The 72,089-nt window shown below is 40.6% G+C and overlaps 2 protein-coding genes across 3 annotated transcripts; one reads left to right on the top strand and one right to left on the bottom strand.

Annotated features, from left to right (window-relative positions):
* Window positions 1-28,627: 28,627 nt before the first annotated feature.
* Window positions 28,628-33,920, bottom strand: GVQW3 (GVQW motif containing 3). Its single transcript, XM_066369117.1, has 2 exons — window positions 32,253-33,920; window positions 28,628-29,531 (listed from the first exon to the last, which is right to left on the bottom strand). Exon 1 carries the CDS (start codon window positions 33,254-33,256, stop codon window positions 32,624-32,626), a length of 633 nt encoding a protein of 210 aa, XP_066225214.1. The 5' UTR covers window positions 33,257-33,920; the 3' UTR covers window positions 28,628-29,531; window positions 32,253-32,623.
* A 20-nt stretch (window positions 33,921-33,940) lies between these two features.
* THAP12 (THAP domain containing 12) lies at window positions 33,941-56,861 on the top strand. Of its 2 annotated transcripts, XM_066368920.1 has the most exons (5): window positions 33,942-34,343; window positions 42,883-43,003; window positions 48,192-48,299; window positions 53,079-53,115; window positions 54,570-56,861. In XM_066368920.1, exons 1-5 carry the CDS (start codon window positions 34,255-34,257, stop codon window positions 56,501-56,503), a joined length of 2,289 nt encoding a protein of 762 aa, XP_066225017.1. In that variant the 5' UTR covers window positions 33,942-34,254; the 3' UTR covers window positions 56,504-56,861. The 2 variants fall into 2 exon arrangements, with proteins under 2 accessions (XP_066225027.1, XP_066225017.1); XM_066368930.1 differs by lacking the exon at window positions 48,192-48,299 and having other exon boundaries at window positions 33,941-34,343.
* The last annotated feature ends 15,228 nt before the right edge of the window (window positions 56,862-72,089 follow it).

Raw genomic sequence — 72,089 nt, 5'->3', positions numbered from 1 at the left:
TGGTTTTTCAAGATAATTGTTCTGAAATTAAGTTGTAATCCAATTTGGTCCTGGGAGGTGGCAATTGGAATGTCCACCTTCTCTGTTGCTATCTTGGGATTTGTGTCAAGAGAATCTGGGTTCAAATCCAGCTCTGATTCTCATTACTGAGACACCTCGGAAGTCACTTTGATTCTCTAAGCTTTAACTACAGAATAGGATAACAACACTGCCACTGTGGTCAAGAGGTCTATAAGAGTTAGCAGAATTGAAAGTACCCCACACAACACCTGGCTCTGATTAATAAATGGTTGCTAATTCTGAATAAGTGTTACCGAATAAGTGATATGTGAGAGTTCATGTAGTCCATATAGTCAAGGTAAAAATGTTTACAATCACAGACTCCATGCCAGGCTCTGTGCTGGGCATTAGAGATTGAGTTAGGAAGCTCCGCCCTGAGGTCCACTAGGGAGTAACAATACTATGATAAAAATATCAAATTGTTACATGTGTATGTATCTATAGAAGCCTACTCAGAGTGAATGGTGAGAAAAAGGAGACAGTGGTCACTTCTACCTGGGGAAAGCAGGCAAGATTTGCCTGAAGAGGCAATGTTTAAGCCCAGTCCTAAAACATGAGATTTTCATTTGTAGATTAAGCAAGAAAGTGTATCCTGGACAAGATGCCAGTTTCCTTCCTTTTTGTTCCTAGCTCAAGCAAAGGTTACCCCCTAAAATCTTGGAATCAGTTGCTCTCCTTGTATGGAAAGTTCTTCCCTTAGATTTTCCTAAAGCTGACTCCTTGACATTTATAACCTGGTATTTTCTTGTTTGTTCCTTTGTTTATTGTATATCTTTCCCACTACAATGAATGGTCCATGAGAACCATGGATCAAATGACAGGTCTTTGAGGACATGAGACCTTGGCTGTCTTTTTCTATTACAACATCTAGAACATTGTAGGGCACAGTATAGATATTCAATATATGTTTGTTGCCTGAATAAATAAATAAACAACAGGAGGACATATTTGCTATTTTTTTCTCATAAAATTGAACAATGAGGAATGCCTGAAGCATAGGAATTGAGGTGGGAGGTGAACTCTGAGCTGCACTTTGAAGGTAGAGAAGGATGGCAACATGATAAGAATTTTGGGGGAGGGGAGGGGAGAGGTCAGCAGGATTAAATCAGATAACATTTAAATCCTTTCTAACCCGGAGCTCCTAATGATTTCTTGCAAACAAATCATCTCTTGCCACCCTTCCTAGTCTTCTCTCTCACACCACTCCTTTCCACTCCACCCTGTCTGGAGGCTGTAAGGACATCATACACACCATTTCCTGCCAAAGTAAATCATGGACTAATGCGTGATGCTCATTCTCAGTTTTTACCATCCCCCAAGTGGAGATGGCCCTATAAGTCAGGGTGGAGGCCCCAAGCAAAGCCAGCCTTTCTGCAGGGTGGCAAATAAGGGGGAACTGTTTACCCACCAGTACCTTCCTGGCCCTGCTCCCAGATAATTTTATGTCCTCTGGTCCTGGATCTGCTAGTTGGATGCACCTCAGTTCACCTGCTTGAGCACTGATGTGTGACTGTACAACCGCCGCTGCTTCCTGTCCCAGGACCCTGGGCCTTAGGAAGCATGGGAAAGAGACAAGAAAGAGAGCTTTATATGAGGTAAACTTTGACAGTAATAATAAAGCCCCCAAACTAACTTACACTTACATAATGCTTAGCAATTTATAAAGCCCTAGAGAACTCCTATTCATTCTTCAAGATCCTGCATAAATGTTACCTGTTTTCACCAACCCTCAACTCTCTCAGAAAGAGCCAATCTTTTCCTCCACACTTAGTAAAACCTCCATTAGAGCCCTTATTGCCTTTTAATAAACTTATTTGTGTACATGTCTCACTTCCTCCATTAACCTGTCAGCTTCTTGGGGGCAGATCTTTTCTCTCCCAGTAAAACATGTTTATTCCTTCTTAAAAAGTAATTTTCATTATACATATTTTTCAATTATAAAAATAATATTTATAATTATGATGATCAAAAGTTTATAAAGTTGAAGGAAAAAAATTTTAATCACCTAAAATTTCATCACCAAGATAAATCCACTGGTAACATTTTGAGCCTTTTTTAACATATAAAAAGTAAAAATGGGACTATATAAGACATGTAGTTTTATAGTCCTATTTTATCACCTGTTCTACTGTGAACATCTTCAAACATCATTGAAAATTCTTCAAAAACATCATTTTAAATGGATGCATTATTTTATTTAATGAATACACCAAAATTTACCTGAAAGTTTCACCATTGTGGGATTTGAGTTATTTACTTTTTAAAAAATATTTTGCAAATAAAATGAAGCATTGTGTACATAAATTTTTGCCTCTTTATTTCCCTAAGAATAATTCCTAGGAGTAGAATTTCTAGGTCAACTGATTTAAACTCTTTAAAAAAGTTCTTGCTGCTTATTGCCAAATTGCTCTGAGAAAGAGATACCAATTTATAATTCTGCCAATGCATGAGTGGGCCCCTCTCACAGCAGACCTGCATTATTTATTATCTCATTGGAATCTTTACTAAGTCCAGTGTTTTTTTTTCACAAGGCCCCTCAAGGTGAGTAATTTTTCTTAAACAGCAGAAATCATGCAACAAAATTGAGAGCTGTCTTCTTCCAAAATATCAACCTGGGATGGTATATTTATTTCAACAGTGCTTTTCTTACTTTAAACATTTCTATAATCTTGGTTTGAAAATTGCCTGCAGAGCATTCAACCCATTTTTTGCATCTAAATTACAATACAATTCTGTCTCTGGAGAATGATTTTTTATTTTTGGCAACAATCAAAAGCCATTTGGAACTCCTGGTAAATGAGATGAGGAGCTGCAGCTGGGTTTAGGATCAGAAATGAGGTGTAACTTTACAGGAATGGGATTGAGGTCTTTTCATGACTTGTAAGGGAAAAAAGTCCCCCAGGAGTTCTGGGCAGTAGTGGTATTATCAGAACAAGTGCCAAGCCTCCCAGTGTGACCATTCCAAAGTGACTACACTCACATGGAGGCACAAGTCTAGCACGTGTAATTATGGAATCTCTTTTCATGGCTTCATCGTTACTCCATGTGTAGCCCCAGGGACAGGCATCAACTTATTTCATAGCTGATTCCTTTCCACCTTTTCTTTTCATCAAGCCCATTTGGGCCTGATTTGATTCTAAGGCTAAGAGAGCCAGTTTAAAGAGAGGGTGAGGCATAGCATAGCAATGGAAAGAGCCCTTGGATTATAGTCAGAAGGAACTGGGTCTGAGGCCTGGTTCTACCTTTTACCAGCTGTGTATTAGGCCTCATTTGTAGAGCATCCTACTTCAAAGGATAGTTAGGAGAAATGGAGTACATTTATAACCATACACAAACACACACACACACACACATAGGCATGCAAAATAGCTAACATGTGTTGAACACTTACTCTGTGCCAAGTACTCTGCTTTATATGCACATGGCATACCCCATTGGTTGGCCACCCAGAAGCCATTTCTCCCTTGCTACCTCCCATCAAAGCTCCTTTGTAGTTAGGGTGACTGTGTAGCTCAGTACTGGCCAATGAGATTCAGGTAGAGCTCTGCTGGGAGTTACTGGAGAGCTTCTGATTTCCTGATAAACCAGAACTACTAAATCTGAACTGTGTTCCCATCCCCACCTCTTCTTCCCTTGAACTTGGAGGTAATGACTGGATATCACAACAATCTTTTTTTTTTTAATTTTTACTTATCCATTTTAGAGAGAGAAGAGAAGAAACATCAATTTGTTGTTCCATTTATGCATTCACTGGTTGCTTCTTGTATGTGCCCTTACTGGGGATCGAACATGCAATCTTGGCTTATGGGGATGATGCTCTAACCAACTGAGCTACCTGGCCAAGGTGTCACAGCTATCTTTTAATCAAGATGGAAAAGCCAAAGGAGCACCTCTGGAATTATTGGTATGTCAGAAAGTAGCTACCTATTTGCTTAAGTCATGTTTACTTGTCATTACTTTCAGCTGAAAATATTCCAATACACATGCACACAGTATCCGCACATAATAGATACTCAATAAAGGGTTTATATCTACACTCATATTCACATATGACTCCTCCCTCTAAAGCACTAATAACATTAATGATGGTTATTTCATATTTATGTGGCACTTGGCAGTTTTCAAAAGATTTTCACATCCGTTTTGAAATTTGATCCTCACAACTTTGCAAGGAAGGCAACTTTTTACCCTAAAACTCTTTTTAGTTGCAAAAGGACATATAAAAGTATTTTAGAATGCTTATATGTTCATATAGGCTTGTCTTCCATCCTCTGTTTTCTCCCTCTCTTCTTCCCTCCTTCTGTCCCTCCCTCTCTCTTTCCCTCCCTTCTTTTCTTCCTTCCTTCTTCCCTTCCTTCCTTCCTTCCACACCAGCCCTGAGCCTATTTTTCTCAGACTCATCCCCTAGCTCTCTTCTGCTCCCAGTAACACCGGGAAGTTTATCCACTCAGCCTTCAAATTCAGGCTCTAAGACATCTATCTGACTTCCAGCTGAGTTTGACCAAAGGGAGGTACTAGCAAGGGATTGTGGATAGGTGGATGGGGGGAAAAGAAGCAAGGGTGTTTCTTCTCCCCATCTGCCTTGGTGGCATCTCTGGTTACACATTCTCCATAGCTCCTGCTCCCCACTGACAGGCCTGATAGGGTTCAAGCTTCTGGTCACCTAGTTCCTGGGTCCTGGTGACATACCTTCCCCACCTCTACCTCTTTGCCTTATGGGTGGCAGTGGTTTCCTGCTCTTGCTAAGCTCTGGGATGCCTCTCTATCCCCTATACTATCGCTTGTGTAACCAGTCCACAGCATTAAGATCCCTCTAACGTTAATACTTGAAGTATTTTTATTTCTGTCATACCTGAACGGATCCCTATCAATCCACCACACCTTTGCAGAGTACCCACTCAGGACCAGGCTCCGTGCAAGATGCACTGGGCAAGGGGTATGTGGAAAAGCTGGTCTCCCCAGAATTAGTAAACAGCCTGCACAAGATAGAGTCAGTGTGGTTAGGCCGCTACATCAAATCTGGCCATGCATGACTAAGGGGGACAAGCAGGGACAGTATGCATGCATGCCCACCCTATGTAAACTTCACTTATGTAACCTCTCTGTAATCATAGCTTGGTGCCACTTTTGTGTGATTTACTATAAAATTCCTGAGCACTGCATCAAGCCAGTGCCACCATACTGCGTCTGGCTGCCACCACTGCCCAATAAAGCACGTATCATCTGCTTATGGCTCTGTGCGTCTTCCAGCTCCTGGCCCCTTGCACCCCTCGGTCCCTTGCCTCCGAACTTGGACCCAACAATTGGCATAGTGTCCCCACCACCCTGCCAGAAGGACATGTGGCCTCATACTGGGTTGTGGTACCCTGTGGCTGCAGTCCCAACATCTTGGACCCCTCCTAAAGAGTGGGGGGAGGTAAATGGGAACCCGAAAGCTTTGGAGAAGGCTCTTCAAGTCCTTGAAAACATGACTCCTGAGAATCAGCTGGTCAAGTTGGCTGGCTGTTACTCATGGCCTTGAAGCAGCAGCATGAAAGCACTCTGGCTTGTGAAGCCCAAATGTCAGACTTACAGCTTGAGGAGGAATGGCTGGAAGCTGTATACGAACCCTCAAGTGAGAAAGCTTGCTCATCTGGGGGAGAACCTGGACTCTGTAGACACTGGTGAGCTTGGGAACAGGGTATGGGGGAAGGTCCCATCCCCACTTCAGAAGAGCATGCACGCCCAGTGATGAAGCAGAGGCTGGACCATGACCAGCCTCTAGCCCAGGAGGGTGGTTTTCAGGGCCCCTGGTGATGACCGAATTTACTACATATACCACTTACACTCCCACTGAGCTGTGGGAGCTCGGAAAGCAGAGCCGGCAGAGTCTGGGGGAGCCTATCCCAGCTTGGCTCCTTCGCTTATGGGATGAAGGAGCAGACAGTCTGCAGTTATCACCGGATGAAATGGAGAAGTTGGCCTCCATCACCATACATCTGTCCTTAAGACAGCGACTGCAGGTCAGCTGGTGCTTGGGAGGTGCCCAGGATGATTACTCACTGAGGGACTGGCTGATGGCTGTGGCCCTTATAGTTTGGCATGACGCCAGAGGACTCCCCAAGGATGTGACTAAGAGGACCACCTATGTTGACCTGGCGCATTGATCCAGGAGATGGCTATGCACCAGGCAATGTTTAATTTGAATACTTGGGGGCTGAATGATGAGCCGTTTAACCACCTGCATGAAGGACTTAATCCTGGCTTCTTTGCCACGTGCGGCGTTTGGGTCTCTGGCGGCCATCCTCACTCCATACATGGATTGATACATGAGGTAACAATGGCCATGGTAGACTTTGATGATGTGGAAATCAAATGACAGGTCATAGTAAGGGATATCCCGTACAGCAGAAGGGGAAACAGAGGTAGCTCAAGTGAGTCTTAATGAAGAGGGCCCCCAGAAAGTCTCCCACCTGCAAATATGAATTTATTTATTAGTAGCCAGGGTAGGCAAAGACAAAATAGGTCAACAGCCTAATAATGTCCTGTTGGCCTTGTGGTGACAGTTGCCAAAGGAGCAGAGGTTCCGGAAGGCCACCAAGCATGGAGCCAGAAAGACTTCTGCATGCCCTGTATGGCTCCAAGACTTTCTGAGCACCCCTGGAGAGGATTGTGCCCTCCTTGACTAGTGGCCAGGGCATCTGGCTAGGAGGGACCCCGGAAGACTGGAGGCCACATGATGAATTAACTATTCATTGATCCCCCCAGAATATTCAGCACGCCTGGCTTTGGTAGACACCGGGGCAGACCATAGTCTGTTATACAGGAACCCAGAAAGGTTTTCAGGGCCCACGATGCACATTGATGGTTATGGTGGCCAGACAGTTCAAATATGACAAGCCAAGCTCATGTTGGGCATTGGGCATTTGCCACTGTGAGCATAAATGATGTATGTTTCCCCTATATTGGAGTGTATTTTGAGGATAGGCATTTTGAAGAGGCTTACTATTGCCACCATGCAAAGACAGTTTCGCTTGTGGGTGTAAGCCATGAAGCCAGCCCTAAGAAGCCACCAACATCACAAGCCTATGGTGCTCCTCACCCACAAGTGAATAGTGAAGGTGTGTCAATATCATTTCCTTGGGGGACATGTTGTCTTGCTTCATGTCTACACAGCCGAACCATTTGCCATGGTTTGGTGGCCAAAGATCTGGCCTCGTGGGCCAAGCCACCTGATGGGTTTGGGTAAGACCTATGGCAGAAGACCCTGCAATGGCGCACCCCAATAGGCTTCTGTTCCCAATTATGGAAAGGCTCTGAAAGTCACTATTCCTTGGTGAAGAAATAGCTATCATCTCCCTATGTGGCCTTGCAAGCCTGTGAATCCATTAACTTGCAGGGGCAGGTGCAAGTCCACACTGCCTACCCCATGACTGGATGGGTGCATTCATGGGTGTCCATGCCTAAGTTGGCTATAGCACAAACCCCTACTCTGGCTATATAGAGTGCCTATCTGGAACAAAGAGCTATATTAAGTACTAGCCCTCTGACTCAGGAGCTGCAACAAGTGTTGGGCCCCATTACCTTTGTAGAGTTGCCAGATGCTATGCAGAGGGTTGATGTTGCCACCAGTCTTTAGTGTAAAGGGATGCCTCCCTTACTGCCAGATGCGTGGTACACAGATAGGTCTAGCATGGGAATCCTAGTAGTTGGACCACAGTGTCTGTCCACTTGAACATGGATGGAATGTGGGTCAAATCAGGCACAGGGCAAAGCCAGTGGGCTGAGCTACAGGCTGCATGGATAGTTATCACTAGGGAAAGTGGGACCCTACATTTGGTATAGGCAGCTGGGCTAGGTACTGGGGTCTTAAATTGCGGCTCCCGCAGCGGGAGCAACAAAAGTGGCTTGTGAGGTACCACCCAGTCTGGGGACAGGCTATGTGGCAGGAGTTATGGGTTCTGGTCCCCACAAAACAGGTGTTTATTTACCACTTGAGAGGGCATTGTCCCCTCCTAATCCCAGGAAATGATGATGCCAACACCCTGGCACAGGTACGTAGTCTTCACTTCCCCACAACAGACACTGCCAGATGGTTGCATTGGTACTGGGGGCAGGCTAGTCCCAAAACCATGTTGCATGTAGCCAGCCACTGGGGACTTGACGTGGCCCCCATGGACACACTACAAGTGGCACAACAGTGCCCAGCCTGTGCACGGACGCACCCCAAGAAGTTTGGGTTGCAGCTCAAGAGTGGGCAGGTAGCCCGTGGGATAACTCCTTTGCAACATTGGCAGGTAAAGGACCCCTGCCCACAAATGAAGGCTGTATGTACGCCTTGATGGCCATGGACATGGCCACTGGCCTCCTGTTTGTGTACCTTGCCAAAGCCACACAGGAGACAACCATACGGGCTTTGGAACACTTATGTGCCCTGTATGGGCGTCCCTTGAGCATCACTAGTGACTGAGGAACCCACTTTGATGGATGCTTGATACAATCCTGGGCTGAGGCGATGGATGTGACCTGGCAGCTCCACGTCCCTTATAGGCCCCAAGCAGCAGGAATGATTGAATGGTATAATGGATTGTTGAAGAAAATGCTATGATTGGGGTGTAATATCCCCAGCTTGAAGGGGTGGGCACAGTGCTTAGATTCCTCTATGCACCTCCTCACAAGCAGCCCAGATAAATGGGATTGTCCCCATAGACAGAGTGCTACAGGGGTGACCCCAAGTTCTGCGTTTGAAAGTAAATACAGAGAGTGATTGTTAAAGCCAAGAAATGGCCCTGTGGGATCCTACCTGAGGGGCGCGACCTTCCTATAATGGGATCTGTTTCCTTATTCTCTTTCCGGCCAGGATGATTTCTGCCAACAGCATCATGTCTTGGGCGCACACCTATACTCAAGTGTACAATGTGTCTCATTTCTGAGTGTGCACTCAACTACCTACTGGTACTGCCAGTGAATTCCCGTGGCACATCCAACAGGCAACCAGGGACAACTGGTCCTGGCTAGCTACTCAAGACCCATCCAGCAGGTGGCCTGAGATGTAGCATGCCATTGAAACACTGCTACAGCGTGACTACCACAATCCGCGGTCATTTATAGGATATGCAATCTGGAATGGGTGGGTTGGCTTCTGGGAGAACAAGTAGAAAGAACTCTGGGAAAAAGCTCCCCATTGCATAGAGCAGTAATGGGAAGCAGGACACTGCACAGCGAGGTAAATCCCCAAAGAGCGATGTGCTAATATCAACCTTATATAGAAAAGCCTGGCCTCTGGAGGAATGGTCAAAAGCACACCAACACCAAAACAGTGGATGTGGTACCCCCCAGGTTACATGTGGATTTACACAGAGGCAGATGCCTCGGGAGCAGAAGTAAATATTGGGACCTTTAACTTGGGGTCATTAGAGAAAAGTGTAAAGTTGGGTTTTGTGGGATCCTTCAGAAATCAGGGCCCAGGGCGTGTGCCTGGTGCACCTGCCATTAAATCTGTCTCTGGGTTTATGGGGGATACAGGCAGTCATATCTCCTTGTCAGTTGGACTGGAAGGTATACTTGGGGAAGACCCTATATTGCAGGGCATGTCCTGAAGGCCCTGTAAGAAGTCCCACACAATTGGGACATGGTGTACCACCAGTGGCATAAAGAGAAACATACTGCTCAGTGGTTTTACCCTTTAGCTGACTTTTTTCTCCCATAGGGTTGGGTATTAAAGTAGAGTAAGAGGTGATGGCTTTAGCTGAGCACACAGCTTGGCCTTTGAATCAAACCCAGCAGGTCCTAACGAAACTACTCAAATGCACAAAATGGTGTTACAAAGCAGGATGGCCTTGAATCTATTGACAGCTACCTAAGGAGGTACATGTGCTGTCCTCCATGTAGTGTTGTGTGTATACCAGATAATCAAAGAAACATAACCCACGCTCTGTAAGAAATAGATATTGAGGTGTAAGCTATACAGGCCCTCTCCCATGACTCTTTTCAGAAGCGGAGAAACAACTAACATCCACCTGGAGGTGGACTATCTATAGTTTCTCTGGCTCTTGTGGCTAGCCTCCTAGTAGTAGACTGCTGCTCCCTATACTGTTGTTGTGGTCTATGGGCTCAAAGAGCAGCACTGTGGGCCCATATACCCTCCCAAGTGCAGACTGTTTAAAGGGTGGAATGTGGGGATGCTGGTCTCTCCAGATTTGGTAAACAGCTTGCACAAGATAGAGTCAGTGTGGACAGGTCCACTATGCCAGATCTGGCCATGCATGACTAAGGGAAACAGGGACCATACACATGCGTGCCCACCTTATATAACCTTAACTTATGTAACCTCTCCATAATCATAGTTTGGTGCCACTTTTGTGTGATTCACTATAAAACTCTTGAGCACTGCATCAAGCCGGTGCCACCATACTGCGTCTGGCTGCCATCACTGCCCAATAAAGCATGTATCATCTGCCTATGGCTCTATGCGTATTCTTCCAGCTCCCAGCCCCTCACACCCCTCTGTCCCTTGCTTCCGAACTTGGACCCAAAAAGGTGCCCCAAGGCTAAGGAGTGAAGTGGAAAGCCTCAGAACATGCCAGTCTCTACTGAGGCTTTTCTAAACGCCACAGAATTTATAGGTAAATCTTGCTATAGCCCTGGGCTTACTCCTCCTTCTAGAGGCAAGCCAAAAACAATGCATAGGACCCTTGGTATATCCCCTTTTTTGCCCACTACACAAGTGGGGAATGCTTCTGGATGGTGCCAGAAATGCCTATTGGCTTTCACATCCTCCCAGCCTCCCAGCCAAATGCTCTTACCGGCAGCTCTCAGGTTCAGGCTTCCATGGCTTACTTTCTGTTCCCTCTCCTTATCTCCCAAACAGCCTTACCTAGTATTAGGAGGAGTCTTTTCCAGAGTATTTACTTTAGCAAAATTCCAGGGGTGAATTGTCCTTAAAGGCTAACAATGGAGAGAAGTCAGAGGTACAGAGCTACCTTTAAGGTAACTATGTATCTTGCATGGAATTTTGTAGACCAACAGACTGAACAGAAAATCCATTTCCCCATTAAAGTTTATGGTTTTGGCAATTTAGACAACCATTCTTAGCTTCAGTTTCCTTCTCAATAAAATGCAGACAATAAATATCTTTCTCACAGAATTAGTGTTTCTAGTCTGGCAACTTCCAGAAACAGGACTAATTATTCTTGTGTAGATGGGTCTCCCATCCTTTCCATTGCTACGGACACAAAGAGATGATGGATGAGCTATGCTATAAATGTTTATTTTTATTGCCAAATTTGAAAACTATAAAGAGAAGTCCCCAGATGTCAGAATTAAAAAGAGAAATGGAAAACATGCCACAGGTGATGTGCCTTAGTAGCACACAGGGAATTCACACTTAGCTATATAGATCCTGAGAGCTTTAGGCCAGTTCCATTGTACACTAAGGAGTAGGACATGGGGCTTAGGTCCCAGCCAGGTGAGGAAGTGTGAGCTGAGCCCCCTGCATGAAGCCCTGACACTGGAAGCTCTACCCTCTTCATGAAAAGGAGACTGGAAAAACTACTCCAGGTCAAGAAAACTTGCAAGGCAGCTTGATGTTCAGAGGCCTTTGGTGGGGGAAAAATGACACTCATGAGAAATAGAAACCCTGATCTCTGCCAAATGCATATGGGGGGTTAAATGTTCTCTACCTATATATGTGGGCACCTACTGAGATGACTTAACATAAAAATTGGTCCAGACCATTAAAATTCTTAGGTTAAGGCTAAAGTTAGACCTATTAAAATTCTTAGTTTAGAGCTGAAACAAATTCGAAATAGCTCTGTAGGGATACCTAACAATCCAGGGCTTGTGGAATCCACTAGAAAAAGCAATCCTTGAGAAAGGTGCTCACAAAAAGTAACAAATTATATGATGAAAGAAGTGAACAAGATGGAGAGTCAACAAACACATCCAACTAGAGAGAAGGAGAGTAAAAAGAGAACTGTTAGAAGAGACTGGGAATTAGGATGATTAAAATATAAATATATGTAAGTAATAGAAGTCATAATAAAAGAACAGAATAGTATGAGCGGAAAGAGTTGGGAGATTTTAAAAAGACTCATATAGACCATCCAGAATGGAAAAACATTGTCACTAAAATTAAAATCATTGAAGAATGGCCTGACCAGGTGGTGGCTCAGTGAATAGAGCATCAGACTGGGATGCGGAAGATCCAGGTTCAAAACCCCAAAGTCGCTGGTTTGAGCTTGGGCTCACAAGGTTGAGCATGGGGTCGCTAGCTTGTGCGTGGAATCATAGACATGACCCGTGATCATTGGCTTGAGGCCAAAGGTTGCCGGCTTGAAGCCCAAGGTCACTGGCTTGACCAAGGTGCTCTGCTGTAGCACCCCCCCCCCATCAAGGCACGTATGAGAAAGCAATCAATGAACAACTAAGGAGCCACAATGAAGAACTGATGCTTCTCATCTCTCTCCCTTCCTGTCTGTTTGTCCTTATCTGTCCCTTTCTCTGACTCACTCTCTGTGTCAAAACAAACAAACAAACAAACAAACAAAACAACCCTTGAAGAATAAGTTAAACTATATATTAGATCTAGCTAAAGAGAGATTTAGAAGGAATATTGGAAGAAATCAATCAAATGGAGTAAAGAAACACAAATAAATAGAAAAACTAAGGAGTTCAAGAAATATAAATTATAAAATGAGAAAGTCAAGTATATGTTTAATAGAAATTGATTTAATAGGTGGAATGGTAAAAAATTATTTTTTAAAATAGTATAGTTGTATTAGTCAGTGTTCTCCAGAAAAAAAGAACTAACACATGCATATGAAAAAAAAAATCTATCTTATATATATACCATATATGTATGTGTATATATTTATTTATTATAAGAAGTTGGCTCACACAATTACAGAGGCTGACAAGTCCTAAGATTTACAGTTGGCAAGCTAAAGACCCAAGATCCCCAGTGGTCTTCCAGTCTGAGTCTAGAGACCTGGGAACCAGGAGAGCCAATGGTATAAGACTGTAGTCTGAAAGCCAGCAGACTCAAGATGCAAGAGAAGCTGACTCAGTTTGAGTCTGAAGGCAGGAAAAGACTGATGTCCCAGCTCTAACATCCAGGGAGCATGAGTTCCTTCTTACTCCTGGGAGGGTCAACCTTTTTGTTCTTCTCAGGCCTGATTAGATTAAGGCCACCCACATTATGGAGGGCAACCTGCTAAACTCTCTCTACTGATTCAAATGTTAATCTCACCCAAAAACATCCTCACAGACACATACAGGTTAATGTTTGACCAAATATCTGGAATAATCATGGCCCTAATGAAGTTGACACCTAAAATCAACCATCACAACGGTTGGTAATTTTCTGGAATTGAAGAAACATATCAAAACAGTCAATAAACAATTTCATAACTAGTCATGCCCCAGTAAAACTGCAAAACCACAAACAAAGACAAAAACACAAAATCCTTTACTGAAAAGGGACAGATTACCTAAAGGGTTGTTACCAATGATATCAGCCTTCTCATCAGCAACAATGGAAGCCAAAAGACAAGGGGATAACATCTTCACAGTGTGGATAGAAAAAAGGGTACATATATCTCAAACCAGAATTCTATACACAGTTAAATTTATAAGCGAGAGGTAAATTTTTAGACAAGCAAAGACAATGAATTTACTTCACCTAAACCCTTGCTGAAAGAACGCTGATAAATAGCCTGGCCTGTATGGCACAGTGGATGGAGAATTGACCTGGAACATTGAGGTTGCCGGTTCAAAACCCCGGGCTTGCCCAGTCAAGGCACACATAAACATACAATCAATGAACAGCTAGACTGAAGCAACTATATACTTCTCATTCCCTGCAAACTCCTCCTCTCTCTCTTTAAAAACAACAACAACAACAACAAATCAATATACTTCAGTAAGAAGAAAATTCAACCCAGAAAGAATTGAAATGCAAGGAGTGCAATGCAGGTGAAGTACTAGAGCCAGCTCACATCAGTCCAGAGTGCTGTTAAAATTTCAGGAATTTGGCCATGGCCTGTTGGCTCAGGAGTAGAAGGTTGGCCCAGCGTGTGGAAGTCCCAGGTTCGATTTCTGGTAAGGGCACACAGGAAATATGACCATCTGCTTCTTCCCTTTCTGCCCCCGTCGCTCCCTCTCTTCTCCTCCCGCAGCCATGGCTTGATTGGTTCAAGCACATTAGCCCCAAACACTGAGGATGGCTCCATGGCCTCACCTCAGGTACTAAAATATCTCGGTTGCTGAGCAACGGGGTAGCAGCCCAGACAGGCAGAACATCGCCTGGTAGGGGGCTTGCCTGGTAGATCCCATTAGGGGTACATGTGGGAGTCTGTCTCCGCCTCCCTACCTCTCGCTTAATAAAAAATTTTTTTTCCCAGGAATTTTATGAACTAGTTGTTAAACATGGCCATTAGAAGAAATTATATAAACTTACAATTAAATGAATTATTTTAAAAATAAAGGTAAAAACCCTCACTATGCATTACTTCTTAATTATTTTACTATAAACTTGCTGTTTTCCTATGCTCTTGAGGCTATTCATATCTTCTGTATCTATATGGTACAACTACTGTACAATGGTGTGGTACTGTGCATCTCCTCCCATCTCTGCATTTGGTGATGTCACATTGGTAACTTGAGTATTTATACCCCAGAGACCAAAGAATGTTACGATCAGGTCTCCACCACCACCTACCACATGAGAGCTGGTTGTTAAATAGTTATCAACACACCACTGAATACAAGAAATTGGTTTCTACTCCTAGGTATATATGCAAGAAAACTGAAAACATATGTTCCCCCCCCCCCCAAAAAAAAAAGCTTGTTATGATAGTTCATAGCAGTAGTATGCATAATAGTTAAAAGGTGGACACAACCCAAATGTCCATCAACTAATGAGCAGATAAATAAATAAATAAATAAATAGCTATAGCCATAGAATGGAATAGTATTCAGGCATAAAAAGGAATGAGGTGCTGAGATCTGCTCCAACATGGATGAAACTTATAAACATTATGCTAATTGAGAGAAGCCAGACAGACACAAAAGACCATATATTGTAAGATTCCATTTAAATGAAATATCCAAAATGGGCAAATCCACAGAAACTGAAAATAGACTAGTAGTTTCCGGTGCTTGGGGTAGGGAGAAATAGAGGGGTAATGGGCATGGGATTTCTTTTGTGATGATAAAAAGTGTTCTAAGATTAGTAGTGATGGTTGTATAATTTTGTGAATCTACCCAAAATGATTGAATCGTACACTCTAAAAGGGTGAATTTAATTGCATGTAAAATATATTTTAATAAAAGGAAAAGTAAGCAAATATATTGGTATACAGGTTTGTAAATCTAAATAAATACTAGCTGTTTAAACATCTAATGGAGAGGTTAGTGGTTAAAATAGCTTGGAACTAAAATACTAAAAACCAAATTATTTTTAAGTAAGAAGAAGTAGAGATCAGAATTAAAGAATTCTAAGGCTCCTGAAATCTTCACAATGGGCTAGAGATGTTTATTAACAATGGTAAGATATGCATATTGATAATGTAAGAACACCCATTAAAAGAACAGAATTAGAACATATAACTTTCAAAGCACTAATGAGTAAAAAAAGGGAGTAAAAAAAAGAAAGAAAGAAACAGGTCAAAAGATAGCAGGATAAGAGAATAAAGAAAAGAAAATATGGCCAATAGACAACAAAACAATGGGGAAAATAGTCCCAGTATATCATAATAATAAGAAATATAAACATGGCTAGGAAAAGACAAGATTCTCAGGTTAGATTTTTTTAAAAAATACAGCTGTATATCAATTACAAGAATAAATTTAGCATGGCCTATGGTGGCACAGTGGATAAATTATTGACCTGGAATGCTGAGATCACTGACTCTAAACCCTGGGCTTGCCCGGTCAAGGCACATATGAGAAGCAGCCAATGAACAACTAAAGTGAAGCAACTATGAGTTGATACTTCTTTCTTCCCATCCCCCTCTCTCTGTAAAATCAATAAATAAAACATATTTTTTAAAAAGAATAAATTTATAAGGTAAAGACACAGAAATGTTAAAAAGAGAAGAAAAAAGTGCTGGGCAAATTCTAAGCAAAATGATGCAATAATAATAGATTGTAAAGCAAAAAATATATTAGGGAGAGGATCATATAATTTAATGATAAAAGGGACAGTTCACCAAGAAGATATAATGATCCAAAACATCTTTCTACCAATTGGAAACATTGCCTCCAAATATATAAGGCAAAAATGATAAGGAGAAATTGATAAATTTACACAGGGGGAGGTTTTTTAAAAGCAGGAATAACGGCCTGGCGTGCAGTAATCCCGGGTTCGATTCCCGGCCAGGGCACACAGGAGAAGCACCCATCTGCTTCTCCACCCCTCTCCCTCTCCTTCCTCTCTGTCTCTCTCTTCCTCTCCCGTAGCCAAAGCTCCATTGGAGCAAAGTTGGCCCGGGCGCTAAGGATGGCTCTGTGGCCTCTGCCTCAGGCGCTAGAATGGCTCTGGTTGCAACAGAGCAAAGCCCCAGATGGGCAGAGCATCGCCCCCTGGTGGGCATGCCGGGTGGATCCCGGTTGGGCGCATGCGGGAGTCTGTCTGACTGCCTCTGTTTCCAACTTCAAAAAAATACAAAAAAAAAAGTAGGAATAAACAAAATTTAATATTCTTTTTTTGGTTAATACTTAAATATTAAGAAAGCTTAATTTTAAAATATTCTTGACTAGGATTCTATACCATATACTTACATAGTGATTCTGGTTTTACCTTCTTAAGAGCAGTTGCCCAGAGGAAGGAAAGGCAGTGCAGAGAGTGTCTGGGGCTCACATTGCCTCCTTAGCTAGGGGTTCCTTGGCAGAGCAAAGAATTGGAATGCAGAAGCAAGTGTCCTTTCCCCGCCCCTCTCCCCTGCTCCCTTTTGTTGTTATTTGAAGCATTTCTGAATAACAAATGCGAAATTAGGTTTCACTATTAAAAAACTAGGTGACAGCTTGTCCTGTGATGGTGCAGTGGGTAAATCTTCGACCTGGAATGCTGAGGTTGCCAGTTCAAAATCCTGGGCTTGCCCAGTCAAGGCACTTATGGGAGTTGATACATCCTGCTTCTTCCCTGCCCTTCTCTCTCTCTCTCTCTCTCCTCTCTAAAATGAATAAATAAAAAACCAAAAATAAATAGTAAAAATAAAAATAAAAAACTAGGTGACCATCCCAATTCAGGATTGTGTTTCATTAGAGGAAACCTGGCACATAAAGGATGTGAATTACCCCTCATCACAAGGACATGGTGACAGATGGCAAAGGTTACACAAAGTCATTTGTGATACCTGACCAAAGGCATGTGAGTATAAACTCATCCATAAAATGAGGGGACGTGACCAGTCATAACTGGAGATTATATAGCTGATAGACTGACAAATACTTGTAAGGCTATAGAAGATTCAAACAACACAAACACAACAGTCAAGCTTTTTTCTTTCCACTTTTCCTACTTAAATTCTTAGGCCTCGAAAGTTTTACCTCCTCGTGGTTGTACACTGAGTCAGCTGCAAAGCCTTATGGATACTCACAGTACAGTGGGTTGGTTCTGTGCCAATACTCTTTCATCCAATAGCTAATTCTTTGAGTCAGGTTTTAGTTGCCTCTTGCCTGAACCATTGTAATTATCTCCTAATTGACCCTCCTATGTTATAGAGAATTACTCAAATGGTATGTTCAGTAATTGAATTTTGATGTTGTAAATTTTATCTTTGGATTAAGCCAGACCAAGGTAGTGCAATATTTCAGTCACAGTGGGATCACTTTTACTGAATTGAGCTCTGGTGTGAAGCTATTGGCTATCTGCAGAGATGGAAAATACAAAATCCTGGGAAATTCCCTCTGGTTGGAATATTATTCCAGATACAAACAGTATCTTCTTTATGAGGAATGTTGTGGAGAAGGGGGCAATACAGAAATCTGAACTTCTCCTGAACAAGCAGTTTATGTCTGTTTTATGGACAATAAATCATGTAACTGATATTTCCACTTTGCTGGGGTCACCAGAAAACTCACAGACAAATCAACTGGACTCTATATCAGTATGTAGAATAATAAGTTAATATTTATTGAATACTTGCTCTGAATCAAGCACTATTCCAAATGCTTTTTATGTATTAATCTATTTAACCCCCATTCACTCCAATGAGTTAGGACCATTATGATCTTCATTTTAAGATGAGGAAACTGAGGCTCAGAAAGATTATATAACTGGATCAGGTATTAGCTAGTAAGATGGAGAGTCAGAATTTGAACCAAGGCAGTCTGGTTCCATAATCCATACTCTTTATCTCTATATGATATTACCTCCTTAAATCTTATGACATGCATGCCTATGCAGTAATCATAGTCTCTGGCTTTATTAATTCCCTATGTTTATACTGTTGCTTCTGGCCAACATATAGTAACAGAGACTGAATTTACCTTCCCATGGAAGCAGCTAAAAATCTAGTAGACATAATACATATAACACAGTTTTTAAGACATTAGATATCAGGCAACTAAAGACAGGAATCCCTGAGAGACAGAAAACAAGTGAAGTAAGCCTGCTTACCTCCTAGAGAGAGTTTCTAGGCTGTGGTGCCACGGGATTAAACCAAGGCAGAACCCGATATTTTACCTGAGTTGAGACAGAATTAAGAATCTAGGGAAGTCAAGGTAGCAAGAGTTCATATGGAAGAATATCAAAGAGAAGAGAGCGGCACAAAAAGAAAGCTCTGGCTATCCCTGAGTCTTCAGCATGCATATGAGGAAACTACCTGAGACCAGAGAGAAAACCATCTGAAAGGACTAAAAGGAACAATTCTTGGAGGTCACATAAGTCTAGTTTCTATTCAGATGAGCTTTGCCATTAGAGGGGGGCAAAGTTAGCCTAAAACTAGAGTTGTTCTGGTCCCATCTAACAAAGCTTAAAATCTATTAAACCAAAAGCTATTTCCAAAAAGCTAAAGAACCCATACAGAAGGACCTATATATGGAGAAAAACCAGTCAACTGAAACTAGCCAAGATAGGTATAAAGAATAGATGAGGGCCCTGGCCTGTTGGCTCAGCGGTAGAGCGTCGGCCTGGCGTGCGGGGGACCCGGGTTCGATTCCTGGCCAGGGCACATAGGAGAAGCGCCCATTTGCTTCTCCACCCCCCACCCCCCCTCCTTCCTCTCTGTCTCTCTCTTCCCCTCCCGCAGCCAAGGCTCCTTTGGAGCAAAGATGGCCCGGGCGCTGAGGATGGCTCCTTGGCCTCTGCCCCAGGCGCTAGAGTGGCTCTGGTCGTGGCAGAGCGAGGCCCCGGAGGGGCAGAGCGTCGCCCCCTGGTGGGAAGAGCGTAGCCCCTGGTGGGCGTGCCGGGTGGATCCCGGTCGGGCGCATGCGGGAGTCTGTCTGACTGTCTCTCCCCGTTTCCAGCTTCAGAAATTAAAAAAAAAAAGGGGGGGGGGAAAGAATAGATGAGAACATAAAAACAGTTAAAACTGTATTCCATGTGATGAAGATGTTAAAGAAAAGACTGAGCATACTCAGTCTCCATGTCTTGGTTTATAAATACCATTTTCCAGTAAAAGGAACCATGGGTTTTTAGAGAAATGGTTGGTTGCAGATAAGGAACAGGGAAAATATGAGATGATTCTGGAGCATGTTGTAGTACCGGAAAGTAAACATATACTGGGGAAAAAAAAAAGGAAGAGGAAGGAACATGTCAAAGAGACACAGAGGCCAACCACAAAGAGCATTCAATGGCCACACCCAGCACCATCCGAGCAATAACACAATTAACAGAATTAGATTACAACCTAAATATAAAATATACATGTCCAAATTGATATTAAATGATTGAACAAATAAATAAGGGAGAAAAAAACAATCCTTCCATACAGAGGGATTCCAAATAATATATATATAGATACAACCCCCTCTGCAGGCAGAATTTAATCATTCCCTTCCCCCCAAGTATGGGCTAAACTTAATGACTTACTTCCAAAGAACAGTGGAAAGGGGAAAATAGTAGCTTCACAGTAAGAAAATCTAGCAGAACTACCTTAACCAAGTGATTAAAGTTTACATCACCAATGATGTCATATAGATATATGTGCCCTCTAATTTGATATAATAAGAAGGACATTTTACCTCTATGTTATTCTTTTCTAAAACCCATAACTCTAGTCTAAAAATCATGAGGACATCAAAGAACCCAAAAATTAATGGGTATTCTATAAAACACATGACTAGTACTCATCAAAACTTTTAAGGTCATGAAAAACAAGAAAAGACTGAGAAACTGTCATGGGTCAGAAGAGACTAAAGAGACATAACAACTAAATGAAATGTGATGTTCTTGAATGGTTCCTGGAACAGAAAAAAAAAAAAGCATTAATGAGAAAACTGTTGAATCTGAAAAAAGTGTGGGGTTTGGCTAATAGCAATGTACCGATGTTGGTATCTCAATTTTTATAAATACATCATAGTAATGTAAGATAATAACATTAGGGGAAACTGAAACTGGATGAGGCACATATGGGAATGCTCTGTACTATCTTTGCAAATTTTCTGTAAATCTAAAATTATTCCCAAGTAAAAAACCTATCAAAAAAAACAAATTTAACGTCTAGAGATGGGGAATACTCTATTGGAGACAAAAAATATACAAAATGAAGTAAAACTAGATTAACCATTTCAGAAGAAAGAATTAGCAAATAGAGACTCAGCAATAGAAACTGTACAAGGACACAAAGAGAGAAGAAAAAGAAAAACTTGGACAGAGCATAATAAACTGTAGGACAGCTTCAAGCAGCCCAATTTACACGTAATTAGAGTCTTAAAGGAGGAAGGGGTCAAAAAATGTTTGAAGAAATAATGGCCATGTTTCCAAAATTTGATGAAAACTTTAGGCCCACAAATTCAAGAAGGTCAATGAACCCCAAGCACAAGAAACATGAAGAAAACTATACCAGAGCATTTCTTTTTTGTGTGTGTGTGTGTGTGACAGAGACAGAGAGAGGGGCAGACAGACAGGAAGGGAGAGAGATAGGAAGCATCAATTCTTTGCTGTGGCACCTTAGTTGTTCATTGGTTGCTTTTTCATATGTGCCTTGACTACTCAGGGGCTACAGCAGACTGAGTGACCCCTTGCTCAAGCCAGAGACCTTGGACTCAAGCTGGTGAGCCTTGCTCAAATCAGATGAGCCTGCGCTCAAGCTGGCGACCTTGGGGTTTCAAACCTGGGTCCTCCGTGTCCCAGTCCAATGTTCTATCCACTGTGTGACCTTTAGAGAGAAGAGAAGGAGAAAGGGAGTGGGAGGAGGAATGAATGGGAAGCATCAACAGGCAGTTGCTTCTCATATGTGCCTTGACCAGGCAAGCCTGGGGTTTTGAACCAGCAACCTCAGTGTTCCAGGTCGATGCTTTATCCACTGAGCCACCACAGGTCAAGTTACCAGAGCATTTCTTAATCAAATTACTAAAGTTAGTGATAAAGAAAAAGTTTTAGGAACACCAAGAGAGGAAACAAAGATAAGAATTATAGCAGGCTTTTCATCAGAAACAATGCAAGACAGAAGATAGTGGAGCAAAAGATTTAAGGTACAGAAAGAAATAATTGTCAACTTAAAATTTGAAAATATATTTCAAAAGCAAATGTGGCAATGGGAAAAGAATAATCTTTTCAACAAATGGTGCAGAGAAAACTGGATATCTGCATGCAAATAATGAAGTGGAGCACTTTCTTCACACTATATAGAAAATAAACTCAAAATGGTTCAAAGACTTAAGCATAATAACTAAAACTGTGAAACTTTTGGAAGAAAACAGGGATAAATCTTCATGACTTTGGATTTGGCAATAAGCAAAATTGGTCTCTTAGCATAAGCAACCAAAAGAAAAAAAATAGATAAATTGGACTTCATCAAAATTGAAAACTTTTGTGTATCAAAGGACACTATCAAGAAAGTGAAAAGATTGGCCCTGGCCGGTTGGTTGGCTCAGCGGTAGAGCGTCGGCCTAGCGTGTGGAGGACCCGGGTTCGATTCCCGGCCAGGGCACATAGGAGAAGCGCCCATTTGCTTCTCCACCCCTCCCCCTCCTTCCTCTCTGTCTCTCTCTTCCCCTCCCGCAGCCAAGGCTCCATTGGAGCAAAGATGGCCCGGGCGCTGGGGATGGCTCCTTGGCCTCTGCCTCAGGCGCTAGAGTGGCTCTGGTCGCAACATGGCGACGCCCAGGATGGGCAGAGCATCGCCCCCTGGTGGGCAGAGCATTGCCCCCTGGTAGGCGTGCCGGGTGGATCCCGGTCAGGCGCATGCGGGAGTCTGTCTGACTGTCTCTCCCTGTTTCCAGCTTCAGAAAAATGCAAAAAAAAAAAAAAAGAAAAAAAAAAGTGAAAAGATAATCCACAAAATGACAGAAAATATTTGCAAATAATATATCTGATAAGGGCCTAGTATCCAGAATACATAAATAACTATTACCACTCAGCAACAAAGATACAAACAACTAAATAGACAAAGGAATAGACATTTCCAGAGATGTACAGGGCTAAAAAGCACATGAAAACATGCTCATCATCATTAGTCAATAGGGAAGTGCAAGTCAAAACCACAATGACATACTGCTTAACACTCACCAGGATGGATATAATTTTAAAATATTTTTTAAAGGGAAAATATGTGTGGCCAGAATCTGAAGAAGTTTGAGCCCTCATTTCATACATTGCTGGAGGGAATGTAAAATTGTGCAACCACTGTGGAAAACAGTTTGGTTATTACTCAGTAAGTTATACAGAATTACTATAAGATCCAGCAATTCCACTTGTAGGTATATACACAACAGAATTAAAAACAAGTGTTCAAACAAAACTTGTACATACATGTTCATAGCATTTATTCATACTATTCGTTATAGTCAAAATGAGGAATCACAAATGTCCATCAATGGAGAAATGAACAAACGAAATGTAGTATATCAATACAACAGAATATTGTTTAGCCCTAAAAAAGAACGAAGTACTGATATCTGCTACAATACGGATGAATCTTGAAAACATTATGCTAAGTGAAAGAAGCCAGACTCAACAAGCCACATATTGCATGATTCCATTTATGTGAAATTTCCATAATAGGCAGATCCACAGAGACAGAAAACTGATTAGCAGTGTCTATGGACTGGGGGTAGAAAGAGAATGGAGAGTGACTGCTTAATGGATACAGGTTTCCTTTTTTTGGAGTGAAGAAAATATTCTGAGACTAAATAGTGGTGATGGTTACACACTGTGACCGGAGTAAGTGCCACTGAAACACACAATTTAAAATGGTTAAAAGGGTGACTGTGTGAATTTTCCCACAATAATAAAAGCAATTACTGTAAAAGTCTGTTCTTTCATTCACTTATCAAATATGTATTAAGCAGTTCCTGGCAAGTGTATTCTGGATGCAGGGAATACAGAGAATTGTCAAATATGGTCTTGGCTTTTGAGGGGTTTATAAGTTGTGAGGGGAGGAAAAATATTCTGCAGACAAGTTCAGTAGAATGTTAGCTTCCTTGAATGTGTGTTGTACACTGGGTGGCTGTTTTAGGGATGGAGAAAAGCAACGGTAAGGCTGAGCCTCGAGTGATGAGTAGGAGTTTGCCTGGTGGACGGCAGCAGGAAGATTTCAGGCAGAAAGTGTGACCTGAACCAGCTCAAAAAGTCAATGTCAAAAGGCTTCTGGCTTTCAGCAATCGCCAAACTAAATAGCATATGTGCAGCAGTGTAGAGGATGGACTTCAGGACAATGAGGTGACAAGTGGATGACCACCCACCCTTGTCTGGTTGCAGTAGGTGACACCAAGAAATGTTAGAGGAGTAAAATGGACCTGACTGGATGTGAGCCTCAAAAAGAGTGTGACTCCAAGATTGGGCCACTTGGTGGGTGGTGTGTACTGCTGGTCCCTAAGGTGGGCCTGCAGGACATTCTGTTCTCAGGGGGACATTAAACTAGCATTAACACCCCCCTTCTTATGTATTTTACTATTTTTAATAAATACACATTTAAAATTTTTTTGCATTTGAAACCTACTTCCCTTTTCCTTGGGTTTCCTCTGTTTTCCTGTTTGAAGTGTATGTTACTATGGAAATGTCATGGCACGGTAAAGTGGCATTTACAAGTGAGGTGTAAAACCTTTTCAGAGCATCTAGAAACACAAGTCTAGGGTTTAGGAATATAAGCCCTAATGATGTGATAGTGTTCATGCCTTCAGACACTGTGTTATACATATAAACACACCCGGAAATTTTAGACAGCATAGAGGAGATAGTTGAGAACTTTATTAGGATTTATGTGCCCAAATTTTTAAAATGTATGTGAGAAATATTAAAAACACAAAACATAACACAGCACTTGGGAAGAACATCTGGAAAAAATGAACGACAGAATGCCAACATTTACTTATGAATACACACCTCTGGAAGGAGGACCAGGGGGGGCTGGATACCCCATGGAAACTTGGAAAAACCTCCGTAGCACCTTCTATGCCATAAATATGTTCCCTAAAAATTGCATGTAAATCAACTGTTGGTAAATCATATTTATCAAATGTAAGGGTGACTGTTATTTTAAAGATATCTTAAGAATGTACACTTTAGTAGAGGAAATTATTACCAATGGAGTAACGGAAAAAACTCACTGGACTGAGTGAAATTCAAGGTCCTTCATTATTATCCTGGCTCTGCCACCACTGGATGTGTGATTCAAGAAAAGTCACTCAACCTCCCTGGGCCAATTTCCTCATCTAATCTGGGTTGTAATTCTGAATTTTCACTTATTAGTTTCTTAAAGCAAGGTATAGGGGTATTGGCCCACAGTCTAACGTCCCGTTTCTTCTGGAGATAAAACTGCACACTGAATCCTCGTGGACAGAACTCAGGGTCCTTTTACATTAGAGGACCTCAGGTTGGTACAGCCAGCAGGCCAGTTCCCATTGTTCTGTGTGTTTTGAATCTTTATTACTCACTTTCTCATTCTACAAGCATCCTAAGTGTAATCATTACAATTTTTTTTTTAAGAGAGAGAGAGGGGAAGGGAGAGAAATGAGAAACATCAACTCTTAGTTGCTTCACTTTGTTTATTGATTGCTTCCCATATGTGCCTTGACCCAGGGCAGGGGGTGGTTCAAGTGGAGTGAGTGACCCCTTGCTCAAGCCAAGTAACCTTTGGGATCAAGCCAACAACCTTGGGATCGTGTCCATGATCCTGTGCTCAAGCCTGTGACCCTGCACTCAAGCTGGTACACTGCATTTAAGCCAGTGACCTCGTGCTCAAGCTGCCAAGCCTGCACTCAAGCCAATGAGTCCATGCTCTACCCTGTGACCTTGGGGTTTTGAACCAGACCCTCAGCATCCCAGGTTGACACTTTATCCACCACACCACTACTGGTTAGACAATCATTCCAATTTTTTGTGCCAAATTCTTTACAAGAGTTTGCTCTTTAGAGCTGTCCTCTGGGAAAAATTGACAGTCTGAGGTAGGAGCCCATTCCTGGTGGTCTTTCCACCTCTGGTCCTGTTCCTATCCCACAAAACTGGGCACTGCCAAGGGTAAGGGCTGTATTTTCTATGCCCAGTACAGAGCCAGGCCCGAAGAGAGAGTTCAGTAAATACCAGTTCACTGGGTGCTCCTGAAGGAGAAAGCTGAGGCAGAGAGATGGGTCTGGTGAAATACCTAAACCCGAGGGCTGAAGTTTTGGCAGCTGCTTTAAACATTTCTGAACTTTCCAAATTTTCTACAATGGCAGAAATATAAACATGCACAGGCATTAAACTCTCCTTTTCCTGAATTTTTTGTCAATTGCCCTGGTTTCCCAAATAATTCAAACTTGGCCCAGTTCTCCAATGTTTGGAAACAGGACATAGGGCACCCATCTTTTCTTTAAGAGAAACAGCAGTTACAGACTCTTACTCTGTTTTGCTTAAACAGCAATGCCACTATGCATTTGTTTTTGTGAACCTGCCATCTAGTCTCAGGCAAGGAGCCCTGCCAACTGGCTTTGGAAAAGCCGTTTACCAACAGTGTTTAGGCGCCACCTTGATTAATCTGCCATACAGGATGTACAAAACACACTGTTCGAATTCTTTTGTCTCCTTAAACCAAAACAGGTTTAGGCCTTATTAACTGGCAAGAGATAGAAGGCAATGGACCAGGCTTTTTGCCAGTTTACTACCATCTTGTAGAATAATTTAGTAGTTGTTAGGAAGACTAAAGAAGAAAATGCCAGGTCTTGTGCTGGGCCCCTTATATATATTATTTAATGTAAGCCTCACAACTAATAATCACTCTCCGACATACTATATTTTTATTCATTTCTCTTTTTGTCCATCTCTCCCACTTAAATGTTTGCTCATTAGGAGCAACTTTTTGTGTCTTGTTTATTGCTACATCCTCAGTGTCTAGAACAGTGTCAGATACATATAAGTACTCAATACATATTTGTTGAATGAACAAACAGAACACCTTGAGACAGGGTGTTGTTCTCCTTTTAGAGGTGAATAAGCGAAAAGTGTTCCAAGGGTGCAAATGAACTGCCCAAAATCACATGCTTGTTAAGGAGCAGAACTAAAACCCAAGCCTCGCTATTTTGTTCTATGACCAAAAGACTTCATTAGACTTAGACTTAGATCCTGAACAACTCTTTCAGCTTGACAAATCTGCATTCTATAGCTATAAAACTTTTATGTATCTTGTGTATTCATTTGAAAGTTTAAATTTTTACCAAGGAGATATATTTGGCATTTTAATGATAAATATTTTGCTAAAGCAACAATGAAGGACACAATTTCCCAGCATAACAATCATTTCATCTATGGATAGACATTATATATATCATTTCTCACTTTAAAATCCCATATCATGATTACTCTTTAGACATAAATAAAAATCACAGTAATTCTGAACATGAACAAAATAACATTTGCAAACCTTAGAGTTTTATAACTTACAGCATGATATGCCTGTGGTATTCAGTGTGGAATACCAACTATTCCAGTGTACGTCTGTGTTGCGTGAGTGTCCTTGTATGGGAGAAGGTAGACTTGGCACACTGAAAGCCATTCCCATAATAAAGAAACTATACGAAAGGCTCAAGGATTCTTCAGTGAGTCAGGTATAACAAAATCCATCTTGAGAATACTCATTTTTTTTTATGACAGAATGTAAGAACAAAGTCCAAACAAAGTTAATTGACCCAGGAAAGTATTTCAGATCCTTCTCCATCTGTCAGAATACACTTGATCCCTACATGCTCCTTTACCTACCAAGGATTATGTAATAGGAGCATGACACTTGTGGTGTCTTCTCATACCACTTTGGTTTTCTGTAGGGATTCTGGTCATATCCCTTTCTTCTCTGGGGCAGGTCCTTTCCCTTCTGTCACACTCCTGCTACCAACACAGTATTATACAGCCTCTGTGTCCACTCAGCCAATTAATTGTTCATAATCCAAAGTAGTGGTTTGGCCTCACTCGCTCCATTCCCAACTTTTGGTGCTACTGTTTTATTTTGATAATAAAAGTAATAATACTTTGGAAATATTTTTTAAAAGATAAGAAACAGGAAAATTTAGAATATACTCACACTCCAAAAACCCTAGTCATTAAAAGATTTTTTTGGATTTATATGTACAATTTTGTATATCACTCTTCCCATTTAACATGGCAAACATTTTGCCATGAAGTGTTAACTCTTCATAAACATTAATTATAATGTACATAATAATCTATTGTAGAGTTACACCATAATTTATTCAACCAATTTTTTTTTACTGTTGGACTTCTGGATAGTTAAGCATAAATTCCACCCACATTATAGACTATTTCTTTAGGACAGATTCCCAGAATTGGAATTAGAGGATCAGAAGATTTTTAAAGCTCCTGATAGATACTGCCAAATTGCCTTTCAGAAAGCTGCTGCCAATTTACACTTCCAACATTGCCAGCGTGTTTCTCTACCAACATAGATCTGTCTAAAGGATAATAAAATTTAAGTGGAACATACAGAGGCCTGTGGCAAAGGTCATACCTATTTCCAGGTACACAATTAACAATGAGTTAGTGTGAGTTCATGGAACATGTTTCGCAGAAGTGGAGTAATATAATTAGATTTCAGACTGCCAGACCTAAAGGCTGTGTCCAATTTGTATACTGTTGAAACCTGCACACAGGACAGCACCTGTCACATACAGTCACTCAATAAAATTTTGTTGAATTAACACAGAATCTTCTTTCAGATGAAGTTTTTCAGCAGCTGTAGGATTTAGGCACTATTAGAGTCAAGGGAAAGATGACTAGCCGGATTACCATTGCAAAGGTCTATTCAATCCTGAGATTCTATTTCAACTTTGGACAATCAGTTTAAATGAAGGTGACATAATACAACTCGCTTTAGGGGAGAAACAAGTGAACCCAACCAAAAGGACATACCTTGGCACCAGTTGCAAATATATATATATATATATATATATATATATATATATATATATATATATATAAATATATATATATATATATTAAAAACATGCAAAAAAATGTAATTCAGGGAGTTCTGTCACCTCCATAGTAGTCACTTTCATAGGTGACAGACTTATTCAATGCTGCCCAAGGTCAAGTATCTTGGAACCCTTCAGTTCAGTCTGTTATCGCTGGTTGCAACTTGGTACCATTTGCAATACTGACAAAATTGTTTTTGAGATATTACAAGGGCATAGATAGGTAGTAGTCTGTGTAATATCATTTTTAGTTAAAAAAAAAAAAGAACACAAAATCTCACTTTGTGAACCAGAATAGGGTCAAGGTAAAATAGTCAATCATTCAGCTCTAGTTCACGCTGCTGGCACCATAAAGATTTCCTTCAGTATTCCACAATTTCTATATACAGTTAGTAAATTGTCAGACACTGCAAGGTCAATTTGACATTAACAAGGTTATTGATGGAAAAGAATCAATCATCTGTCATTTTATATATACACTTTATACACACAAGACCAAGAATTGGCAAACTATAGTCTGTGGGCCAAATCTGGCCCACCATCTGTTTTTATACAGTGTGTGGCTAAGGAGTGCAAAAATGATATTTTTACCCTTTTAAATGGTTGATAAAAATCAAAACAATATTTTGTGACATGCGGAAATTATATGAAATTCAAATTTCAGTATCCATAAATAAAGTTTTTTAAGGACACAGTCATGCTCACGTTTCCTTGTTACCTACTTCTGCAGTAAAATGTTGAGTAGTTACAACAGAGACTGCATGGCCCATATATACTAAGACATTTCCTTTATGACCTCTTCACTACACTCAAGTGGGTCCTTGGAGGTACTGACGTTCCTCATTTCCTAAGAATAGGAAAGTAACCGACGGCCAAGGCTGGAACAGACAATTTCCTTACTGAGGACTATAAGGCTGAAGTAGGAGCTGGAAAAGAGACCCAAAAATCAGAGGAGAGTGGAGTTAGTTGTGATTTAAGTGAAAAACCAAGACAACAGGGCAATTCAGGGTCAGCACAGCAAAGTGACCAAAAGCAGTTACTGGAGGGAGGTGTGGTCCAGAACCAGAAAATAAAGCACCAGAGAAACAGAGGAGCAAGAGCAAACTGGGGAAGAATAAACTGAGAGATGGCTGAGGAAAGCCAAGGATAAGAGCCTGGGGCATGATGATGGGTGGATCCTCTAGGTTCAGCTCAAGAGCCCTGCGCAGCAAGTGTGCAGGCCAGGGCAAAACTCATGTCAATAATAAAACAGATTTGGTGGGTAAGCATGTAAACGGTACTGTTAAATATGAACTCTCCCATCTGGGGATACTCCTAGATCATGTTTTAGCCTGGGGTTTAGTGATTCTGAGCAGCCATGTGTGGTTTGCTCTGGGTGAATGGGCAGTCATTTTACTTTCCCCAAACCTGAGGTACATCTGGATTATCATTTCATTGAATATTTTATGGGAAACCTTGCAAATGGGCATTGGGTTTAAGTAGTTATTTGACATGACTCCTACTTGGGATAGGATCTAAGATAATAAATTAAGTCCTTTTCATTACAGCTACTTAGAAAAATTTGAGTTCACATTCCTAGTTACTTGCTTCCAGTTGCTGTGTCCAAACCCTGTATGGGTCAACACTGCTCTTGGTACCCTATATGCCAGCATGGCCTTGGTTCATCACCTTTGGAAAGGTCACTCTAGCCCCATGCACAGGAGGGGAAAGGTCCAGAAGTAAGTTTTCTTGGGACTTGTGTGTAATAATAGGTTGAAGATAATGCCTGTAGGTATTGTTGTGGGATCCTGGCCCTGGCTCAGGAGCACATAATTCTGCAATAATTACCCCTGGAGTTGAGCAAGGATTAATATGAGGCTCATTAACCAATGTCACCTCAATAAATTAAATAAAAATTAAATATATATATATATATGAGGTTGTCACACAGTTGCAGTAGGTAGCCACAGGGGCTTTGTTCCAGAGTGCAGTATAGAGTGCTTGTGGGGAACCTGGGGCCTTCTCTGATGTAGAAAGGTGTAATAATTCTGACACGGAATGTCTAGAAATTACTAAGTAGGTGGAAGTCTATAAAGTGTTGCTTGTTTGAGTTTCTTACACAATATCTTTCATTTGTGGGAGAAGGCCCAGGTTTCAGGGTGCCTCAAAACTGACAGGTTAAATTAGTGGGGAACCTGTAATTTTTTGAAGGGGATGCAGTGAAAGAACCGAACTAAAAATAACTGATGAATAAATAACTGTTGGGCCTCTACTATCAACCAATATTAACTTACTAGTTAAATAATAGGTGCTTTTATGTGTAAAAATCCTTGGGTAAAAGAGACATCGGACAATCCTATGAAATGCTGTTAATAACCACCCCCCTCCCTGCACCTTCACCAGGCATTTTGAGATGTTTCCAGTATATGTGGTATACTTGGAACCCACTTGGGGAAAGTTCCATTCTGTAAATCCTGGAAGAGAGGCAGGAAGACATAAAGGAGTTTTAATTTGTATAGACTGTTTTTCTTTTTTTGGGGGGATGGAAAATTTAGATAATCAAATAAGTGGGTTATTATAAACCTATCCACAATTTATAAACTGGCATAGAGTTGGGGGCAGAGGAGAGGAAGCAAATGATCCCAAATTGTTGATCCTTTGTACCACCATTATCTTCCTTTTAGGATTTTGCTATTTCAGCCAGAAGTGTCATCATTTTCTTACTAATGCAGCTTCATTCAGAGCCTCATGTTGTTCTACCTGCCTAGTAAGCTTTCCTTTATTTCCTAGCCTCTTTTCTCATCTTTCCTTATGGATACAGTTCAAGAAACACCTCATCCATCATGTCCACCCAGCCCTTGATTTTGTTTTATAACTTCACACTGTCAATACCCACCAGCGTTCTAAAAACTGCAGGTACTAAAAAAGCACTTGATAATGTTGGTGCATTACTAAAATCAGGTTGCTGGGGGAATCAGCAGGTAGGCAGCAGACTCATTTAATGCAGGGTCTAGGCAGGGGTAGTCAACCTTTTTATACCTACCGCCCACTTTTGTATCTCTGTTAGTAGTAAAATTTTCTAACCGCCCACCAGTTCCACAGTAATGGTGATTATAAGGTAGGGAAATAACTTTACTTTATAAAATTTATAAAGCAGAGTTACAGCAAGTTAAAGCATATAATAATAATTACTTACCAAGTACTTTATGTCGAATTTTCGCTAAGTTTGGCAGAATAAATCTTTATAAAATAACTTACTATAGTTAAATCTTTTTATTTATACTTTGGTTGCTCCGCTACCGCCCACCATGAAAGCTGGGACACCCACTAGTGGGCGGTAGGGACCAGGTTGACTACCACTGGTCTAGAGTATCACCTGGTTTTCCTTCCCACACAGCACTGCCTGTGTCTGAGTCCCCAGGTTTATATTTTCAAGAACCAGAGTCTCCTCTCTCAGCATAAAAGACACTCATATAAGTGGATGGGGAAGAGGGTCCAAAGCACAGGGCTAGAATGAAACAAACCCAGCTCTTTTGTGAGAGATCAGTCTGTGAGCTCAGTATGGGTTGGCCAACCAAGTTCTGAGAAGATCCCACTGAACTATTTGGGTTGGACTTGACCTTCATATTGCTCACTATGTCAGCATGCCACTGTCTTCTGTATCATACCTCTGGTCTTCCCAGAAGAGTAATAGTGCCTCCCTGGGCACAGAGATATAGAGATCTTCTGGAGAAGATCCTGTTCCCACCTCTCACTGGTATGATCCCCTGAGGGAGAATGTTGAGATCATAGGAACAGGACAGCCACAATAATCTAAGGTCTGGTAGTGAAAAGATCCAAACTTGTTTGGCAAAAGAAATCGAGAATAAGCAAGAACCAGAAGTCAACAGCCAAAGGTTCTTCAAAGTTGTGGAGAACAAGGAAAATGGCCCGACAGTCCAGCAGAGTAACTAGAAGAGCCACCACAGGTAGGGAGGAGTGATAGAGAAAGTTGAAATAGACAAGCAGCAAATGAAGGTGCAGCCACCTTTTGGTCCTTTCACCACGGTGTGAACCAATCCTGAGCTGCCCTGGTGGGAAGACTTGATGAAGATGAGGGCAGCAAAAGTTGGCTGGCAGGATAGTGGATTCTGGGATGGGATACAGGCAAAGGCACTTCCCCACTAATTTCACAATGGAGTTGGCTCCATGTTTCAGAACTTGTTACCTTTTTCTTCACACACAAGCTATTTTCCCTAGTTTCTTTGAAATGATCAAAATTAAAGTCAAGTTTTTGAGGTTTGGGGTCATCCTTCAAAATACCTGGTAGAACTTCGGCAGAAACTTTTCTCATGTTCAAGTTTTCTTTCAGAATGAGTCTAACAGTTTCTTTATCTAAATTTAATTGTTCAGCCATCATCCTCACTGTTAATTGCCTGTTTGAACAAACCAAGTCCTTGACCTTCTGGATATTTTCATCTGTCCGGTGGGTAACTGGACGGCCACTTCGGGCATCATCTCGAACATCTTCCCGCCCTTCTTTAAACCTTTTGTACCAGTCAAAAACTCTGGCCCTCGACATGACTTCATTCCCATACGCTTCTTTTAAAAGACGATGGGTTTCACTTGCTGACCTGTTCAGTTTCACGCAAAATTTTATACTAATCCTTTGTTCTAGATAGCGGTCACTCATTTTGGCACTTAACACAGGAACGTTAACAGGCCATGATTGTGAAGGGGAAACAGGGGGCTCTCCGGCTGCAGAGGAATCAGGTCGCTTGCTATTTTTGATCCTCTGGAAGCCTCACCAGGAAGGAGTAATTGCTTTTCTTAAGCTTTCGCCCCTTAGCAAGTCGCTTTGAGTCGAGGCTGGGGAAGCCCATTCTAAGAGCTAATGAGGTCAAATAGTTGCTACAAAGCCGGGGAAAATGAAATCTCCTGTCTCTCCGTCCAATAGTGGCAATGCAGATCTGCCGGAATGCAGAAACCAGTCACCAAGGTTGTCCCGATTCCGCGGCCCTAAAAAGTCTATGGTGAGGTCTGAGTGGTGGCATCTTGAGCAAGCAAGCAAGCAGAAAAGCACTAGTGATGTAATGTGCAAGCTCGCCTCAGATCTGCAGAATCCCGCGCACGCCAAACCTACCGGAGCGGCCCCGTGCTTACCAGCACTAGAGTCCCGGGAGACACGCCCGCATGCGCGATTGTCTCCTCCCGCGGGGAAGACCTGGGCAGGCGCGCTGCAACAGCGCGCGCCAGGCCCCGCCTCCACATCGCCACACCCGGGCAGGCGCGCTTCCTTGCGCGTACCCGCCTGCGAAGAAGTAGGCGGAAAGGAAGGGGCGGGGGAGGAAGGCTAAGGGAAGAGAGGGCACCCCCGGGCGCCAGGGTGCATTGTGGGAAGGAGGCGGCAGCGTCCCGGGCGGGCGGGAGGTGCACCAGCGGCGGCGGCGGCGGTAAATCCTCCCGGCCGCTTACAGCACTGTGGAGCCGCGTCCCCAGCTCGGCCTCGGACCGCGGCGCCCCTCCTGCCCCTCGCGGCTTCTTGCTCGCCCGCCCCTCCCCCCCGGCGCGCCGGCCCTGCGGAGCCGGCGGGCCCGCGGGCCTGGCTCCCCTCCCCGGCCCCGACGGGCGTGCGGGCTGCCCTGAGGAGGCGGGGAGGGGAGCGCTGGGCCGGCCCGCGGGAGGGCGACGATGCCGAACTTCTGCGCCGCCCCCAACTGTACGCGGAAGAGCACGCAGTCGGACCTGGCCTTCTTCAGGTTCCCGCGGGATCCGGCCAGGTGAGCGGCGGGCGCGGAGCCGGCAGCCGGGGTCCCCCGCCACGGTGCGCGCCGCCAACCGCGGGCCCCGGAATGAGAGGGGTGTGTGTGTAGAGGTGGCACAGCCTCGGACCCAGGTAGAGAACGGGCCGCAAGCAGTGGGCGGGCGGGCGCCCGGGGACCTCGGAGCACGTGCGCCGGCGGGGGTTCTGCGCCGGGGGCACCACCTGAAATAGGCAACCAGGGCGGCACGCGGGCGGGATAAGGTAGGTTCTCGCCCTGGATAGCGTGCTGTGTGACATTGGGCAAGTCGCTTTCTTCTCTGGGCTTTAGTTTCCCCACCTGTGAAAAGAGGGACTTGGCCTCTATGGTTGTGGTCACCAGCGTCCTTTCTTCTTGCCACAACCCCCCGGAACAGTGTTGCTCTTCAGAGTCTGGGCACCTTCTTTGATCTCAAGTCAAGTCACTACTGCTCCCTCCTTCGGACTTGCTCCTGGTACAAATTCTGGCTCTGGCCGTTACTCCGTATCTCGCTTCGTTATGTGGAGCTAACCGGCTGGAAAGGTGGAGGTGGGGAGGGGGTGAGGAAAGTGAAACCTTCCTTGAGGTGATTGTAGCTCTGTAACTTACAGAGAGGGGATAGCATAGGGACTGTGATTGAAAGACTGAGGAGTTTTCCTTGGCCTCTCATTTATTTAGTCATTTCAAATCAACACACCTACTGTACCTTAAGTGCTGGAAATTCACAGGTGAATAAGTGTTGCTGCCTGCAGAAAGCTCACAGCCCATTAAAGACAGACGATTGTAATATAACGTGCTGTTTATTTATTCATCAAATACTTATTGAAGGCCTACTATGTGCTGGGCATTGTTCTGAGCACTGTGAATGTACAGATGAATAATGTACAAATTCACTGTTCTTAGGGAATTTACGATTTAAAAAAGACATGTATGGATAAAAACTCTATTCATAATGCAAGATAGACCAGTGGACTTGAATAGAACCGCTAGAGTGTGAAATAGCTCATTGGTCTGGTTTCAGATTCCAGATTACAACTAATATTTAAGAAAGCTTTTTGGTGGAGTTTTGGTGTAGTATCAAAGAAGAACATCTTTGATAAAAAACAGTTGTTTTTTTTTTAAAGATTTTATTTATTGGTTTTAGAGAGAGGAGAGAGAGAGAGAAAGGGGAGGAGCGGGAAGCATTAACTCGTAGTAGTTGCTTCTCGTATGTACCTTGACCAGGCAAGCCTGGAGTTTCAAATTAGCGACCTTAGTATTCTCGGTCGACCCTTTATCCACTGTGCCACCCCAGGTTAGACAAGAACAACACAATTTTGTAGAAAAGGAGGAATATTTTAATAACCTTTTAAGCTGCATGTCAATGTGATGCCAGATTTTCTTCATATATTCAACGAAAACAATGTATGGCAACAAGCCCTGTCCGGTTGGCTCAGTGGTAGAGCGTCGGCCTGGCGTGCAGGAGTCCCGGGTTCGATTCCTGGCCAGGGCACACAGGAGAAGCGCCCATCTGCTTCTCCACCCCTCCCCCTCTCCTTCCTCTCTGTCTCTCTCTTCCCCTCCTGCAGCCAAGGCTCCATTGGAGCAGAGTTGGCCCTGGCGCCGAAGATGGCTCCGTGGCCTGTGCCTCAGGCACTAGAATGGCTCTGGTTGCAACAGAGCAACGCCCCGGATGGGCAGAGCATCGCCCCCTGGTGGGCATGCCAGGTGGATCCCGGTCGGGCGCATGCGGGAGTCGGTCTGACTGCCTCCCCATTTCCAACTTCAGAAAAATACAAACAAAAAACAATGTATGGCAACAGATTAAATACAGTGTGTCCGTAAAGTCATGGTGCACTTTTGACTGGTCACAGGAAAGCAACAAAAGACTATAGAAATGTGAAATCTGCACCAAATAAAAGGAAAACCCTCCCAGTTTCTGTAGGATGATGTGGCAGCATGTGCACATGGGCAGATGATGATGTAACACCGTGTATACAGCGGAGCAGCCCATGGCCATGCCAGTCGAGATGTGGACGGTACAGAGGAAAGTTCAGTGTGTTCTGTGTCTCGTTAAATTCGAATCCATGACCAAAGTGCAACGTGAATATTGGCGCGTTTATAACGAAGCACCACCACATAGGAGTAACATTACTCGGTGGGATAAGCAGTTGAATGAAACCGGCAGTTTGGTGGAGAAACCCTGTTCTGGTAGGCCATCAGTCAGTGACGAGTCTGTAGAGGCTATACGGGATAGCTACCTAAGAAACCCTAAAAAAATTGGTGCGTGAGCCCACATCAAACTGCACTGAATAGGTATGAAACTGAGAGAGTTTTCCTTTTATTTGGTGCAGATGTCACATTTCTATGGTCTTTTGTTGCTTTCCTGTGACTGGTCAAAAGTGCACCAGGACTTTACGGACACACTGTATAAAAGCTGATGTGAAAATCTAATTGTCTTCTATTAAGCTGGACATTAAAGAGTTTTGGAGAAATGGAAAATAGTGCCATTCTCACTAAACTAAGCATTTTCAGTAAATGTTTTTTGCTTATTTTGGAAAGTATAGTTATTTTTCATTAAAATGTTATCTATGTTAACATTTAATGGGATTACTGTTTTTAGAATTAATATTCAAAGTTTTTCTCAGTTTTAATTTTTATAATTAAAGTATTGATAGATAAAAACCCACATAAACAAAATAGCTCCAATACTTTCAGAATGTAAAAGGGTCCTAGAGACAATATTAAGTTTGATAATTGCTTATATAAAATATGATTTTTAATTTTTTTTTTTTACAGAAACAGAGAGGGATAGATAGGGACAGACAGATGGGAACGGAGAGAGATGAGAAGCATCAATCATCAGTTTTTTGTTGTGACACCTTAGTTGTTCATTGATTTCTTTCTTTTATGTGTCTTGTCCGCGGGCCTTCAGCAGACTGAGTAACCCCTTGCTTGAGCCAGTGACCTTGGGTCCAAGCTGGTGAGCTTTTGCTCAAACCAGATGAGCCTGCACTCAAGCTGGTGACCTCCGGGGTCTCGAACCTGAGTCTTCCATATCCCAGTCCGACACTATCCACTGCGCCACTGCCTGGTCAGGCTAAAATATGATCTTAAAGTACTTTCATATCTCATTTAGTCCTGTAAAAATGCTGTGAGTTATAATAATAATGTTTCTCACAGCATACTTTATATTCTGTACACTAGGCGCTATTCTATATGTTTTATGTACATTATTTCATATAATACTTGTAATAACTTTTGAGATAGTCCTTGTTTTTAGTAACCAATGCAGGCACAAAGAGGTTAGCTAATTTATTCAAATTCCCACAGGAATACCTAAAACCCCAAGAGTAGGATAATTATATAATATTACTCAAACTTATTTGACCATAAAACCTTTTAAAATAATAGTCTTTGGAATATGATTTTAGAAATGCTGCATATTATTAGGAGACTATTGAAGGAAAAAATTTAAAAATAAAACTTAAAGAGTGGTCAATGTTGGTTGAGTAGTACTATGTGAGTAAGATGAGGATAGAAGGTGACCATTGGAAGGATGGAAGTTATTAATAATCTTGAGGAGTTTCAATGGAAAAGGGATAAAGCAGAAGACTCCTTGATCAAGGATGTGAGATAAGAAAGTAGATACAGTGAAAGTGGACTCTTAACTAGTTTTCCTATGTAGAGGATGAAGGTTAAGGAAGTTTTTAAGATGGGAGATATTAGGACATGTTCATACTGATGATAATAAACTGGTAGGATATATATAGTATGTTGAGAGACCATATACTGAGAAGAAGTTTTTGGGGATGCTTACCTACCTGGGTGTGTGTATATACATACTCATACTCACACATGTATGAATACACATCTGAATCAGGAAGAGTTTCCCTCAAGAAATGACATTTGAGCTAAGATCTGAGGGCTGGTCTTTGCATAGGCTTTTCTGTACAAAAGTGAAAAAGCAATAAGAAGAGGATACTAGGCTGAATAAACAGCATGGGGAACAGCCATAAAATAGAAATGACCACAGTGCATTCATAAAACTGAAGGTAAGACCTGTGAGGAAGGTGGGATGTATGATATGAAGGTGGAATGGTGGACAAGGTCCAGAACATGCCAGGTCTTCTAAGACATGTGAGGAGTTGGTTTTTTTATCCTAAAAGTAGTAAGATACCACGAATGATCATAGAGAAACGCATTCTCAGATTGGCTTTTTAAAATACTCTGCAGCAAGGATAAAAGGGATTAGAGAAGGGCAAGAGCTCAGTTTGGAAGTAGAGGAATTTGGGGAGTCACTTCATTCTGCTAAGGGAAAAGGCTACAGAGTATGGAGTACAGGGCACAGAACAGTGACGGGGAGAGCTAGGAGTGGAGCAACATTGGGAAAAAGAATAACAGAGATAATTATAAAGTATGTAAATACTTGTATGTGTGTATAAGTATATATGCATGCACATAAATATATGTATGTATGTAAAAAAGACTTATTGTGGTCATATATAGTATTTTTATAACTTAATATAAAACATATATACAGAAGATCACAAATTATAGGTGTATAGTTTATTGGATTTTTTTTTCCTGGCTTAAAAAAATATATAGAATATTATTACCATCCCACCCTGGCCAATTGGCTCAGTGGTAGAGCATCAGCCCAGCATGTGGAAGTCCCTGGTTCAGTTCCCAGTCAGGGCACACAGAAGCGACCATCTGCTTCCCTACTTCTCTCCCTTTTCTCTTTCTCTCTTCTCTGTCTCTCTTTAAACAAACAAACAAAACAAAACAAAAAAACCAAAAGAATATTATTACCATCCAAAACTCCTTCTTCCTGGTGGTATGATTTCACTGTCAGACTTCAAACAGATTATTTGGTTATTAAGAGAAGGGGAAGAATGAGTGTTTCATTGCTCTATGATAGACATAGAGAAAAATGCAAAAATGGTAGCCTTAGGATTTGATGAATTTTTACAGAATGAACATACCCAGGTAATGTTTGAAATATAGAACAGTACCAGCATCTCAGAAGTCTCCTTTGTGTACACTCCTTGTTACCCCTCCCCAAATGTATCCACTGTTCTGACTATCATTACTATGTTGGGGGTCTCCAAGGCCACCCCCATATTCAGAGATTGACTAGGACTCATGGGACTCAGCATATAGTTGTACTCACAGCTAAGACTTACATATTATAGCAGTGTACATGGTAACAACCCACATCAAATCATAAGGGGAGAGCCTGACCTGTGGTGGCGCAGTGGATAAAGCGTCGACCTGGAAATGCTGAGGTCGCTGGTTCAAAACCCTGGGCTTGCCTGGTCAAGGCACATATGGGAGTTGATGCTTCCAGCTCCTCCCCCCTTTCTCTCTCTCTCTCTCTCTCTCTCTCTCTCTCTGTCTCTCTCTCTCCTCTCTAAAAATGAATAAATAAAATTAAAAAAAAACTTAAAAAAAAAAAGAAATAATCCAAAAAAAAAATCATAAGGGGAGAAAGACACAGGTGGACGATGGAGGCATTCATTTGTAGGCTGCTTTATGTCTCTCCCTCCATGGGAGGCAGTCACACAGAACCCACTTCTCTCAGCAATGAAAATGTAGTAACGTGTGCCATGTTTCTGTCTGGAGAAGCACATTAGAGAGCCAGTGCCTGAAGATTTGATTGGAATTGAGTCATAGATACTTTCTGCATTTGTACTGGCCATTAAATAATTGCAAATTGCCTGTTCAAGTCTCTTGCCCTTTTTACATTGAGATGTCTAGTTTATTTTTAGGAGTCCTTCATATATATTTCAGATATGAATCCATTGTTGGATATATGTATTACAGATATTTCTTCCATTTTGTGGGTTGTCATTTCACTCTTAAATGGCTTCTTTTAATGAAGAAAAGTTACTAATTTTCAACTAGCTTAAATAATTTATCTTTTTCTCTTGAGTTTGTGCTCTCTGCTGCCTTTCAGAGATCTTTGTTTATTCCAGATAAAGAAGGTAGTCTCCTATGTTGTCTTTTATTTGTTTTACCTTTCCTATCTATATCTAAAGTTCACTTGGAATTTATTTTTGAATATATGGCTTAAAAATATGGGTCAAGATTCTTTTTTTCATATGGATATTCAACTAACTCAGCACTGTTAAAAACTTGTCTATTGCTGTGCAATGGTACCTTTGTCTTAAGTATCCATAGCTCTTCATTTTGTTCCATTGTTTTATCCTGTGCCATACTACACTGTCTTAAAGCTGTATAATACATCTTAGTGTCTGGTACTGGAGGTCTTTCAGCTTTCTTTTTTCAAGATTGTTTTGACTATTCTTGATCCTTTAAATTTCTTTGTAAAAACTTTTAGAATCATCTTGTCATTTCTCTCTCTCGCACACACAAATACACACAAAAAACTTGTTGAGATTGTGATTGTATTGAATCAGTAAATCAGTTTGTGGAAAATTGATAACTTTAGGATTTAGTATACCAATCCATGAACTTGTATATTCTTTCATTTATTTAAGTTATTTAAAATTTTGTTTTCTATTAGAGGTCTTGCTTTAGATTTATTTCTAGATATTTCATATGGAAGACAAAAGTGTAGTGAATTTGAGTGCTCTTGGTATCAGAAAGCTGTTCCAACTTAGTTCAGAGATAATACATCCCATAGGGTTCTCTGCAGGTCTTCACAGATTTAAGAATTATAAAACAAATTTAATGGGGTGGTGAACACCCAATACAATATATAGATGATGTATATAGAACTGTACATTATTAACTATTGTCACTCCAATAAATTCAATTAGAAAAAGAATCTGAAAAAAAGAAACTTAACTGTATGAGTATGGCAAATTATCTTATAGTGGGACAGATTTTATACCAAATTCTTGGGTGTGGAAACATGAAATGCTTATAATCATAATGCACAATTGTGTAAATAGAACACATTAACCATCATTACTGTATGTAGTAATGCTTTTTGTCTGAATGAAATGCTGTACAATTGAGGTATAGTTTTAGTTGAGGTTAGATAACCAACATTTCATCATCGTTTTAAGTCACATACATATTGAGAGTGGAGGGAATTATTGTTAGCGTGTGTGGAGTGGTGAAGTGTAATGTTGAGACATAAAATATTCTATGATAGAATTATAAAATGAATATGTTTTCAAATTTGTGGCACAATTCATGACATTTTATTCTTAGAAACTTGAGGAATGAGAGAAAGATCTAGCTGTAACCTTTAGCAAATTACTTAACATTTCTATGCTTTCATTTTTTCATCTGCACAAAGGGGATAATAATAGTACCCTTTTTTGGAAAGGGCTTAGAACAGTGTCTGGCTCATAATAAGTGCTTAATATTTGTTTGTCTACAGATAATGAAGCATCAAGAGGGCATAGACTTTGTCTTGTTCACTATATTCAACACCTGTGTACTAGATTGTATACTAGATTGTGCATTCATGGAGCTTGAAATCTAGTCTGTACATATCATTATAAATAATAAATCATGTTTGTAATAAGGTTGTCATGGTTTCATAAGAAATTCTAGTTAATTTATAGAACATCTACTTACTAAGTTTTTACAATGACAGTGTTGCTCTCTATACTTGTTTAAATTGAAATCTTGAGGGGAATGTTAGGCTGTTGGCCTTATGGTTGTGCAACTTTTTACTTCTAGCACTGGTGATTGAGTTCTCTCTGATGCTTGAAGTCCTGGGAGCTGAAAGACTTAGGTTTAAATTCTAATTTTGTTGTTGATTTTGTATATGACTCTGAGCAAATTACTTTTTTTTTAAGCTGTGTGTGTGTGTGTGTGAGAGAGAGAGAGAGAAGGAGGGAGGGAGGGAGGGAGAGAGATAGAGAAGCGTGCAGGGAGTGAAGAAGGGAGAGAGATCAGAAGCATCAGCTTCTCCTAACCTGTGGTGGTGCAGTGGTTAAAGCATCAACCTGGAATGCTAAGGTTGCTGGTTCGAAACCTTGGGCTTGCCTGGTCACAGCACGTCAAGGAAGCAACTACTATGAGTTGATGCTTCCAGTTTCTTTCTCCCCCCCTCCCTGTCTCTTTTTACCTCCCTCTTCCTCTCCCTCCCTCCTTTCCTCTTTCCCTCTCTCCCTTCCTCCCCTCTCTAAAAATTAATAAATAAAATTTTAAAAAGCATCAACTTATAGTTGTATAACTTTAGTGTTCATTGATTGCTTCTTATATGTGCCTTGACTGGGGGGCTCCAGCAGAACCAGTGACCCCCTTGCTCAAGCCAGCTACCATAGGATCATGATGATTCCTCCCTCAAGCTGGCGACCTCAGCATACTAGGTTGACACTATCCACTGCACCACCAACGGCCAGGTAGAAGTTAGTTCTTAATCTTCTCTGTAATTGAATGTAATAAATGATATCTTAGGCTTCTTCCAGTTTTTATTTTTTTATTAATCAACTTCACTGAATTATGTTCTGTTCTGTGGGTTGGGGGTGCAGGAATCCATGGTCCATAATATGTATTTGCCTTGAAACTGAATGCTGAAATTTAAATGTTGAGCTCATACTCCATAATTGTATTTTGGCTTTATTTATAGGTGCCAGAAGTGGGTGGAGAATTGTAGGAGAGCAGACTTAGAAGATAAAACACCTGACCAACTAAATAAACATTATCGATTATGTGCCAAACACTTTGAGACCTCTATGATCTGTAGAACTGTAAGTAATAGGAGGGCGTAGTTTTTTTTGGTTTTCTCTCTCACTCTCTGGTTGGAAGTATAAATCTTTCCCTATTAATGTTGGAGGGATATTCTTATACCCCATCATAATTTTTTTAAAGAGGAAGACAAATTTGGAGCTGAATAGTATCTATTTTGTTCTGAAAAACATGTTGGTTTTTTTTTTTTACCCCCTTTTCTGATGCCCCAATTCCTACTCACCAGAGGTAGCCACTTTTAGACTTCCTGTGTAGCCTTCAGAAAATTTAGTTTATTGTAAAAGTGTATATTTATTTAAGATAAAGTTGGTGTTTTTACTTGAAGCAATTTCTTTGGAGTTTTTGTGTGTGTGAAATCTTCATCAAGGAATGGAGGTCTTTGTTTTCATGTTTTATTAGAACCAGCCCTTAATTTTTATGTGCTAGTTACAATAGGAAGCAGATCTATCCCTTTAATGTAAAAATTTCCATTAATAATTTGCAATTTCACATTAAGACCTGATCTCTCTCATTACTAACAGTGTTACTACTGTTAACTGTTGATTTGCCCAAGTCACTTCTCCTATTGGGCCCCAGTTTCTAATTAGATTAGACATGATAATTCCCGAGGCCTAAGATTTTTAACACTCTTTGTTTCTGTTACTGCTAGGATTCATAAAAGGCAGGCATGGGTCAGATTTTATTGAAATGGAGCAGATTTGAAACACTGAAAACTAGTCAGGAAGACAGTTTTGTTAAATAATACATAAATTCTTGTTTAGGTATAACTAAAATATTATCCCAGATATTGGGATGGACATAAACTTGATTTGAACATATACTATATATTGTTATGTAGCACTTTATTTTGATATTTTTTTCAGATACATTTTGCAGAGGCATCAAAAAACTAAAGAATGATTGGGTTATTTTATTTCTCAAAATTAATTTAAGCAGATACTTATGAAGTCATTGGGAGGTGAGCCAATTCCGGTTCAAAAGTTTAGTAACAAATATTTGAGGGATAATTTTGACTTGCTTTGTTAAAAGGGTAATAATGATCAACTAAAATAGAGATTTTATATTTTAAAAGCCAAACCACTGTTATGTTTTTGACAGTAAGTACAAATATCCCAAATTACTATTTTAAATACATAGGCCATATATATGTTTATGTTTTTATTTTAGTAATCAATATGGTCTCTTAATTAGATAATTCCAATAAGATTAATATGAGAAATTTAAAAAATAGTTCATTCATATTCTTGTTTAGTCAGAGGATAGAATAGAAAGATAAGCTATTTTTGCTTTTCTAATTTTCCACACAATTCTTTGATTTTTGAATAAATTGATGCAAATGTGAGAAAAATGTTACTTCTACTAATGTAGAAGACATTGCTATTAAAAGCTGGATTACCTAATATCTGTATCCAAACGTTTAAGAGTATGACTTTATTAATTTGACATTTAAAATCAAATCAGTAAACATTTATGGCTAGTTCAGGCTAGTTCAAGCAGAGCCAGATACCTTAATTCAGCAGTTAAAGATTAACCTTTTTTTTTTTTTTTTGAGAAAGAGAGAGAGAGAGAAGGGAGAGAGATGAGACTCATCAGCTTATAGTTGTGGCACCTTAGTTGTCCATTGATTGCTTCTCATGTGCCTTTTTTTTTGGTATTTTTCCGAAGTTAGAAGTGGAGAGGCGGTCAGACAGACTCCGTCTTGAGCCCAACTGGGATCCACCCGGCATGCCCACCAGGGGGTGATGCTTCCTTGCGTTCTAGCGCCTGAGGTGGAGGCCATGGCGCCATCCTCAGTACCCGGGCCAACTTTTGCTCCCATGGATCCTTGGCTGTGGGAGGGGAAGAGAGAGATAGAGAGGAAGGAGAGGGGGAAGGGTGGAGAAGCAGATGGGCACTTCTACTATGTGCCCTGACCGGAAATTGAACCTGGGACTTCCACATGCCAGGCTGATGCTGTAGTCGACCAGCTAGGGCTTTTCTCATGTGCCTTGATTGGGGGACTCCAGTTGAGCCAGTGACTCCTTGCTTAAGCCAGAGACCTTGGGCTTCAAGCTAGTGACTTTTTGGCTCAGGCTGGTGACTCGGGGATCATGTCATGTCAGTGATCTCATGCTTAATCAGTGACCCTACACGCAAGCTGGTGAGCTTTTACTCAAGCCAGGTGAGTTCGTGTGCGCTCAAGTCATTGACCTCGGAGCTTTGAACGTGGGATTTCAACATCCCAGGTCGACACTTTTATCCACTGTGCCACCACCAGTCAGGCAAGATTAACTCTTAATACTGAGTTAAAATGATCATTTACATGAATTGAATATAGCCCCTTTTGGCATGCATACTTACAAATAAATATTTATAAAAAGTTGCATGTTTTTCATTCATTTATTCTGTTTTCTGTCCTGTAATATTTTTGATAGCGAATTAACTTGATTTGAATTTTAAAAATTTATTAGAATATTTTATTTCTTTTCTCCTTATTTAATAATTGGTAGGATACTAAGAGCTGACTATGTATGTTTGCCTTTTGAGATGATTGCTAAGTGGGAAAGATGAAACACTTTGGGTATTGTATAGTTTTTGCTCTATTCAGTGATTGTGTCCTGCATCAATCCCTGATTCAGACTTCTTGGTAGCGCCAGGATAACTGGCTCAGCATTAGAAGCTAGGTGTCATTAAAAAATAGGTTTTCAGAGTGCTCTCTCTCTCAGTACATGCCGGCCTTCACTTCCCCACAGCTTCTGCCCCACCCCAAGTGCATTACCTTTGCCCTTCCCTCTCCTAAGCTCCAAGGACTTTTCTTTTGCTTCTGTAACTTGTTTCCTGAGCCTACACAGCCCAGCTAGCTCACTTCTACCTCTGTAACTTTCTAAATGAACTTTAAAAAAAATCAAATTTTTCTTTGTGTTTTCTATGAGGCATAGGATTGATTAGAAAATATTAACTCTAAAAATAGAAATTCTTCCCAGATGTGTTTTAACAACTCTGGATAAAACCTAAAGTAGTGTATTTTCTTTAGTTATATGGAAGTTAGGGATATTGATACTCCATGAAGTTGAAAATCCATAAAACTTGGACTCTCCAAAAACTTAACTTCTAAAATAGCCTACTGTTGACAGAATCCTTTTTGATAACATAAACAGTCAATTGACACATATTTTGTGTGTTTTATGTATTATGTACTGCATTCTTGAAGTAAGCTAGAGAAAATAAAATGTTATTTAAAAAATCATGAGAAAATACATTTACAGTATTTCTTGAAAAAATCCACATATGTAAGTAAGTGTACCCGTGCGGTTCAGTTTGGTGGTGTTCAAGGGTAAACTAATTTTCCTTCATGTCTTTCTAACCTTCCTTCCCTGGGTGAAAAAAAATATAGACATTGTTATTTTTGTTTAGCATATATTTTGACCAGGTTTTTTTTAATTTTTATTTTTTATTTATTCAATTTTTTAGAGGGGGGGGGGAGAGAGAGAGAGAAAGAGAGGAGAGACAGAGAGAGAAGGGGGAGGAGCTAGAAGCATCAACTCCCATATGTGCCTTGACCAGGCAAGCCCAGGGTTTCGAACCGGCGACCTCAGCATTTCCAGGTCGATGCTTTATCCACTGGGCCACCACAGGTCAGGCATGACCAGGTTTTAATAGTCAACTTTGAAACAATCACTTCTCTGGAGAAAGCTTTTAAAAGTAAAGCATAGGGTGTGAGAGGGGAGTAAAGAAGGACAAGTATGTGGTAATGGAGAGTGATTTGACTTTGGGTGATGGGTACACAACATAATGTTTCAAATGCTATAGAGATGTTTATCTAAAACATACACTTTTATTGATCCATGTCGCCCCGTTAAATTTAATTTTCTAAAGAACAACAACAAAAAAAACAAGCATGGTTTGTCTATCTGCAAATTTGGGAAGAATTTAATGGCACAACTTTTTTGGATGAGCTGGGGGTGATATAGTATCTACTATTTATCTGCTTCTCTGCTTCTTTTTTTGATTGATTTTTAGGGGGGGGGAGGGAGAGAAACATTGTTTTATTGTTCCAGTTATTTATGCATTTATTGGTTTATTCTTGTATGTGCCCTGACCAGAAATTGAACCCACAATCGTGGGGTACTGAGATGACACTAACCAACTGAGCTACCTGGCCAGGGCAACTATTCTACCTCTTAAAAAACTTCTTGTCTCTACTTGACTTCCTCTGGGCTGGCTGTGGAAACTGTCACCATCTAAGAACACATCTAGCTGTTAGCCAGATTGGATTGGATTAACAGGAATTAGGATAGAGCATAGACATCTTTCAATGACAAGAACATTAGAATTAGAATGGGATTTAGAAATACCTGTACCTAGTTCAGTGTTTGCAAAAATGTGTTCATGTATATCTCTTGTGATATGAGTGATTTCAGGTGGCAAATGAATCAATTTTTAATTTAGAAGTTTTATAAAATGTGTTAAAAAAATCTAACCAGCCCACCAGACTATTATTTTGTAGTTTTTATTGCTTAGTGTAGTGTTAACTAAAAAAGTGAGTGGATTGTTTAAAAGTACAGGTGGTATAACTGTATGGCAAGAATTATTATCATTAGTATGAGAATAACTTCATTTTGGGGAATATTGATCTAATTTAATACTTGAAGTTCATTCAGTTGAGGAACCGAGGTCCAAAAAGTGCAAGTATTTGACTAGGGTTCTTCCCGTGAGTCGCTGGTAGGGTTTGGACTAGTTTCCTAGTTCCATATTATTTCATTGTGTCTTGATACTTCTCAGAAATAATAGCAAAAGTGGATTGAAAAGCAGGTAAGGGAGGGAAGAATTATTATAGAGCATAGAAGAGGATAAATTATTTACAAAAACTGTGCCTGCTGTTGATTTGGGTCGGCTCGTGGAAAGGCAGAAAAGATAAAGTACTGTAGCTGGGAATCTGGATTAAAAATACATATGCAAAATGCAAATACAATTTATTTTTTATACCTATTATTATTAGTTCAGTTCTTTTATTTATAATAGTAAGATTGCCAAAAGGGCAAATACAGAAAATGTTAGAAATAATAAGCTGATCTGGATTGACACCATCAATTCTTCGAGTCTCTCTCTAGAGTTTGAAGGAATACTGGGGAAATCATTAACATAGAATTTTATTTATGTGTAATACATTCTTAAGGACTAGCTCTGAATTAACACATTTTTCTTTTTCAGAGTCCTTATAGGACAGTTCTTCGAGATAATGCAATACCAACAATATTTGATCTTACCAGTCATTTGAACAATCCACATAGTAGACACAGAAAACGAATAAAAGAATTGGTATGTCAATGTGCTTTTCACCCCCAACCCCCAAGTATACTGTGAAATCACATAGATGTATTCATGTTAAAATTGAACCAAGTTGCTCTCTATTTCAAAGGTCCCAATACAGGAAATGCATGCTGTGTTTATTATTTAAGTAGCCAGAATGTAAAATAATTACCATATTTTTCACTCCATAAGATGTAGTTTTTCCCTCAAAAGTGGAGGGGAAAATGCCTGTGTGTCTTATGGAGTGAAAAATAAGGTATTTTATTAAATATTTTAACACTCCATTTGGTTCAGAATATATTTTTCTTATTTTCCTCCTTAAAACCCTAGGTGTGTCTTATGGTCAGGTGCATCTTATGGAGTGAAAAATACGGTAGTTATTTTTAAATTGGAAAATCTCTCTCAAATTTAGCCAGTTGATACTCATTAACTTGGGTCAATGTGTTTACAGGCTGCTAGCTCATTCCCTTCCTGGGAAGGGAAAAACAAAACAAAAAACCCACTACCTTTTCTTTTACAGTAAAGAAAGTGGAACTGAGATATTCCAGAATTCAGCACAAATGGATACAGAAAGGAAAAGTATAAAAGTTAAGACATGAATAGTTTTGCCTAGAGATAAAAGGTCTTATTGTTGTTAGCTACCTGCAAGGTTTAGAAAGAGCGTCTAAATCTCTGTATATAGTGTCATTTATGCATGTTTTTACATTCCTTTGATATCCTTTAGTTCTGATGATCAAAACCTACCTGCTTTTTGTTGACCTTAGGCCAACAAAATTAAGTTACTCAGACTCAGTCCATGGCTTTCTCTTATCATTACCACCAGCAAAGCCCTTATTTTGTTATTTTTTCTTCTTCCACTATTACTTTTCCACCCTTCACTGTTGGTGCCCATGCTAGTGTCTTTAATATACAATGTGTCATTTCAGTCTACCTAGTATGTGCTTTTTGTAAGATAACATTTATGTGATTTTCCTCTATGTTTACCTTTCATATTTAGATCTTTAATCCATTTAGAGTTGTATGTATGGTATCCAGTAGAGATCTAATTTTATTTTCCTCCTTATAGAGAAAACCAGTTTTCCCAACCTGGTTATTAATCCATCCTTTCTTTTGCTGGTATGACATTCCACCTCAGTCATATACAAGTTTACATATATGCATATGCAGGGCCGTTTCTGGGAGCCCTCTGTCCTTTTGGAATATTTATTTGCAGGTGTACCACACTGATTTTATTACTGTGGCTTTAAAGTATATCATGCATATAGGGCAGTTTCTTAACTCTCCTTTTTCAAAATTGTGGTCCTAGCCATAAATAGGATAAAAAAAACACACACACAAAATAAAATGGCTAAAAAGTAACAGAAATCACTAACAAAACTAAATATCAGTTCTTTGAAAAGACTTACTAAAATACTTTTAGGAATGCAGTAAAATAATTGAAAAAATTTTTAGGGATTTTGTTCTAGTTCTATAAAAGAAAATATGCACATTCTTCCTTAGATGACTTTCTGAAGACATGGTTTTTGTTGGTATCGATTGTGTATTCTGGATGAGATTGTTTCCAGCAGCTTTGAAGACCCTTTTTTATTAATACTAATAGTCTACGGGTTTTCTACGTAGTTGATTATATCATCTACAAAGAAGGACAGATTTATCTCTTGTTCCAATTTATAATTTTAATTGTTTTCTGTTGTCTGTTTATTGTTTAGTTAAGATCTCTGCTACTGTGTTGAACAGTCCAGTAACATCACACCTGGTACACTTTCCTTGTTCCATTAAGTCTGATATTTGCTGTTGTTATTAAGATAGTTTTTGTCAAGCTAAGACAATCTTCATTCCTTTCTAGTACTCATTTTCAGAGTTTTTGTCTTAACTTGTTGAATTTATTAAATGCATCTATTCAGTAGAAAAGTTCATGATTTTTTAATATAGTAAATAGACATTAATGGGTTTTCTTATGTTGAACCATCTTTACATTCCCCTGCTCAACCCTACCTGATTGCAATATATCTGTTTTTATACAGTATTGGAATTAGTTGGTCAATATTTTTTTAGGATTTTGCATTTGTAAGTTTGGCCTGTAATTTTTTTTATGTAATTCTTTTATCCAGTTATGATACCAAGGTTCTGTTAGTCTCATAAAATGAGTTGGAAAGCTTTTCTTTTATTTTTAGAACAACTTATATAGGTTTTCTGCAAAGTTAGATTGAAATGTGATAAACCATCAGAGGGCTTGAGTGGGTGAGGAAATATTTTGATTGCCATTTCAGTTTATTTATTGGTTTTCTCTTCTGTGTGTTTCATATGTTGCCACAAGTTTATGAACTTCATCTAGGATTTGGAATGCTTGCCAAATAATCCTAAAATTATTTTAATAGTCTTCAAGAAAATGATGGTTAGTTTTATCAATGATTGCAATACTAGTGAGTTACTTTATTGGTTTCTTGAGAGATTTACTTTTTTTCTTTTTCTAGCTCTTGAATATTTAGCTATTTATGTGTATTCTAAGTTATAAATGTCTCTAAGTAGGTTTTTGCTACATCTCATGTTTTAGACATGTAGTGCTTTCCTTGGTCAGCTTTGAGTATTTTGTAATTTCCCCTATTTCTATAACATAGTATAATTCTTGTTTTTATGCCTGACCAGGCAGTGGCACAGTGGATAGAGCGTCAGACTGGGATGCAGAGGACCCAGATTCAAGACCCCAAGGTCGCCAGCTTGAGCACGGGCTCATCTGGTTTGAGCAAAAAAGCTCACCAGCTTGGACCCAAGGTCGCTGGCTTGAGCAAGGGGTTACTCGGTCTGCTGTAGCCCCACAGTCAAGGCACATATGAGAAAGCAATCAATGAACAACTAAGGTGTCGCAATGAAAAGCTAATGATTGATACTTCTCATCTCTCTCCGTTCCTGTCTTTCCCTCTCTCTGTCTCTCTCTCTGATAAAAAAGAAAAGAAAAATAAATTCTTGTTTTTAGTTTCTAGATATGGGTTTATTTTTAAAACCATTTTGTATATTTTATATCAGATGTTATTAGGTGATACATAGAGTATGAATACAGTCTATGTGATGCTGATTCTTTCTAGTTTTTTGCATTCATTATTGCTGTTGAAGTCTTTACCAGCCTGATTCTTTCTTTCTTTTCTTTTCTTTTCTTTTTTTTAAGTGAGAGGCAGAGAGGCAGAGAGACAAACTACTACATGTACCCCAGACCAGGATCCACCCAGCAAGCCCCCTATGGGGTAATGCTCTGCCCATCTGGCACCATTGCTTCATTGCTCTGCAGCGAGCTGAAACCATGGAGCCATCCTCAGTGCCCCAGGCTAACTGGCTCCAACTGAGCCACTGGCTTTGAGAGAGCAAGAGAGAGAGAAAGGGGAGGGAGAGGGATGGAGAAGCAGATGGTTGCTTCTTCTCTATGTCCTGACCAGGAATTGAACCCAGAACTGCCACACGCCAAGCCAACACTACCACTGAGCCAACCAGGCAGGGTCTGATTCTTGATTATTTTTAGGTGATCTACCTTTTCTCCCTCAAAATCTTCAGGTTATATATTTGTATATTTTTTTGACATTTTAGTTTTGCTAAACTATATCTAGATGTGAGGTTTAAGTTCTGAGAAATCCTCAGTTGTTATTTCTTTATGCTTTTCTTTTTAAATTGGTTTGAGGGAAAGAGGGAGGAAGAGAGAGAGAGAAAGGAACATTGATTTGTTGTTCTGCTTATTTGTGCATTCATTGGTTGATTCTTGTATGTGCCCTGACAGGAATTGAACCTGCAGTCTTGGCCTATTAGGACAATGCTTTAATCAATTGAGCTACCTGGCGAGGGCCTTCTTGCTTCACCTCTATTTGTTTTTCTGGGACTTCTCATAGATGAATGCTGATACTGCACAATGCTGAATACTTTTAAGTCAGCTTTCTCCTTAGTATTGTATGTGTACCAAGGGTGAGGAGCTCAGCACTTCCTGTCCTGTAGCTATTACTTCCCTGTAGTCTGCCCCCCAGGGAACCTCAAATACCTTACAGCAGGCACACTGTTCCAGACCTGCCATCCTCCTAACTGTAGTCCACAGGCTAAGGAGGGATAGTTTCAGGCTGGCTAGCCTGCTGACATTTCTTCATATCAGTATCATATCCAGTGCTGCCCAGCAGGTACCCTATTGTCTCCAGCTGCCACTTGGTGCCGCTGTTTTCTGCCCTGGAATAATAATGAGGTGGTAGTGGGTTAGAGGAAGAGATCTGATTGTTGTAGTGGGTTAGTGGAAGAGAAAAAGACACAACTGGAAAGTTGCCACCTGGTGCCATCTATGCTGTGTGCATTCATTTCTTTTCCATATTGCCACTGTGTCACTTCTCCTTCCCAGGGGTTTGTCATAGCTTTTGTAGTAGGTTGTAGAATCTAGCAATTCTCTCTTATGTATCAACCCCCTAAGTTAGAATTGGGGGTGGGGCGTGATTTGTGTCCCTTTGGATTTAATCTCAAGTGCTATGGTATAATTTCATGCCTTTTATGAGCCAATAAACACTTATAACCCAAACTTATGATGACTTAGGTATAAAGTAAGTTAAATGATATAGTCCTTCCCCTCTAGTATTTTATTATAAGCTTGGAGTCATTAGCAAATTAAATTTTCTGGTTTTCTCATCATCTCTGTTTGAAGAATGTATGTCGTACAAAGAATTTATGCTCTTAAAAGAATTAAATTTGACTCCAAATATACTTTTTACTTCTGCGTCTCATGATATACTGGAGTTAGTTTCTTAAAGCTTTTTTCCTCTTGTCATTTAGAGTGAAGATGAAATCAGGACACTGAAACAGAAAAAAAGTAAGTGCTAGTGTTAATGACTCAACTTCTGAAGGCCTTTTTAAAAGGCCTTGAGCTGGATAAAGACAAATAATGTTTTATGTCCAAAACCCACTGTAAGAATGATGTAAGAGTATGGTAAGCATTGTCCTGTGGCTTGGAATGCTTTGTGCAACTGAAACCTTAGTTTATCTTTGTTGAGTGCCACTGTGCCATACACTTTGCCCACTAGCTGCTCTCAGTGTAATGGGGGTGGCAGGCACACAGATAGTGTCCCAGTATAGTGAAGGAAATGTAGCAATAAGGACAGAAGTGGAATCTCTCTATTCAATGTGTAATTGTTTAGGCATAAATGCTGTGGGAATACTTAGCCTTATTGAGGGTAGGAGTCCAGTATTACTGCAGGTATTGATGCCTGAGCCGTGTCACTAAAGGATGAAGGCTAAAAATTATTTTTGTTCTAATCGGTTATTACCATTACTCCTCCTTCTATTATTAACATAACTTTTTATTGAGTGCTTACTGTGCCAAGTCATTATTCTAAGTGCCTTACTTTGTATCAATTCATTTAATTCTCATAGTAGCCCTAAAGTAACTACTATTATTTCCCCCCTTTATAGATGAGGAGACATGGACTCAGGCAAAGAAAGGAGGGAATGGTATTCTGTACAGAAGTAGAGTGGCTTGAAACATGGTGCCAGATTTGGGAACTATATTCATTTTGTTGTTGGAGTTTCTAATAACCTGTGATGGTTAGACATGAACCCAGAGGGGACCACAGTGGCCAGGATTTGCAGGGTTATGCATATGACTGTGGGCAGAACACTTAACTACCAGGCCTTAGTTTTCTCATCCAAATATGAAGAAATTAAGCTAAGATTTCTAATATTTTATTATTAACCCTGAAAATTGCATGACTATACTCTATATTATATTGGTTTTATAGGTTTCTTATCTCCCATATAAAAGTATAGATTTAATGGTTTGATAGAAACAGCATCAGCATGGACCTCGGAGCCAGACAAGCTTGGATTTAAATTTCACCTCCATCTTTCTAACTGCATCTGTGACCTTGAGCAGTTATTTACTGTCATTTGTCAAATGGAGTTGTTACCACCTTCCTGTAGAGGAAGTAATTGGATACATTTAGAATGTTAACACTACCTCATAAGTATTCTCTTCTTTTTTTCTGAGGGTATGGACTATCTAATTACTCTATATGTGATGTGCCTTGTGGTTAAGTTTATAAGAAATTGTTCCTCTGTACATGTATGATTAAATTATCTGTTCAGAGTTTGTCTCATCCATTATAGTGTGTCTTATTTTAATCTTGATCCTAATCTGTGGTCCAGTAGATGCTCTGTGAACATTGAATAAATGAGTTTGTAGATTTTAAATGTTTAACCAATCAAGAATGTATTGTTTTTTTGTTTGTATGGTTTCTCATAAGCCTGTTTATAAAATCTGTTTTCCAGTTGACGAAACTTCTGAACAGGAACAAAAACATAAAGAAATAAACAACAGCAATGCTCAGAATCCCAGTGCAGAAGAAGGGGTTGAGGAACAGGATGAAGATGTTTTACCTTTAACTCTTGAAGAAAAAGAAAACAAAGAATACTTAAAATCTTTATTTGAAATTTTGATTCTTATGGGAAAACAAAACATACCTCTAGATGGACATGAAGCTGATGAAATCCCAGAAGGTCTCTTTACTCCTGATAACTTTCAAGCGCTGCTGGAGTGCCGGATAAATTCTGGTGAAGAGGTTCTGAGAAAGCGCTTTGAGACAACAGCAGTTAACACATTGTTCTGTTCTAAAACACAGCAGAAACAGATGCTAGAGATCTGTGAGAGCTGCATTCGGGAAGAAACTCTGAGGGAAGTGAGAGACTCTCACTTCTTTTCAATTATCACTGACGAGGTAGTGGACATAGCAGGGGAAGAGCACTTGCCTGTGCTGGTGAGGTTTGTTGATGAAGCTCATAACCTGAGAGAGGAATTTGTGGGTTTCTTGCCTTATGAAGCTGATGCCGAAATTTTGGCTATGAAATTTCACACTACGATAACTGAGAAGTGGGGATTAAACATGGAATATTGTCGAGGCCAGGCTTACATTGTATCCAGTGGATTTTCTTCCAAAATGAAAGTTGTTGCTTCTAGACTCTTAGAGAAATATCCCCAAGCTGTCTATACGCTCTGCTCTTCCTGTGCCTTAAATATGTGGTTGGCAAAATCAGTGCCTGTTATGGGAGTGTCTGTTGCATTAGGAATAATTGAGGAAGTTTGTTCTTTTTTCCATCGATCACCACAACTGCTTTTAGAGCTTGACAGTGTAATTTCTGCCCTCTTTCATAACAATGAAGAAAAGGGTAAAGAACTAAAAGAAATATGCCATTCTCAGTGGACAGGCAGGCATGATGCTTTTGAAATTTTAGTAGACCTTCTACAAGCACTTGTTTTATGTTTAGATAGTATAAATAATGACACAAATGTTAGGTGGAATAACTGTATAGCAGGCCGAGCATTTGTACTCTGTAGTGCAGTAACAGATTTTGATTTTATCGTTACTATTGTCGTTCTTAAAAATGTTCTATCTTTTACAAGAGCCTTTGGGAAAAATCTCCAGGGACAAACTTCTGATGTCTTCTTTGCAGCCAGTAGCTTGACTGCAGTGCTGCATTCACTAAATGAAGTGATGGAAAATATTGAAGTTTATCATGAATTTTGGTTTGAGGAAGCCACCAATTTGGCAACCAAACTTGATATTCAAATGAAGCTCCCTGGGAAATTCCGCAGGGCTCAGCAAGGGAACTTGGAATCTCAGATGACTTCTGAGAGTTACTATAAAGAAGCTCTAAGTGTTCCAACAGTGGAACATATTATCCAGGAACTGAAAGATATTTTCTCAGAACAGCACCTCAAAGCTCTCAAATGCTTATCTTTGGTACCCTCTGTCATGGGACAGCTCAAATTCAATACATCGGAGGAGCACCATGCTGATATGTACAGAAGCGACTTACCCAATCCTGATACCCTCTCAGCTGAGCTGCACTGTTGGAGAATCAAGTGGAAACACAGAGGGAAAGATATAGAGCTTCCATCCACCATTTATGAAGCCCTCCACCTGCCAGACATCAAGTTTTTTCCTAATGTTTATGCATTGCTGAAGGTCCTATGTATTCTTCCTGTGATGAAGATTGAGAATGAACGCCATGAAAATGGGCGAAAGCGTCTCAAAGCCTACCTGAGGAATACTTTGACAGACCAAAGGTCAAGTAACTTAGCTTTGCTTAACATAAATTTTGATATAAAACATGATTTGGATTTAATGGTGGACACATATATCAAACTCTATACAGCTAAATCAGAGCTTCCTACAGATAATTCCGAAACCATTGAAAATACCTGAGAGACTTTCAAGATACAGTTTCTCTTATATTTGACACTGAAAAAAATCTGTAAGAAATTTGAAAACATCTTATAGAAAAGCTATAAGGTGTATGTAGGCCACTTAATCACTGAATCTCTTGAGTACATTAGCCATTGATAATATGCCTGTTTAAATGGCCCCTGTTTGAACTCTCATGCTTTGGAGAACTAACTTCCTTCAGAAGACAGCATCAAAAGTGCCATGTGGCACTTCTGTGTGATCTCTGCTGATGGCACTTTGGAATTGTTTTAGTTAAGTCATTTTAGACATAACATTTATTATCACTGTAGATCCAGTTGTTGGGTATTGAGTTATCAGTTCTTTGAAGAAATAAATTTTGAGAAGGTGTGAGAGAACAGAATACATTTTATGAAATCTTAACAATGACGCTTACGACTAACCTTTGAATAGCAGGAGTTTTAAGTATGCTATTAAAAATCTGTGATGGACAGTTAAGGGAATTACCAGACAATGAAAGAAACATGAGCTTGCCAAGCAAGGATTTCAGTGTAAATTTTGTCTTTATTCAATGATCTTAAAGGATCACGTTACTGTTAAAGTTTGAATGGAAGAACCTGCCATTGTTGTTGCACATCTGGTGGTTGCTGTTTACATTCCTTTGTTGAGCCTATATCCTCATAAGCTTTTTAGCAGGTATATGTCAAACACTTCTGTTTCATGGTCAAGATGGGATCAGAGGCCATGGATGCTGACAACTGATTTGTCTATTTTATTCTTTTTCCATGACTGAATCTACTGCCTCGTCTTGATTTATAAGCAAAACCTGGAAAACCTACAAAAATGTGTTTTGTAGTTATCTAGGAATAATGCAAAAAATATTGCTGTTATTTTTGGTGAGGAAAATAAATTTTGTATAGTTTATTTCAACTTAAATAAAATGTGAATTTTCTTTAAAGTTCAGGTACCTTATTTTTGGTGTGGACAAAATAGATTCTTCTGGTAAATTCCCTTTTCAAAAATATTTATCATCTTCACAATTGAGGATAAGTTTAAATTTATTTTTTGGTTTATGATTTACTTTATATATTTGGGTTATGTAAAGACATTTTAATTAAGAAATTATTCAATGTAGCCTGACCTGTGGTGGCACAGTGGATAAAGCATTGACCTGAAATGCTGAGGTCGCTGGTTCAAAGCCCTGGCCTTGCCTGATCAAGACATATGGGAGTTGATGCTTCCTGCTCCTCCCCCTTTCTCTCTCTCTCTCTCTCTCTTTCTCTCTCTCTCTCTCTTTCTGTCTCTCTCCCTTCTCTCTAAAAATGAATAAGTAAAAATCTAAAATAAATAAAAAGAAATTATTAAATGTAATGTTTAACTGATTTTTTAAATAATAAACCCTGACATACAAATGGTCAGGGTTTGTGTAACTTTCTGGCAAAATGTATATGAATGACTATAATTGCATTATATTATTGAATTATTTTATGTTGGTATAAGTTAGGGTTACTTGAGTTTCAGAAAACAGAATGGGGCATATTTGTGGAGTGCTGAGTCTTAATGATAGCTGGCAGTGTACTTCCCTGTTGCTGACCATTCTGGCAGACTGTGTCAAATCAGAACACATTACCTATGCAGGTTATAAAGAAAGTGTCAGAGTTGACCTTACAGCCAGAGCTCTAAGGTACCACTGTCATTGGCAGAAAGTACTGTTCAGGTTCATGATGGCAGTGAAGGAGACACAGCTGGCCATTTAATACCTGCATCCAGTTCTTAGAGGGCACTTAAGAGGGATATGACTTTGGCAGATCATTTAACCCAGCTATGTTTCCTAAACTATAAAACCACACTTACAGTTGTGCTATGAGAGTTAAATATAAGGTCTACCAGAAAGTTCTGTCTGTTTTTGGAATAAAACAAAATACAAATTTTTCTTACCATCAATAAACTTTATTAAATAATATAATTGCCATTATTATTAATGATTTCTTGCTAGCGTGAGGGCAATTTGTATATCCCATTTTTGAAAAACGTTTTATCTTTTGATGTGAAAAATTGAACCAGTGCTTGTTTGATATCTTCTTCATTTTTGAATTTTTTGCCCTTCAGAAAATTTTGTAAGGACAAAAACAAGTGATAGTCGGAGGGTGCTAAGTCCGGGGAATATGGTGATGCGACAGACATGCTTCTGTAGCATTTCTTCCTTGTTGAAATTTCGTAAAAGTTACAGTGGCGTAAATGAACTTTATCAGTAGCCATGGGTACACTATGGCTTCACACATAAGACTAACGTGAATCAACTTTGTTTTAGTTAATTTGCTACGTCAGTATGTATACATTAAGTGATAAAAATAGAGAGGCACACACGCCAAATAAACGTGCTTACGTGTCAAAACTTGTGATAGAAACGGACAGAACTTTCCGGTACACCTTATAATTTATTATGTTACCTATGACTACTTAACAACATCCTAAAACTTAATGGCTTAAATAGTTTATCATTTCTCAGTTTTGTGGCTTGGTCCAGTGGTTCTTTTGCAAGTGCCTTCTGGGCTGTCTGCATTTAGCAGGCTGACTACTGCAGGCTGGATAAAACACCTGGGCCTCCATGTGGCCTTTTATCTGGGGCTTATGGCATGGTGGTCCTGGCACCAAGAGGGCAGTGGCAGTAGTGTCAAAGCCTGGGCTCGAACTGACAAAACATTGCTTTCATGACATTCTTTTGGTCAAAGCAAGTCACAAGGGTGGCCCAGAATCAAAGCATGAAGAAATAGGTTCTGCATCTTGATGGGAGGAACTGCAAAATATGGCCCCTTTCAGTCTGCCATAATAGTGTGTCTAAAACATTCATGCAATAAGCACCTTTTAAGGTGCCCATCATTTGTTTTTTCCCTATATGTTCTCTAAATTAATTTGAGAATGTATTGAAAGCTTAAAAACCCTAATTTGTTACAAGGCATTTTCACAAACTGATCTTTGAAGGTAGATTGAGTCAATGATAGTCTCCCCACAATGAATCAGTTTGTCATTTTTGCAAAACTAGACAGTGTGGTAGGTGTAGTGACTATTCCATAAATATTAGTTGGGTGCTTACTGTGTGCCAGGCTTCCTGATTAAGTGCTAGCAATAACTGATGCACTTTCTTACAGAGCGTATGACCCAGAGTTGGCCCACAGTTAGTTGCTATTTAAAACTACCACACACACATTTTTATAAAGTTAAGTGAATCAGATAATTGAAATTAAAGGAAAAGAAAATAGCATATAGGTATCCATAAAAACCTTGTGCAGTTTTTAAAAATTCCATATCATCTAAATAGCTTGCAAAAGAAACTAGGAAAATTTATTCAAGGTTTCACCTCCCTAATTGGAAGAACTTTTTGCTTTTGACATACCACTCTCATTTTTGGGAAAGAAAATTAACACAGTTGAAAGCCTGACATAGAATTTGTTACTTGTAAAGTAAAAGAACAAATGTTTTATTAATAATTTTATATAATTTTTACTTTATTCTTAATAATATCTGTGTAAGGTAAATAGTGGATTGAGTTGAAAGAGGCACTTCCTCTGCAGTAACATTTGGATCTGGTTTTCGTTTCATATTAGGGACAGCCACTTTTTAAGTGCTATTTAAAATGATAAAGTTATAAAACTGGAAAATTGTACTTGCAGTGTTTATTAATAGTTATACTTGAGAGCTTACACAGCTCTTTGAATATATCGTTCAAGTTGTCAGTGAAACTCAGGCATGTATTATATTATCCTTATTTTTCAGTTGAGAAATCAAGCTTGCAGAGATAAATGAATTGCCCCAAATTATATAGCTAATAGATGCCAGAGCCAGGTACTTCAGTCCTTCAATCTTAAAATTGATTGTGAAAGCCCCTTCATTCTTAAGGTTTATAAAAGAAATATTTGCTTTAGGAATGGGCCCCTTTTATGTTCTTGCTTTATCCATTGCCAGCTTTCAGCACAGCATCTCTAAAATGTGGTCATTATAGTCCACGTGGGTTCCTAGAAAAAAATTACAAAATTGAAGCCTGAAAGTTCTGAGACTTTACAAACTGGGTGTAGAAATGCTGCCACCTTTGTTTGCCTGCCAAGACACCACCACAAAGGACTGTACATCCAGGTCCATTTATTTCACGAGAGTGGGTGCAGCTGTCTTTGCTGTAATCAAATGCGCCTCTGTAGCCAGCTTTTTGTGGCCAGAAAAAGCAAAGTAATTTTTAGTGCAGATTAGCATAAAATTCTACTAGATCGATTTCAGGAAACAGTTACTAGCTTAGAAACAACAATAAGTGTGATCTACAGATTGGCTAAAATGGTAGTTAATTTCTAGACCTTTTTTTAAATGCCCCTTATTTCTCACCATAAATACTATATAAATAGAGTACATTACCAGCCACTGTATTTGGTTTCATAAATTATTTAGACAGGGTGAACAACAGACTTCAAAACTAAGTAGAGTTAGTAAATCTGACCTTTTTAATGAGTTTGAATTTACAGTAGTAGTTTAAACATCTGGAAGTCTTAATTCATTCCAAATGTTCAACAAGGATATACTGCAAAGAGGATATTGTAATTGGGGGATCAAAAAAACTACCACTGACTCAATCTGAAGACTTTCTCATTTTCTCTATATACATTAATCATGTAAAACATAAGAAGCTGACAGTTCAAAAAGAGAAGAGATGGACCCAAACATCAAGGTGGCGTGCGTATAGAAGAGTAACTTTTAAAAGAGGATACAGTTATGACAAGGATGAGGTTTAAATGCTGTAAATAACACATCTAGGATGCTGCCAGATAATGCTATTGTGTTTTTTGTGTTTTTTACTTAAGGATACAAGGTGGGTGTTGTTGTTTTTTTATTGTTATTAAAACTGGACTTAACAGGAGTTAAGTGTTGACTTCTAAATTGTAATTTTGATTAATGCATCTGTAATCCAAGAATCTGGTCTGTAGCCAGCATCTGGCATGAGACCAAGCATTCATGTAGTGCACACTTATTGAGTCCCTACTGGATACTTGTTAGGTGTTCGTTTCATTTTCTTTCATCAAAGCAGGTTTGCAGCAGCAAGAGTGGTCATTGCAGAGCAGCTGCTGCTAACTGCACAGTGTGTGCCAGGTGCTATGTTAAAGCACTTTACCTGGATTATCTAATTTAAATTTATCCACCCTATGAGAAGGTACTATATTCCCCCCCTTTTTTTTCAGGTAAAAACCTAAGAATTAGAAGGTTGCAGAGCTAGTGAGAGGTGGAACCGTGATTCTAACATGGTGTAATGATTTGCAAGTCTAACTTATCTCATGTTTGCTTTTCATTCTAATTTTAAATATTGTATTGAACACCTGTGGTGCTCAGTTGAAATTTAGCCTCAGGTATGAGGCTAGGTATCATACATACAAAGATAAATGAGATGAAGCCTATGTCATGGATACAAAGGTAAGATTGAGCTGGTATCCTCAGGGAACTGAGTCACATGGAGCAAGCTGGGATCTCCCAGGAAGGGGGCTAAAGATGTGGTAAGGTAATTGATTGTTTCAGTCAGAGTCACTATGTCAGCACAACAGATAAGCCAGGACTTTATGGTCACCCTATTAGGGGAACCCACAGTGTGAAGGAAGCATGGAGAGGAAGGCCCTAACTGACTAGAGGAGATGTTGCCCTAGCTACACCTAGAGTTGAAAAAGGAGACATGCCCTCATTACCAGTCATCACCCTTATATCCTTGCTGTTTGCTGTTCACCCTTTAGACCTCAGCTTAGATGTCACATTCTCACATTTTCTAAAAACCGCCCACTTTTGCAGTGCTGGTCAACCTGATCCCTCCAGCGGGGAGAGACCAGGTTGACCAGCACTGCAAAAGTGGGCGGTTTTTAGAAAAAGGTTCGCCATCACGGCTCTAGGGGCTTCCCTATGCCTGACATTGGAGTCCAGTGGCTCTTACATGTGCTCCCAGGTTTGCCTGGCTCTTCCATTACATAAAAGCCCTATGACAACCTATGCAATTCTGACATGTCTTCCAGTTTGTAGCTGATATAATCAGTGTTGAAAATTGGAAGTCAAAGGGTAGGTAACAGCATTTGAGGAAACTTAGCAATATTTGTATTTACCTTGTTTAATGAATGACAGTAATACCATATTTCCCCATGTATAAGATGCTCCCATGTATAAAATGCACCTTAATTTGGGGGAAAAATGTATTACATAAAGTTATTAAACTCAAGTTTTATTCATAAAATTCATACAACTCCTCACTGTCAAAACTCCCACATCCATTAGCTTGTCCTCATCTGTGTCTGATGAGGGACAAATCACTGCCTTCATATATCGCCTCGGCCTCAGTTCCAGCTGTGGCATTTGAAATGCCACACTTCTACAATCACTATATAAGATGCACCCAGTTTTTAGACCCCAAATTTTTCAGGGAAAATTGCGTCTTATACATGGGGAAATACGGCATATAAAACTAAGCCAAATTTGCCTGACCAGGCGTTGGTGCAGTGGATGCAGCAGTAGTCAACCTTTTTATACCTACCGTCCACTTTTGTTATCTCAGTAGTAAAATTTTCTAACCGCCCACTGGTTCCACAGTAATGGTGATTTATAAAGTAGGGAAGTAACTTTACTTTATAAAACTTATAAAGCAGAGTTACAGCAAGTTAAAGCATATAATAATAATTACTTACCAAGTACTTTATGTCAGATTTTCACTAAGTTTGGCAGAATAAATCTTTATAAAACAACTTACTATAGTTAAATCTATCCTTTTATTTATACTTTGGTTGGTCCGCTACCGCCCACCATGAAAGCTGGAATGCCCACTAGTGGGTGGTAGGGACCAGGTTGACTACCACTGATAGAGCGTCGGACTGGGATGTTGGAGGACCCAGGTTCAAGACCCTGAGGTCGCCAGTTTGAACTCCAGCTCATTTGGTTTGAGCAAGGCTCACCAGCTTGAGCTCAAGGTCGCTGGCTTGAGCAAGGGGTCACTAGGTCTGCTGTAACCCCCAGGTCAGGGCACATATGAGAAATCAATCAATGAGCAACTAAGGAACCGCAATGAAGAATTGATGATTCTCATCTCTCTCCCTTCCTGTCTGTCTGTCCCTATCTGTCCCTCTCTCTGACTCTCTCTGTCTCTGCCACAAAAAAAAAAAAAAAAAAAAACTAAGCCAAATTTGCCACGAGCATTGCAATAAGAGTTCTAGTAAAATAGTTTTGAAGCCGTTGAGAAATTGACATCTTTGAAAATGCTGTATGCTATGAGATTTCGTGATACCATGTTTTAAAATTAGTCTCACTTCTCAATAAAATATAACTATTAGTATGAGAGATATATCCATATAATGTAATTTGTCCTCCTCCCCCCCAAAAAACCACACCAGATGATCATTACAACATTCAGTACATTTAAATGTTTCTAAGGTAGGTCCTTAAAATGTAATACTTTTTCAAACCAGTATTACATTAAACTGTAAAATCTGCATGGTAGAATCTTAGGGCAGTAAAGTTATATGGGAAGCCTTCATTTTAAAGGACTAAGTGGGACAGCTTGCTCAGAAATCAAACCACTCGGTGGTGGCAGAGGCCAGGGGAGAACAGAAGTGTCCCGACAGTGCTCTGTCATATGTTACAGATGAATCATTTCTTGGCAAGTGAGCAATGTTCACCCTTAAAACTTATTAATGTAAATGGTAATCCCATAACTTTGTCAGCTTTATGGGAGAGATATATTAAACAGGCTAGGGTCTGGGGTTAGTTCTTGGCACATTTTTGTTTTGGGTTACTGTACATTTGGTTTTTAAAATATTTGGTATTGCTTACATCTTATTTGGTGAATTCCTACTCTTATTATGATTATTATTTTTTTATTTTGGAAGAGTACATGTGGTTGGATTGTGGATTTGCAAAGCTGTTTCTCTAAAAAATGAGATGTTGAAAGCTTTCCATATAATTGCATCTTGTGGGATTTAGGCTTCCTTTTATTAATAGCAGCTACTATATATTGAGCACTTTGTGCCAAGTGTCATATTAGGTATTTTTTATGAATCATTTTATTTAGGCTCACAATAACCTGATGCAGTAGGTGTGGTTATCCTCATTTTGTAGATTCAAAAGTGATTTGTCCAAGACCCTTCTGTGGCAGAATGGGATTTAAACCCTGACAGATGATTCCAGTAGAACAGGCTGCTACTTTAGTGGAAGTACTCACCTTTTAAACAGCGTGTATGAAAAGGGGAGAAAGTATACCAAAACATTAATGTTTGTCTCTAAGTAATGGGGGTATGGGGAGTTATAAATTCCTTTGACACTTGTTTTCCAAATTTTCTATAGTGTATATTCTTGCTATTAAATAACATCTTGATACAGAAAATTCAAGATTAGTTCCATGAAAACGTTTTTCTTCCAGAATATTTGTTACTTTTTCCATTTCCATTTAGTCATGCCAGACATTATCCTATGTATTTTGGCTACAGAGATAAGCCATTGACTCTGGTAGCAAGTTGTTAGGTTGCTAATTCTTCGAGCCCATTTCAAGTGAGCCCCATTTCTCTTGCCTCAGTTTCTGCTCACCACCTCTGTGGTTACCACCTTAGTTTAAAGCACTATCCTATCTCACTTTCTCTTTTCCTCCAAGTTATTTTCCACCTAACAAGCAGACTGATCATGAACCTCCTCTTCTCAGGCCCCTTCAATGGTCTTAGACCAGAATCCAAGTTCTGACCACGACTCTTCAGGCCCTACATGATCTGGTGCTTGCCACCCTCTGGCCTTATCTGCTAGTTGGATTCTTGTTAACTCTGGCCAGTTATTATGGTCTTTTAGTTTCTTCCACTCACACGTTCATCCAGTATTCAAGACCTTTATACTTGCTGTGCCTTGAAAGCTGTTAACCCAGGTAGCTCCTAGCTCATTTTTTGTATCACTGAGATCATTGTTTAAACATTATAGCCACAGAGAAGCTTCTCTGACTACCTTTTCAAAACTGTCTTGTACTACCCTTACTAGAAATCACTTGTCTTTCTGCACTAGTATACAAGTTCCACAAGGGCTGGGGGCTTGTCATGTTCACTGAGGTTGTATCCCATTGCCTTTAACAGTGCCTGGCATGTAATAGGTGTTCTGTCTTTGTTGGATGAATGGACAAATGATGTGTTCTAGGAGAGTGGGAAATTCAAAGTTACTGAGGATTGGGAAGGGAAAGCAACTGGAGATGAGGATGGAAAGGTATTTGGGGGCCAACCCATACAAACACTTGAAATTCCGGTTCAGGAGTTGGCCATTGCCCCTGGTTGGGGGGATGTGTGAACTGGCCATAGGAGCAGAGCTCTTCATAAGTGAGATATGTATGGCAAAGTCCAGTTGAAGTTTCTGGGCATATTAAGAAAATGGAACATGGTTGAACTAAAAAGCAAAACCCACATTGCTCACTATTAATTATAATTAATGACATCTGTGATTTGTATTATCTTTTTTTACAAAGTGTTCCAAGTCTTGAGACGTGATCTCTTTGGTCCCCCCAGGTGCTGCCACAGTCACAACCTTGGCACGTGACTCTCCTGCCATATAGTACTTCCTTTTTATCACCATCTTCTTCCTGTCCAAGTCCAATTCTGCCTTTTTTTTTCTTCCTTTCTCAAACCACAACCATATAATTTTCATTGCCCTCTTTGGAATCTGCTTGTCTCAGCTCCAGCCTTTTTATAGAGAAGGGAAGCAGACCTGAAACTGTGGAGACAGGGATGTGCGCTTTATATTATAGGTGCACCTCCGTTACATAGTGGCATTTCCCCCTGGACTGCAATTCCTTTTCCAGCTTTGCAGTCTCCCAGAAAGTAGGTGTCTGAACACAAAGGTGGCTGCTGGTACTTTAAAATCATTAGTGATCTCAGTGCTTATTTGAGATTAAACTCCCTACCCATAGCACAAGATTTATTAGTGTGCTTAAATAATAGGATTAAGATCTTGGTTTCCGCTATGCTTCGTGTAATGATGCTTATACTTGGGAAGGAATTTAATATTTATCGAGTGCCTTCTCTATGCCAGGCATTGTGTGAGATGCTTTATGTGTATAATCTCATTTAAGACTCACATTTTGATGAGGTCGATATATTATTTTCATGAGAACTGAATTTCCAAGAAATTGCTTGCCAGAGCCTGTGTCTTTGCATTACACTGCACAGCCAGTCACCCTCGCCACAGCACCGAGGGTCTCCACAGACGTTACGTCATTTCAGTCTTTGTAACAAGCTGTGAGATTGGTGGTGTCGTCCCCCATTGACTTGCCAAAATGTAACACCAGCTGGGGCAGAATCCTGTGCAAGTCACATGCTAAATGAGGGATTTGAGTCTGCTCTAGAAGAGTTAGAACATTTGGTGGGCTATCCTGGAGGGGCCAGACCACAACCCCTGTGACACCAGTGAGAGCAAGGACATGGGAGCTCTTTCCGGAATCCCGTAAGAGACTGATGTCCCTTTCCTGCTAGTGAGAGTGGAGGCAGGCCTGGCAGGACCCAGGAGCTTCGGAGAGAACAGGTGGGGTTGGACAGACCAGCAGTAGGGAGTAGGGAAAGAGCAGAGCCTTGGTGTCAGGAGACCTTGTCTTAGCGCTGTCACTTTGGAGTTGTGGGGCCTTGGGTGAACCACTTTATCTCTCTGAGCTTAGATGTCAGTGTTCATTGTGCAACCATGGGCAAACCTCACCACAGCTTGAAATGCCACTTTCTCCAAGGTTATGGTTATGGTTATGGTTATGGTTATGGTTAACTATGCCAAACAAGCATGAAGTACTGATGTGAAGACCCTGGAGACTCACTTCTCTTTCCTGTCCTGGAGAAAGAGGTTAGGCAAGTTGTTGCCTCTCTCTGGGCTTCTATCTTCTCATCTGCAAAGCAAGGATGCTAATATCTCCCATGATTAAGGAGAATGTGTTTAGTTGGCTACATATTATGTTATAACTCTATCATGTCACTGAAATGGTCTGGTAGGAAAAAGCTCAATAAAATGAGAAAAGGGAGACCTTTACACCAAAGGACCTGGAAAGACCCGTGGAGGAGCGTGGTGTGAGCTGGGTCAGGAGGGCTGGCTAGTGGTCAGCACTGGGAAAGAATACAGTTTGGGTGGATGGCTGGGGCAGAGGACAGGCATCCTTCCAGAACGGAGAGGGCTGCTGCTCTTTCCTTCCCATCTGACTCCATCATCATCTCCCACATTCAGAGCTCCAGCCCTCAATTCATAATTCTAAGAGGCTGTTATGAGACACACTTTTAGTTAAACAGCAGTTTTGGGGGGGGAATAAAATGTATTTCTACTATTAGTATACAGTGGTTTTAACTTGCATCTCAATTTCAAAATAATTAAATTGTGCATAGAAAGTGTATCGTAGAATTGAGAAAATACAGACAATGTCACATTAGAATGAATACTACCCAAAAAAGCTCATCATATGGATCTTGAGACCAATGTTCATGTTCCTGTTCTGCCACATTCTAGCTTTGTTATTCTGTGCAAGTCACTTGATTTCCCTAAGCATCAACTCAGTTTTTGAAATAGTCTATAAATTGCCCGGGCACATGAGGTGAGCAGTTTAGGTAGTTTGCATTTGAATGCTGACAGAATATATTTTGTCTAAAATTAGGCGTTTCCATAATTTAAAAACAAACAAACTATATATTGTCATTTTAGGATCATATAACAGAGCAATGGTTCTCAACCAGGGTCGATTTTATCCTCCACATGACATTTGGCAACATTTGGTGGCCTTTTTGATTCTTACAACTGTTGGGGGTGAGGGGGGAAGCTGCTGGCTCTGGTATGCAGGGGCCAGTGATTCGCTAAGCCTCCCACAGGGCACGGGGCAACCTTCCAGACAAAGGATTTTCTGGCCCCAAATGTCCATAGTTCAAGGTTAAGAAACCCTGACAGAAATTAAGAGCTTTGATTATAGATCCCAGCTATCTGGATTTGAGCCCTAGCTGTATATGCTTGGGCCTATTACTTGACCTCTGACATCTGGGACAGGGATAATAACGTTTCAGCCACATAGGGTGGAAATGAGGGTTACTAGAACTTAATGTAGGCAGATCGTTTCAAGTGGAGGTTGGCTTCCAGGAGGTACCTAGTAAGGGTCAGATTTTGCGTAACTGAGTAAACGCTAGACTTCATGAACGTTCCTGATAACAGGTACCAGGAACTCAGATAAATTACTTAACTCCTGTGCCTCGATTTCTCCATCAAATAAAGTCAAGAATAGGAGAGCACAATGGAAACAGTGAAAAAGTCTTACAAACACACTTGTCTCACTGTTATTGCCTCAAACCCAGTAAGAGAATGTTCTGGGGTGAAGCAATAAACTCCCCTGAGCCAGGCTATAACTCAGCAGAAGAGACAGCCAGAGAGAGATGGCACTCAGAGCAGCATGTCGTAGGCCCAGCACTGGATTGTGCCTTAAGTATATCCTCAGCTGTGAGTCCAGGAAGCTGCTTTTATTGCACTGTTATGTGCAAACTGCACCCTAGCCTTACATACCACTTCCCCCAGAGGAGCGTTTGGCGAGTCAGCATACACGCCTGCTCTGCAGACTCGAAACACCAGGAAGAACAACAGTTTAGATGGAAAGACAGTGCCGTGCCTCTCCTTCTGTCTTCTCTGGTCCCTGTATTCTTAGCTCTCAGGTGAAAAACCTGAATTGCTGGCCCACACTCCAAGGCCTGCTAGAGCCCTAGCTGTAACCACACAGGATAAAGTGATGATTATTACTTTTAACAATTATATTAGGGAACAGTTATTTAGAAGGATGTATTAAGCGATTTGCATACATAAGCTCGTGTAATCCTCAGAACAACCTTGTGAAACACTGAGTATTATGTCCATATTGCTGATGAGATCACTGAGGCTCGGAGATGTTGAGTAACGTGCTGAAGAATTCACAGAGCCAGATCCACGTCACTTGACCAGCATACTGCTATACTGCAAGCCAGAATGTGCAGAGCCTGGCAAACACGAGGCAGTTAATATGTGTTCACTGGGTTTAATGAGTGATTGCCCAAGGGCAAATCACAAAGTAGCCTGTCCCTCCTCCAGCTCTGTCTACCCCTGCCTCTCACCACTTCACCCCTCCCCTTGCCTGGGCTCCCAGTGCCCGCTCTCTTGTCAAGGGCTCAGCACCCTCTTGGCAGCAAGTAAAATTGTTTTATTTTTTTTAAGTGAGAGGAGGGGAGATAGTGAGATAGACTCTTTCATGTGCCCCGACCAGGATTCACCTGGCAACCCCATCAAGGGCTGATGCTCAAATCAACTGAGCTATTTTTAGTGCCTGAGGCTAATGCTCTCAGAAAAAAACTGAACTATCCTCAGCCCCAGGGCCAGGGCTCGAACCAATCTAGCCACTGGCTGTGGGGGTTGGAGGGTGGAAAGGTAGAGAAGGGGGAGAGGGAGGGGGAGAGAAGCAGATGGTTACTTCTCTTGTGTGCCCTGACTGGGAATCGAACTTGGGATGTCCATACGTCAGGCCGATGCTCTATCCACTGAGCAAACTGACCAGGGCCATAAAATCGTCCTTTAAGTGACCTTCAGTGACAGCTGCAGAGACTAGCCTTTCCCACTATTCCATCTGATGAGCCTGCTCTGCCAAGCCCTGGGTGGGGCGGGGAGCTTGGGGACACAGAGCCAAGTCATCCCCAGCACCCAATCTGAAGCCAGTCCACATCTGTGGGAGGTGGGGGTGAGAGGGTGAGAAGGGAAACTGACAAGAATACTAGCTGGTTACACACAATGATAAAAATGGAAAAGCTCAGGGAAGCCTTCCTTGGGGGAGAGGCTGCTTTTGAAATTTGCATACCTGTATTTGGCACAGACTGGGCCATAACTGCCTTTTCTTATCCATCCCAATATATCCTTCATTCAGTGTCCTGACACCACAGGGTAGAATACCACTTCCCCCAGAGAAGCAGTTGGCAAGTCAGCATACACTCCTGCTCTGCAGGCTCCAAACACCAGGAAGAACAACAGCTTAGATGGAAAGACAGTAACCTGCCTCTACCTCTGTACACAGGACAGTAGACAATTTAGGAACAGTCTCTCTCTAGCAGCTCAGAATCAGCACTGGAGTAAAAGGGATTAGGAAGCTGCTGCTAAGTACCTACTGCGTGCCAGGTACTTTCATCTACTTTATCCAACTTTATAGAAAGTAATAAGTAGCTGTAAAGGTATATGCACCCATTGTAAAGTTAGGGGAAATGATATTTAAAGAGATGAGGCAATTTGCTAAAGTTTCCAGAGCCAATTGCTTATAAGGATCCACAGGTCAAACGACCCCTTTCCATTCTGGATCCCTGTGCAGGTCCACCTGGTACAGCCCCTGAGTGGGGCAGCGCTGGGGTGTCCATTTAGCTGTAGAGTTCAGTGGGGGAGTGAGGACAGTCCAGTTTCTGCAGATCCCCACAGGCTCTGTGGTTAAAACAAGTCAGGGGTGGCTCACTTGCCCTGGAGTGCCTGTGGGAGCAGCATAAAGGGCAAAGGTGGGTAAAGTGGCAAGACATACCCAGATCCACATTCAGAAGTGGGCATTTTTGGGAGTGAGGCTTCAGACAGGAATGAGAGTCCAAGGGAGAGGCTTAGGAGAGAAGAACTTCTTCCTCATCCCTGGGACTGCCCTAGAGTGGGCCAACAAGTTGCTCTGGGAGCTGAGTTCTGCCTGCACCACCCATGATGACTAGAATGGTGGACATATCATACCAGCTCCTGCATCGCCTGCTCACCAACCCGATCACAACCATCCGTTAATCGGATCCTTCACTCACCATCCCTTTATCCCTTCCTCCTCCCTCTCTCCCTCAGTCATTCTTCTAGGGCACTCAGGAATTTTTTCTTTCTTTCAACAAGCGTCTGGCAACACTTGTCAGGCATCTCTAGAATTTGGCCAGTATCTAAGAAGACTTCATCATGGTGTGGAAGGCATGAATCCCAAGCCTTGACAGACGAGCTAGAACTTGGGCAGACAGAAATGGGCTAAAACACAGACCAGTCCAGGTGGAAAGAATGGTGCGAGCTAAGGCAGAGAAGCTGTAACGTCTGGGAGAAGTATGAACAATAATTTGTCATCCACTTTGGCAGGACAGTGTCTCCCAAGAATATTTTACCATGAAACATCTCATGAAGTCAGTGACCTGAGGAATGCACCTCGGGAAATGCCGTGATGTAATGTGAGTGTGTGTGTGCAGGTGTGTGTAGGATAGTGAAGATGCATTTGCACTTGTTCCTAGAGGTGGCGATGCCAGAACAGGAGCCTCCAGCAGAGCGAAGCGCCATGTACAGTGTTTTCCTTGGGACTCATGAGGCACAGCAGTGTATTCAAGTTCCCAAATCCTGCAGCAAAGACGCTGTAACTTTGCTTAACCTTGCATGGACCAAATTTATTTCACCACAAAGCCCTTTGTTTCGGGAACATCTTTATTTGGGGGACTAGGGAACTAATTCTTTTTAAGTTAGCATGTGCTTACAGTATGAATACATTTCAAATATGGCAATGGGGTATGCTTTGAAAAGTTTTCTTTCCATTCTTGGCTCCCTTAAACCTGTTTCCTTCTTCCACAGGTAG

The sequence above is a fragment of the Saccopteryx leptura genome, chromosome 1, assembly GCF_036850995.1.
Source record: "Saccopteryx leptura isolate mSacLep1 chromosome 1, mSacLep1_pri_phased_curated, whole genome shotgun sequence".
Classification (NCBI taxonomy): Eukaryota; Metazoa; Chordata; class Mammalia; order Chiroptera; family Emballonuridae; genus Saccopteryx; species Saccopteryx leptura.
The sequence above is the reverse complement of the archived record's forward strand: the minus strand, read 5'-3'. Positions and strand labels throughout refer to the sequence as shown.

Excerpts from the sequence above, each read along its gene's own strand:
- GVQW3 (XM_066369117.1), bottom strand. The coding sequence starts at position 33,256 with ATGAGTGACCGCTATCTAGAACAAAGGATTAGTATAAAATTTTGCGTG.
- THAP12 (XM_066368920.1), top strand. The coding sequence starts at position 34,255 with ATGCCGAACTTCTGCGCCGCCCCCAACTGTACGCGGAAGAGCACGCAG. Across the intron at positions 34,344-42,882 it reads TTCCCGCGGGATCCGGCCAG|GTGCCAGAAGTGGGTGGAGA; the intron begins GTGAGCGGCGGG and ends CTTTATTTATAG. Across the intron at positions 48,300-53,078 it reads GAAAACGAATAAAAGAATTG|AGTGAAGATGAAATCAGGAC; the intron begins GTATGTCAATGT and ends CTTGTCATTTAG.